Raw genomic sequence first — 50,984 nt, forward strand, 5'->3', positions numbered from 1 at the left:
AGGAACACAACCTTTGGCACTTATTTTTAGAATTTATTACAAAGTCACTGGCACAAACATGAATTTTCAAGCTTTGAACAAAAGTCCTCGCGACCACACTCTTTTAATCCAAACAACCCAAGAAAGCGCAAACATTAGAGTACCAAGAACCATTAGGTGGTCAGACATCAGTCTCCCCTCAGATTGGTGTTTAATTAATGAAAGTAAGCCGGTTTCCGTTCAAAACAGCCTCGTTAATCTTGACAACATTGAACAATATTTTGACGGCACAGTTAAAATCAATTTTGATCGTCCAGCAAGAAAATCTTGTGAATCAGTTTTGTCACACAAATCTTTTACTCCCAGCAGACAGTCTTTTTCTGGATCTACGTCAACCGATAGACTAGGTCGAGATCAAGATTTGATCAAATCTTTAGTAAACAAAAAGTTAAAAGAGCAGGAAGCTGCACAACAAGATCTAGTCAATGATTTACTCAAATTAAAGTCTGTCGACACTTCTTCACAAGTTGCACATCCTGTTTATCATCCTCCAAACCAAGAAGAACCCACTTCTCCAACTCCTTCTGATTTTGAAACAACATCGGTGAATCACCAATTACTTGTTTTAAACAAACCACATAAAATACGATGGAGGAAGCTTAAAGCTGACATCGCTTCTGAGGAAAACATCCCCAAAAGAAATATTTTTAGAAAAAAGTATTGTGATGAAGAAAAGCTAGCCATAAATGCCGAATGGAAAGCTTTTGTAGAACAATGCCAATTTGAAATATCTTTCTTTGATTTCATTGAAAAACATTATGAAACCAAAAATAAAGTTACGGTTGTTACCAAAGAAAATTGGGTTAAGGAAGACAAAACTTTGATTTCCTCCAGTCATCCTCCCAAAGAAACTATTTTGATTTCCACTGGTAATACCAACATCCCCGCAACTCCTTTCAAAATTCCAAAAGAAGATTCTGGTTTTAAACCTGTCATTGAACAGAATAATTTTACAAACCAAAGTCTTCATACTATTGGAAAACAGTTAGACAAAATTGAAACCAAAATCGACAAATTGTCTCAACCAAAATCTTCTCCAAAAGAAAAACCTTTAGTAAATTTTACTGATACTGCTTCAAGTTCCACTGCTTTAAAATCCATGACTACTTTACAAAAAATTGATCATATGCTCACTGAGCTCAAAAAAGAGAAAGTTGTTAATGTTTTGCAAAACAATGATGTTTCTGTTGAAGAAGAAAATACTTCTGATTCTTCTTAGGACACGGAAACTAGTTCTGCTATCCAAAATATTGAGAATATTTTTCAAAACATTGATCTTCAACCAACTTTTGATTTAAAACGTATTCGTACTCATCCGGTCAACCCTACTTCTCTCACAAAAAACTGGTATCCCAGGCCAACTCCTCCTGACCTTCAATTTGAAGAACGAAATATTCAAAATCAATTTTCAGTTTCAGCCGACAAACTTTATGAGTGGAACATAGATGGCTTATCCGAACAAGAACTTTTGAACAAACTTCAACACATGTCCATGGTTGCTAATAGCTACATTTCAAATCATAATTTTACACAAACACAAATCGTTGATCTTCTCGTCACTGGTTTCACTGGAATGCTTCATTCTTGGTGGGAAAAGCACTTAACTTCTCAGTCCAGAGATGAAATACGTTTTGCGGTCAAAAAAGATGAGGAAGGATTTCCCATTTTTGACGAAACAATAGGACAGGGAATACCCGACGGAGTAAATACTTTACTTTATACGATTATAGAACACTTTATAGGAACACCCAGCAACGTTACTACACGTATTCACGACCAACTGAGTAATTTAAGGTGTCCAACCTTAAGTGATTTCAGATGGTATAAAGATGTTTTCATATCCAGAGTTATGCTTCGGGAAGATAGTAATCAACCTTTTTGGAAAGAAAAATTTATCAATGGTTTACCAAATCTTTTTGCTCACAAAATTCGAAATGTTTTAGTAAATGAAGAAGGTGTCATACCTTATCATACCCTTACTTATGGTAACATAGTTAATGTTATTCAAAAGGAAGGATTGAAAATGTGTATCGACATGAAGATTTCAAAACAAGTTCATAAAGACAAAACCATTGCTAAATACGAACTTGGAACATTTTGTGAACAATATGGTTTACCTCCAATCGCTCCTTCGAGTAAAAAGAAAAAGGCCCAACAAACCAGCAAGTTTTCTAAACATCAATCCAGATTTTATAAAAACAAAAGATCTTCCAACAAACCTTTTCAAACAAATAAATTTTATGAAAAACCATCTTCAAACAAAAAACCTTTTCGAAAGTCTAAAAAGGATTTTCAAAATAAAAAGGGAAAGTGTTACAAGTGTGGTAAATTTGGTCATTATGCAAATGAATGCAAGGTTAAAAAGGTTATTAACCAACTAAAAATCTCTGAAGAAGAGAAGGTTCAACTTATTCAGGCTTTAGAAATTAGAAATACCGACTCTAGTCAATCTAATAAAAATCCCGATTTTTCCGTCTCCGACTCTAGTAGTTCTAGCGACGTCTCCTCGCCAAACATTAAGTTTGGGTGCACGGACACTTGTTGTAACAAAATTTCAGTGCTTAATAAGCAAGAAGAACAAGAAGAGCTTTTAATGGAATTAATTAGTAAGGTCGATGACCCTGATTTAAAATCTTTTTATTTGAAAAAACTTAAAAATTTGATTTCTTCTCATGAACCTGGCACTAGTCAAACTTCTTCTCAAAAGATTTCTCTCAGTACCACTTTGGAACGTTTTAATAAACCCAAAAAGGAGATCACCCTCAAAGATCTGCAAAAAGAAGTTAATCAAATCAAATCGGAAATTAAGTTTTTAAAATCCGAAAATACCGAAATTCGTTCACAACTCAGTAGAGTACGTACGCAAGAACTCGTCCAAGAACAAAATGGTTCTTCCTCAAATTCCGATTCCGACGCTCACTCAGCTAAGTCTTCTTCATCAAAAGAACTTGTTTTAAGTCTTTTAGATAAAATAAGAATTCGAAAATGGTATTCTAAAGTTACGATAGTAATCGAAGATTTTCATTTAGAAACCATCGCTTTAATTGATTCAGGTGCAGATTTAAATTGCATTCAAGAAGGATTAATACCTACTAAATATTTTCACAAGTCTACGGAAACACTTAGCGCTGCAAATCAATCCCCGATGAAATTAAAATATGAAATTCCCAAAGCCCATGTTTGTCAACAAAATATTTGTTTTAAAACTCCATTTGTTTTAATCAAAAATATTTCTGATCCAGTTATTTTGGGACTCCCTTTTATTGCATTAATTTATCCTTTCAAAGTTCATCATAACTGTATTTCTACCAAGGTTTTTGGCAAATTCAAATTCATGAATCTGATAAATACAAAACTGCTTTTGTAACTCCTTTCGGACATTACGAGTGGAATGTAATGCCTTTCGGCTTGAAAAATGCACCAAGTGAATTTCAAAATATTATGAATGAAATTTTTAATCAATACAGCCATTTTTCGATTGTTTATATTGATGATGTATTAATTTTCTCAAAATCAATAGATGAGCATTGGAAGCATTTGCATGCATTTGTTAGGATCATTAGGTCCAATGGGTTAGTTGTTTCGGCATCTAAGATTAAGTTATTTCAAACCAAAGTTAGATTTTTAGGTTACCATATTTACAGGTCTACCATTCAACCAATAGATCGAGTCATCCAGTTTGCTGATAAATTTCCAGATTAAATTATTGATAAAACCCAGCTTCAAAGATTCCTTGGATCTCTCAATTATGTTTCAGAATTTTATCCTCATCTGCGTCAACAATGTAAGCCCTTGTTTGATCGTCTCAAGGAAAATCCTCCATCATGGTCACAAAATCATACTTCCATTGTCAAACAGATCAAAAATCATGTCAAGACTTTGCCTTGCCTTGGCATTCCAACTCCCGGCTCTCTCAAAATAGTCGAAACCGACGCATCTGAAATCGGTTATGGAGGTATCCTTAAACAAAAAATTTCTTCCGAAGCTCCTGAACAAATTGTTCGTTTCCATTCAGGAGTTTGGAATTCTGCTCAAGCTAATTATAGTACTATTAAAAAAGAGATTTTATCTATTGTATTATGTATTAGCAAATTCCAAGATGATTTATTAAATCAAAAATTTTTAGTTCGTGTTGATTGCAAATCTGCAAAACATGTTTTACAAAAAGATGTTCAAAATATTGCATCAAAACAGATTTTTGCACGCTGGCAAGCCATATTAAGTATTTTTGATTTTGATATTGAATACATTAAAGGCAGCCAGAATTGCATCCCAGATTTTCTAACCAGAGAATTTTTGCAGGGGAAGAATGGGTACTAATCCTACTCAGCAACGAAGGCTCCCGGCCACCCTTACCCAAACCCCAGCACCAGTAAAACAAGAGTCTATTCCCGACTCTTCATCGGCCCTCGCCATTACAAACAGATTTACTCCCTTAGGATCAACAGTAGGAAATATCCGACCAAATTACCAAACGGCCTTAGCCACCCCTTATGATCCTTACTCATCAGTTCGTTCTCCAGCTCCCTCACAACCAAAAACACCTAGCTATGCTAAAACATCACCATATGTCCAGAACCCTCATTCTGAAAAGCTTTTTAGCATTCCTCTTCATATTGACAAAAACCAACCCCCAGAGCGCATTGCCAAATTACTCATTCCACCAAATTTTCATTTCTTACCAACTGAATCCTATAAAAGCCTAAAATATTACCAGGCTATCCTTTCAGAAACAGAAAGCATTGCTATTAAGCCAATTTACAGTACCACTCACCAAAACAAAATATTGTATCATTCACTCCATATTGGAAAATTCCTTACCGAACTCGAATGGGGAATTCCCCTTTTTCACACAAAACCCCTTCATACTCAGCATGTTCTCATCCCAAACAATCATTACAATTACTATGATTATATCCAAGCATGGACCAACATTTTTCTCCACCAGACAGAAGACTTTAGTCATTCATGGTTCATAACTTTTGATAAGAATTTCAGATTGCGGTTTCCTGCATGGTTTCCAGATTGGTGGGCTTCCCATGGCCCAAGCTCTTCCATCATTCCAGATGACCTTCGTCATGTTCTCACAAATAACTTCCAGCCCAGTTTTGACAGAAGTCGTTTCGACAACAGAGTTACTATTTTTTCACTGCTCATGGCCAAGTACAAGATCCCATGGATTCTCAAATGGAACTTTGAAATGGACACCGGTGGTATTTACAGAACCAGATGGGTAAAATGGTGGGATAAATTCAACCACCAAAAAATTATTGATCTTGTAAAAGTGGAATTTCCCCAGGCATCTTTTCAGGCACTGCCAATCAAAGTTTCATCTTCGTCCTCACAAGCTTTGCCAGTTCATCAGCAATTTCCTGAATTACCAAAAGCTCAGGAACCAGTTCAGTCCTTATCAGACATTAGTCCATCTTCCTCTCTCAAAGGAATTTCCAAGTCAGCCAAGTCCTCCAGTTCAAAGAAAGAAAAAACTACCCAACTGCTGGATATGGCTCAGCTGCTAATGGCGGAAGCAGCATTGCTGCAAAGGAAAAAAGGTTCAGACTCAGATTCAGATAATTCTGATGCCTCGTCTCAGCTTCCCGCCAAATGGGCTGATCAAGCAGATTTTCAAGATGCCCAGGACCCATTTGATATCTGAAAAGCAATATTTGCCCATGTGATTGTGTCAGCCCAGCAACATCATCAGCAGTAGCTGTTTTCATCTCTTCCGCAAAAGACAAAGCATTATTCTTCAATAGTGAAAAACAAAAAGGTCACTATTCACAATAGTGAAAACAAAAAGGTCACTATTCACAATAGTGAAAAACAAAAAGGTCACTATTCATTTAACTTTTGTAAAAGAATCAAAGCATCTTCACTATTCTTTCACCCGGCTTTAGCAGACAGCGGGATTCCCGGATCATTTGGCCAAGTCTCATTCAACCTCCTCGCTCTATATAACGAGGATTCATCTTCAGAAGAGGGATAAGTTTTTAACTTCAAGAACTGAGTTCAGCCATATCTCTCTGAGATTATTCAAACACTTGTAATACATATATATTATTCAGGATGCCTGCGAGCTCCATCTCTTTGTTTACTTGTTTCATCTGCCATTAGGCAATACCTGTTTGTTATCTGCATTGCAGTAAGTTTTCAATAAAACTTATTTTCCAAATATATTTGCATCATTACATTTAATTCATTATTTTGATAAGCTACTCTGTTTTTATATGTTTTATTTCTGCACTTTAAATTCTATGGCTGGCTATGCCGCCTGCTGCTATTATATGTTTTACTTCCGCACTTTATATTCTATGGCCGGCTTTGCCGCCTGTTGTTAGTTCCGCCCTATTTGGTATCAGAGCCAAGTGGTTGGTAGTTGCATTAGCATCTATCTAATCTGTTCATTGCTATTCACATACTTGTATCTTATCTGCATTTCTTAATCGTCGGTCCTCAGTTCTTCTTTCTTCCAGCCAAACAGTAAGGCGTGGTCCAAACAATAAGTCCCAGGAGAGGCATGAGCGGAGCGCATGAGCGGGGGAAGAGTCTAGACATACGAGGAAGGTGAATCTTTTAAGTCTTGCATATAGTATACTTGTTTTGTGCATTTCATGAGTATCAGAGCCAAGTGGTTGGTAATTGCATTAGCATCTATCTAATCTGTTCATTGCTATTCACATACTTGTATCTTATCTGCATTTCTTAATCGTCGGTCCTCAGTTCTTCTTTCTTCCAGCCAAACAGTAAGACGTGGTCCAAACAATAAGTCCCAGGAGAGGCATGAGCGGAGCGCATGAGCGGGGGAAGAGTCTAGACATACGAGGAAGGTGAATCTTTTAAGTCTTGCATATAGTATACTTGTTTTGTGCATTTCATGAGTAGATTATTTAGATCTAGTTCAATGGCCAGCACTAGCTCTAGATCCACCTTAGGAACTATACCTGACATTGTCAATGAAGAACAAAAACTGGATTTTCAAACAGACGAAAGTATTGATTTTTCCGACTGGAACATTCCAAAAGTTTCAACCCAAAATATTTACAAGAAAAAATGGTCTTTGACCTCTTTTAAATCCGAACATCACGTCAAAACAGTTGAGAAGGCTTATGCTCTTAGCAAAGAACATGAGACTTGTCAATTATTTTCTCCAGAACAAATCAAAGCGCATCGAAAAAACGGTCATAACTATCTTCACATTGGTTTAGTTCAAATCGCTGTTAAACCTTTAACACGAAAAGGTCTTAATACGTCTATTCTTTTATGTCTTCGTGACGCCCGATTTACTGATTTTAACGATAGTATTCTTGGAATGATTGAATCAAGTCTTTATAACGGACCTATCCATTTTGATTGTTTTCCAGATCTCACAATAAGTCTTTCAGACCCACATGTTTTAAAAGCTCTTACTCTTAATATCAAAACCTCCGGGTACCAAGTCCTGGAAGGAACACAACCTTTGGCACTTATTTTTAGAATTTATTACAAAGTCACTGGCACAAACATGAATTTTCAAGCTTTGAACAAAAGTCCTCGCGACCACACTCTTTTAATCCAAACAACCCAAGAAAGCGCAAACATTAGAGTACCAAGAACCATTAGGTGGTCAGACATCAGTCTCCCCTCAGATTGGTGTTTAATTAATGAAAGTAAGCCGGTTTCCGTCCAAAAAAGCCTCGTTAATCTTGACAACATTGAACAATATTTTGACGGCACAGTTAAAATCAATTTTGATCGTCCAGCAAGAAAATCTTGTGAATCAGTTTTGTCACACAAATCTTTTACTCCCAGCAGACAGTCTTTTTCTGGATCTACGTCAACCGATAGACTAGGTCGAGATCAAGATTTGATCAAATCTTTAGTAAACAAAAAGTTAAAAGAGCAGGAAGCTGCACAACAAGATCTAGTCAATGATTTACTCAAATTAAAGTCTGTCGACACTTCTTCACAAGTTGCACATCCTGTTTATCATCCTCCAAACCAAGAAGAACCCACTTCTCCAACTCCTTCTGATTTTGAAACAACATCGGTGAATCACCAATTACTTGTTTTAAACAAACCACATAAAATACGATGGAGGAAGCTTAAAGCTGACATCGCTTCTGAGGAAAACATCCCCAAAAGAAATATTTTTAGAAAAAAGTATTGTGATGAAGAAAAGCTAGCCATATATGCCGAATGGAAAGCTTTTGTAGAACAATACCAATTTGAAATATCTTTCTTTGATTTCATTGAAAAACATTATGAAACCAAAAAAAAAGTTACGGTTGTTACCAAAGAAAATTGGGTTAAGGAAGACAAAACTTTGATTTCTTCCAGTCATCCTCCCAAAGAAACTATTTTGATTTCCACTGGTAATACCAACATCCCCGCAACCCCTTTCAAAATTCCAAAAGAAGATTCTGGTTTTAAACCTGTCATTGAACAGAACAATTTTACAAACCAAAGTCTTCATACTATTGGAAAACAGTTAGACAAAATTGAAACCAAAATCGACAAATTGTCTCAACCAAAATCTTCTCCAAAAGAAAAACCTTTAGTAAATTTTACTGATACTGCTTCAAGTTCCACTGCTTTAAAATCCATGACTACTTTACAAAAAATTGATCATATGCTCACTGAGCTCAAAAAAGAGAAAGTTGTTAATGTTTTGCAAAACAATGATGTTTCTGTTGAAGAAGAAAATACTTCTGATTCTTCTCAGGACACGGAAACTAGTTCTGCTATCCAAAATATTGAGAATATTTTTCAAAACATTGATCTTCAACCAACTTTTGATTTAAAACGTATTCGTACTCATCCGGTCAACCCTACTTCTCTCACAAAAAACTGGTATCCCAGGCCAACTCCTCCTGACCTTCAATTTGAAGAACGAAATATTCAAAATCAATTTTCAGTTTCAGCCGACAAACTTTATGAGTGGAACATAGATGGCTTATCCGAACAAGAACTTTTGAACAAACTTCAACACATGTCCATGGTTGCTAATAGCTACATTTCAAATCATAATTTTACACAAACACAAATCGTTGATCTTCTCGTCACTGGTTTCACTGGAATGCTTCATTCTTGGTGGGAAAAGCACTTAACTTCTCAGTCCAGAGATGAAATACGTTTTGCGGTCAAAAAAGATGAGGAAGGATTTCCCATTTTTGACGAAACAATAGGACAGGGAATACCCGACGGAGTAAATACTTTACTTTATACGATTATAGAACACTTTATAGGAACACCCAGCAACGTTACTACACGTATTCACGACCAACTGAGTAATTTAAGGTGTCCAACCTTAAGTGATTTCAGATGGTATAAAGATGTTTTCATATCCAGAGTTATGCTTCGGGAAGATAGTAATCAACCTTTTTGGAAAGAAAAATTTATCAATGGTTTACCAAATCTTTTTGCTCACAAAATTCGAAATGTTTTAGTAAATGAAGAAGGTGTCATACCTTATCATACCCTTACTTATGGTAACATAGTTAATGTTATTCAAAAGGAAGGATTGAAAATGTGTATCGACATGAAGATTTCAAAACAAGTTCATAAAGATAAATCTATTGCTAAATACGAACTTGGAACATTTTGTGAACAATATGGTTTACCCCCAATCGCTCCTTCGAGTAAAAAGAAAAAAGCCCAACAAACCAGCAAGTTTTCTAAACATCAATCCAGATTTTATAAAAACAAAAGATCTTCCAACAAACCTTTTCAAACAAATAAATTTTATGAAAAACCATCTTCAAACAAAAAACCTTTTCGAAAGTCTAAGAAGGATTTTCAAAATAAAAAAGGAAAGTGTTACAAGTGTGGTAAATTTGGTCATTATGCAAATGAATGCAAGGTTAAAAAGGTTATTAATCAACTAAAAATTTCTGAAGAAGAGAAAGTTCAACTTATTCAGGCTTTAGAAATTAGAAATACCGACTCTAGTCAATCTGATAAAAATCCCGATTTTTCCGTCTCCGACTCTAGCAGTTGTAGCGATGTCTCCTCGCCAAACATTAAGTTTGGGTGCACGGACACTTGTTGTAATAAAATTTCAGTGCTTAATAAGCAAGAAGAACAAGAAGAGTTTTTAATGGAATTAATTAGTAAAGTCGATGACCCTGATTTAAAATCTTTTTATTTGAAAAAACTCAAAAATTTGATTTCTTCTCATGAACCTGGCACTAGTCAAACTTCTTCTCAAAAGATTTCTCTCAGTACCACTTTGGAACGTTTTAATAAATCCAAAAAGGAGATCACCCTCAAAGATTTGCAAAAAGAAGTTAATCAAATCAAATCGGAAATTAAGTTTTTAAAATCCGAAAATACCGAAATTCGTTCCCAACTCAGTAGAGTACGTACGCAAGAACTCGTCCAAGAACAAAATGGTTCTTCCTCAAATTCCGATTCCGACGCTCACTCGGCTAAATCTTCTTCAAAAGAACTTGTTTTAAGTCTTTTAGATAAAATAAGAATTCGAAAATGGTATTCTAAAGTTACGATAGTAATCGAAGATTTTCATTTAGAAACCATCGCTTTAATTGATTCAGGTGCAGATTTAAATTGCATTCAAGAAGGATTAATACCTACTAAATATTTTCACAAGTCTACGGAAACACTTAGCGCTGCAAATCAATCCCCGATGAAATTAAAATATGAAATTCCCAAAGCCCATGTTTGTCAACAAAATATTTGTTTTAAAACTCCATTTGTTTTAATCAAAAATATTTCTGATCCAGTTATTTTGGGACTCCCTTTCATTGCATTAATTTATCCTTTCAAAGTTCATCATAACTGTATTTCTACCAAGGTTTTTGGCCAAAACATTACTTTTGAATTTTGCATGGAAACAGATCTTAAAAAGTTAAAACAACTTCAAAAAGATAATGTTTCGAAAACTCTCAACCAGATTACTGCAAAATCCCAACAAATTGCTTTTTTTACAGGAAGAAATTCTTCACCAAAGAATTGAAGAACAATTAACAAACAAATCTTTATTAGATTCTATTCGCCAGTTTTCTGATAAGCTTACTAAAGAAATTTGTTCCGATCTTCCAAATGCTTTTTGGCACAGAAAACAACATATTGTTAAACTACCTTATGTTAAAGATTTTATTGAGTCAAAAATCCCCACAAAAGCACGACCGATTCAAATGAATCAAGAAGTTTTAGAGTTTTGTAAAACTGAAATTAATCAACTTTTAGAAAAAGGAATTATCCGTAAAAGCAAATCTCCATGGTCTTGCCCTGCTTTTTATGTCCAGAAAAACGCAGAATTAGAACGCGATGCTCCACGACTGGTTATCAACTACAAACCATTGAATGATGTTTTAGAATGGATCCGATATCCAATTCCTAACAAAAGAGATTTGATAAAAAGACTTTCTCAGGCCACTGTTTTTTCTAAATTTGATATGAAATCAGGTTTTTGGCAAATTCAAAATCATGAATCTGATAAATACAAAACTGCTTTTGTAACTCCTTTCGGACATTACGAGTGGAATGTAATGCCTTTCGGCTTGAAAAATACACCAAGTGAATTTCAAAATATCATGAATGAAATTTTTAATCAATACAGCCATTTTTCGATTGTTTATATTGATGATGTATTAATTTTCTCAAAATCAATAGAAGAGCATTGGAAGCATTTGCATGCATTTGTTAGGATCATTAGGTCCAATGGGTTAGTTGTTTCGGCATCTAAGATTAAGTTATTTCAAACCAGAGTTAGATTTTTAGGTTACCATATTTACAGGTCTACCATTCAACCAATATATCGAGTCATCCAGTTTGCTGATAAATTTCCAGATCAAATTATTGATAAAACCCAGCTTCAAAGATTCCTTGGATCTCTCAATTATGTTTCAGAATTTTATCCTCATCTGCGTCAACAATGTAAGCCCTTGTTTGATCGTCTCAAGGAAAATCCTCCATCATGGTCACAAAATCATACTTCCATTGTCAAACAGATCAAAAATCATGTCAAGACTTTGCCTTGCCTTGGCATTCCAACTCCCGGCTCTCTCAAAATAGTCGAAACCGACGCATCTGAAATCGGTTATGGAGGTATCCTTAAACAAAAAATTTCTTCCGAAGCTCCTGAACAAATTGTTCGTTTCCATTCAGGAGTTTGGAATTCTGCTCAAGCTAATTATAGTACTATTAAAAAAGAGATTTTATCTATTGTATTATGTATTAGCAAATTCCAAGATGATTTATTAAATCAAAAATTTTTAGTTCGTGTTGATTGCAAATCTGCAAAACATGTTTTACAAAAAGATGTTCAAAATATTGCATCAAAACAGATTTTTGCACGCTGGCAAGCCATATTAAGTATTTTTGATTTTGATATTGAATACATTAAAGGCAGCCAGAATTGCATCCCAGATTTTCTAACCAGAGAATTTTTGCAGGGGAAGAATGGGTACTAATCCTACTCAGCAACGAAGGCTCCCGGCCACCCTTACCCAAACCCCAGCACCAGTAAAACAAGAGTCTATTCCCGACTCTTCATCGGCCCTCGCCATTACAAACAGATTTACTCCCTTAGGATCAACAGTAGGAAATATCCGACCAAATTACCAAACGGCCTTAGCCACCCCTTATGATCCTTACTCATCAGTTCGTTCTCCAGCTCCCTCACAACCAAAAACACCTAGCTATGCTAAAACATCACCATATGTCCAGAACCCTCATTCTGAAAAGCTTTTTAGCATTCCTCTTCATATTGACAAAAACCAACCCCCAGAGCGCATTGCCAAATTACTCCTTCCACCAAATTTTCATTTCTTACCAACTGAATCCTATAAAAGCCTAAAATATTACCAGGCTATCCTTTCAGAAACAGAAAGCATTGCTATTAAGCCAATTTACAGTACCACTCACCAAAACAAAATATTGTATCATTCACTCCATATTGGAAAATTCCTTACCGAACTCGAATGGGGAATTCCCCTTTTTCACACAAAGCCCCTTCATACTCAGCATGTTCTCATCCCAAACAATCATTAGAATTACTATGATTATATCCAAGCATGGACCAACATTTTTCTCCACCAGACAGAAGACTTTAGTCATTCATGGTTCATAACTTTTGATAAGAATTTCAGATTGCGGTTTCCTGCATGGTTTCCAGATTGGTGGGCTTCCCATGGCCCAAGCTCTTCCATCATTCCAGATGACCTTCGTCATGTTCTCACAAACAACTTCCAGCCCAGTTTTGACAGAAGTCGTTTCGACAACAGAGTTACTATTTTTTCACTGCTCATGGCCAAGTACAAGATCCCATGGATTCTCAAATGGAACTTTGAAATGGACACCGGTGGTATTTACAGAACCAGATGGGTAAAATGGTGGGATAAATTCAACCACCAAAAAATTATTGATCTTGTAAAAGTGGAATTTCCCCAGGCATCTTTTCAGGCACTGCCAATCAAAGTTTCATCTTCGTCCTCACAAGCTTTGCCAGTTCATCAGCAATTTCCTGAATTACCAAAAGCTCAGGAACCAGTTCAGTCCTTATCAGACATTAGTCCATCTTCCTCTCTCAAAGGAATTTCCAAGTCAGCCAAGTCCTCCAGTTCAAAAAAAGAAAAAACTACCCAACTGCTGGATATGGCTCAGCTGCTAATGGCGGAAGCAGCATTGCTGCAAAGGAAAAAAGGTTCAGACTCAGATTCAGATAATTCTGATGCCTCGTCTCAGCTTCCCGCCAAATGGGCTGATCAAGCAGATTTTCAAGATGCCCAGGACCCATTTGATATCTGAAAAGCAATATTTGCCCATGTGATTGTGTCAGCCCAGCAACATCATCAGCAGTAGCTGTTTTCATCTCTTCCGCAAAAGACAAAGCATTATTCTTCAATAGTGAAAAACAAAAAGGTCACTATTCACAATAGTGAAAACAAAAAGGTCACTATTCACAATAGTGAAAAACAAAAAGGTCACTATTCATTTAACTTTTGTAAAATAATCAAAGCATCTTCACTATTCTTTCACCCGGCTTTAGGAGACAGCGGGATTCCCGGATCATTTGGCCAAGTCTCATTCAACCTCCTCGCTCTATATAACGAGGATTCATCTTCAGAAGAGGGATAAGTTTTTAACTTCAAGAACTGAGTTCAGCCACATCTCTCTGGGATTATTCAAACACTTGTAATACATATATATTATTCAGGATGCCTGCGAGCTCCATCTCTTTGTTTACTTGTTTCATCTGCCATTAGGCAATACCTGTTTGTTATCTGCATTGCAGTAAGTTTTCAATAAAACTTATTTTCCAAATATATTTGCATCATTACGTTTAATTCATTATTTTGATAAGCTACTCTGTTTTTATATGTTTTATTTCTGCACTTTAAATTCTATGGCTGGCTATGCCGCCTGCTGCTATTTTATGTTTTACTTCCGCACTTTATATTCTATGGCCGGCTTTGCCGCCTGTTGTTAGTTCCGCCCCATTTGGTATATATATATATATATATATATATATATATTTTTTTTTTTTTTTGTTTTTTCACATGGTGCCGGTGCACCAAGATCCTTTTTTTATTATTTTTTTCTTTTCTTTGCTTTCGGTGGTGCTGATCCACCAAGATTCCACCATTTCTTCTTCTTTCTAGACTGGCGTGTCCTTTTTTTTTTTTTTTTTTTTTTTTTTTTAATAATTGCTCTCGGTGCGCCTGGCACCGCGTGAGTTTCAAACTCTACAAAATTACAACTTGTACACACACACACACACACACACACATATAGGGCATTGCATGGCCACTGCATTTGCTCACTGCCTTGCATCTTCCAATTTGCTAATTTAAACAATTGGCAGCTGGTGCTGTCTTTGAAAGATGCTTCCCAACATCATCATTGCTACCTCTTTTTTTTTTTTTTTTTTTTTTTTTTTTCACTTGATGCCGTCCATCATCATTCCCTTTTATTTTATTTTATTTTTTTTGCATGGTGCTGTCCACCAAGATTCCACCATTTTTTTTTTCTTTTATATGGTGATTTGCAAAGCTAGGTTTGTGGGTGAAAACCCAGGCCGAGTCCGAGAAAAGACGGAGGAGGAAGGGGTGTACGTGCTGCTGAAGCTGATCGGTAGAAGGAGATGGCTCGTAGAGGAGGACGAAGATGGACAGAGAGCTGGAGTCGAGCTTGGAGGTAGTGCAAAGCGTCGAGCTTCACGATCGGCTAGTCGTTTGACAGCGGTCGCTGAAGTTCTTCGTCGATTTTGACCATGGTGGCCAGAGTGAGGAGCTTGAGGTAGTTAGTGGATGTTGTTTATGCGGCTATGGAGTTTGGAGAGCTGAAGCAGCGGAGTTCGGAGAGTTTGAAGATGGAGCACAGCCGTGAGGAGGTCGATGATCGAAGGAGGAGTGACCTCTCGGACTCCCAAGCCACGCCTAGCTTCCTTTGTAGCTCCCAAAGTCGGAGCCTTTAGTCCGAGAGAAGACCTGTTGAAATAGCCAGACGAACGAAGCTTGCATCTCCTTCTGCACCCTGCTTAAAATCCCCTGCAAATCTTCGAAGAAGAGAATCTCTCTCATCTGCAACGTGTAGCTATGGAGCTCTCGGATTATGAACACCATGGAAGAGAAGGCATTTTTTACAGAGCAGCACGCAGATTCCCCTGCTTCTCTGAAACCCTCATGCCACTGCATATTCCGCTTGATGATTCGGGGCGAGAGCGGAAGGTCGACGCTGTTTGCCTTCCGTGCCGCAATTGGTGATGTATCCCCAATACTCATTATTTTCAATCTCCCACAACCGAGCAAACCAATCGAGAACACCAACCTCGAACTGCCTTGAATGGACACCGTAGTTGTTCTCGATAAACGGATCGCCCAAATTGTTGATGGAGAAATGCTGAAGCTGTGTTAGAGCACCATAGTCGAAGTCCAAATTGTATGGATAACCCAGATGGTGCTCGGTCCTCTCGATGAGGGTTTTGCGAAAGCGGGCGAAGACGCTGGCCATGTACATCTCCTTATCGTCAGTGAAACCGCCATTGGATTCAGGCTCCATCACGGCGAGGCACGTGGTGTGCACGTTCCGGCCGAGAACCATCTGTTTTTCCCGGCTGCCTTTGTGGTCTTCGGCCAATTTTCTGAGGAGATTGCAGTCATCGGTGCTGGCAGATCTATAGTTGCTAGCTTTCAACGAATTGCCGCACTGGAGAAACTTGTCGACGTCAATAGCAGAGACGAAGAAGATGGAGTTGTTGAAGTAGAGGATCAGCGAGCAGGGGAATGAGTGCTTGGAGAGAAATCTTGACGGCGAGAAAGAGAAAGTTCGATCGAAAATGAAGCCCATTTTGATCATGGTGGAGACCTCCCTCGATTTTAGCGTGTCCTTGGAAGTCATTGGAGATCCGAGAGCTCGATATCAGATTCAATTATCTCATTCTTCGACATGGACTTGAGCAGCTTTAGTATCCGTCATGTCGCCGTCATTCTCCTCTACCACATAGCTCTTCGATTTGGAATTGCCTTGCTTTTGAGCAGGGGCAGGGAAAGGTCGCCAGGGGTCGATAGAGCTGAGCTTTCTCTTTTTCGCCATTATAGGAGGGGAGCAGGGAGTCGCAGATGAACGGATTTGGGGGTTAGGGTTAGGGTTTCTTTGAGGAGCTGCTGCGGCGCCCAAGTGAAACACAGGTATGCAGGAACTGATTGGGATCGAGAGAGAAAAGGCAAAGACTTTGGGGAGTTTGTGGGGGAAAAGAGAGAGACGATGTTGAGATGCAAGTCACGGAAAGAAATGGAAGGAGCAGGGATTTGGAACTTGGTGTGCAACATGTGGGCCTAGCTATTGGGTTGTGTTCCTTAGCTGGGGCTTGTGTGCGGATGGGCTTCATGCGAGGGACACACACATAACACATATACACATTTTTTATTTTATTTTATTTTATTTTATCTTTTTTTTTTTAATACAAAGTAATATTTTTTTCCTTGTAACAAAATTGACTTTTATTTGTAAGTCTTTAATAAAAACCCTTATTTTTTTTATTTTGATGTAATGAAATTGACTTTCAATAGTCAAACATTTAATAAAACCCTTTTTTTTTTTTTTTTTTTTTTTTACAGGTGCTCAGTGCATTCATGGATTTCTTTGATGTTTTGACGGATTACCCATGTTCACAATTGGTGGCAGCTTTTTGTGAATTTGCAATTGGTGACGGAGTGAGCAGGACGTGGGTACAACCGTGTTCTTTGCCGATGCTTGTTGCAGTACGTCACTTCTTACCGTGTGGTGCTGTGCAAAAGACTGTAGTGGGATTTCGTTGTGTAGTGCCTTTTGGTCACGGTTTTCCCTCGGTGGTGACGTTGGTGTGATGCTCACCCTTGTAATACGGCTTTGTAACCAAATCATTCCTTTAAAGAAATAAAGTGTTTGCATTCCTGAATTTGCTCTTTAATCTCCAATTTTTTTTTTTTTTTTTTTTTTTTTTTTTTCTTCTGATGATGTGACTGTACTTGAAGTTTTGAAGTTTCAAGTTGCCTACGTACCCTTGGTTAAGGAGGGATCAAGTCATGACGTAGTTCAAATGAGTGATGGTTTTTTTTTTTTGATGATGATTTTGCCGTACACAGTTTATGCTCTTGCGGGCCAGGAGCGTGGTGCGTTTGCTTTAGGGGTAGTAGCGCTTCAAAAATCTGCCGTTGATGGGGCCGATCTTCAACCCGTCTTCTGCCATGATTAAGTAGGCGCCATTGGTTTAGATCTCTTGTATTACGTAGGGTCCATCCCACTTTGATGTGAACTTGCTTTTTGTCTTATGAGTTGTAATGATAGGCCTACGCAATGCCAGCACGAGATCTCCGGCTTGGAAAGACCTTGGGCGGACTTTCTTGTTGAATGCCTTGGATAACCGTGCTTGGTAGCATTCCAAGTGTTGTTGAGCTTCGAGCCTTCTCTCATCCAGAGCTTCCAACTCCTGAAGGCGCAACTTTGCATTTTCTTCATCAGTCAAGCCTTCTTGTATAACCATCCTTAGTGAGGGGATTTGACTTTCGAGCGGTAGAACAGCTTCTACGCCATATACGAGAGAATAAGGTGTAGCTTGGGTAGGAGTCCTATGTGTAGTCCTATATGCCCAAAGTGCTTCACTTATTCTTTCATGCCAGTCTCTCTTTGTTCGGCCGATTACCTTTTTCAGGAGGTTGCACAACGTCTTGTTGAATACTTCCGCGAGGCTGTTGGCCGGAGCATGATACATGGAAGACTTGTACTGCTTGAACTTGTATTTGTCGCAAAGCTCGTCCACGAGTCGGTTGGAGAACTGCTTTCCGTTGTCAGTGATAATGTAGCGAGGCACCCCATATCGGTGGATGATATGCTCCTTGATGAAACGAACAACAGTTTCCTTTTTTACTTCCTTTAAAGGCATGGCTTCAGCCCACTTGGAGAAGTAATCTGTTGCAGCTAGGATATAACCTTCCCCTGCAGATGACTTTGGCGTAATTGGTCCTACAACGTCCAATCCCCATGCGTCGAACGGCCATGAAGCAACTGTAGGGTGTAATGGTTCAGGCGGTTGATGTATGAAGTTGGCGTGGAATTGGCAAGCTTGGCACCTTTTAGCATGTTCCAGGCAGTCCTTCACCATGCTCGGCCAGTAGTAACCCATTCTTTTAAGCCGGAAATGTAGCTTTGGTCTAGACTGATGTGCCTCACACACACCTGAATGTGCTTCTTCCATGGCTTGATTAACTTCTTCCTCACCTAGGCATCTCAGGAGCACTCCTTCAAAAGAGCATCGGTAGAGTGTTCCTTTGTAGTAAAGGAAGCGAGGTGCTCGTCGACGTATTTCGGAACGGTGTCTAAGATCATCTGGAAGCTTTTCGTGCTCTAAGTAGTCGATCAGCGGCTGTCTCCACTCTTCAGCATCGACTGGAAGTACTGAGATGACATTTGTATCATCTAGTGACATTTCATTAACGAGCTGAATCACCCATCTTTGGCAAACTGGCATGTCTGCAACTTCATCTTTTCCTAGTGTCATACTCGAGGCTAGATTGGCGAGAGCGTCTGCCATTTGATTTTCCTTTCTTGGCACATGTTCTAGTGTCACAGCTTCGAACTTTTGTAGCAGTTGGGTCGCTAACCGGAAGTATGGGACGAGATCATCTTTCCTCACCTCATATTCAGTTAAGAGTTGATTGATTATGAGCTTGGAATCGCCATATACCTCAAGAGCTGTGATTTCCATGTTGATCGCCATTTGGAGCTCGATGATCAATGCTTGGTACTCAGCAACATTGTTGGAGCATAGCTCATTCAGTTGGAAGGAGTAAGGTAGTATTTGCCTTTGTGGCGACATGAATACTACTCCTGCCCCCGCTCCGTCTGCTCGTGCGGATCCATCGAAGAACATCGTCCATGTCGGGAAAATATTGATGTAGAACACCTCTTCGTCAGGCAAGTCGTCTGAGATTTTCCAATCAGCCGGGATTGGATGATCGGCAAGGAAGTCTGCTAGCGCTTGTCCCTTGACGGCTTTAGCTGGGACGTAGATGATCTCATATTGATTAAGAAGCAAAGCCCATTTAGTGAGTCGCCCTGTCAAGATTGGCTTAGTCATAACGTATTTGACAGGGTCGGCTTTCGCAACCAAGTGGATGGTGTAAGCATGCATGTAATGTCTGAGTTTCTGAATGGCAAACACCAAAGCGAGGCACATCTTTTCTATTGGGGAATAGTTCAACTCAGCGCCGGTGAGAGTTCGACTGAGGTAGTAAAGTGCTCCTTCTTTTTGGGATTCATTCTCTTGCGCCAAGAGTGCTCCGATTGAACTTTCCTGAGCAGCAATATACAATATGAGTGGTTTCCCGGGCACAGGTGCCCCCAAGACAGGTGGACTTGACAAATATTTCTTTATGCTTTCAAAAGCATTATGGCATGCTTTGTCCCATACGAATGGAACATCTTTCTTCATAAGGCGACTAAACGGTTGACAACGCCCTGCGAGGTTGGAGATGAAGCGTCTGATGAAGGCTAGCCGTCCTTGTAGACTTTTCAGCTCGTGCAGGTTTCTTGGCTCGGGCATGCTTTGAATGGCCTTGATCTTTGATTGGTCTACTTCAATACCACGGTGCTTGACGATGAAGCCGAGGAATTTTCCAGAGGTGACGCCAAACGCACACTTTAACGGGTTCATCTTGAGGTTGTATTTTCGCAGCCTTTCGAACACTATTCGCAGATCCTTCAAGTGGTCTGATCTTTTCTTCGTCTTAACCACCACATCATCTACGTAACATTCTACGTTTTTGTGTAGCATGTCATTGAAGATTTTCTGCATTGTGCGTTGATACGTAGCTCCAGCGTTCTTTAGACCAAAGGGCATCACCTTGTAGCAGTAGATACCTTTTGGAGTACGAAAGGCTGTTAGTTCCTCGTCTTCGAGGGCCATGCGAATTTGATTGTACCCAGAAGAGCCATCCATGAATGATAATGCCTCATGGCCAGTGGTTGCATCCACCATGATTTCAATGATTGGCAAGGGGAAGTCATCCTTTGGGCAAGCATCGTTGAGGTCCCGGAAGTCTACGCAAACACGTATTTGTCCTGATTTCTTAAGGACAATGACGATGTTGGAGATCCACTTGGGGTATTGCACTTCTCGAATAAAGCCTGCTTCGATTAGCTTGTTGATCTCGACCTCGATTTGTGGGATAAGCTCAGATCGATAGCGTCTTTGAGTTTGCTTTATTGGTCGTGTTCCAGGCCTGACCGCAAGATGATGAACAGCGATGATAGGGTCCAGGCCGGGCATTTCTTTGTAGGTCCAGGCAAAGACGTCTTTGTACTCTAACAACAGCTGATAATACTCCTCTATCTCATATGTACTTAATAATGCACTTACGAAGATAGGCTTTGGTTCCTTGCTTGTACCTAAGTTGAGTTCCTTGAGATCATCGACCGTGGCTTGCCCCCCATCTTCGAGCTGTGGTGGTGCAGCAGTGACATCTTCCTCGGGGATTTCGTCTTCTTTACCTTTTTGAACCGTGATGTGGAAAACATCTTGGATCTCCTCTTCAGTGCTGTCTTCTCGAGTTTGTCGGCATAAGGATTGTCTGGTGTTCTGGGAGAGGCGTTCCTCGCAATCTTCATAGGAAGGAGCCTTGACCGAGTAATTGAAGAAGTCTTCTGGGAAGTGGTCGCACATTGTGATGGGGATGGACGATCTTTGTGTCGAAATTTCATTATCTCCAACACTTTCACATTGTTCTAGAGGTTGGCGAAAGCTGCTTTCCCTCCTTTCTGATTGGTGCACTTGTGGAGAAGACATATGTTTCTCGTGCAGTTTCTTCGGAGTGACATGAGTCCATCCTTCAATTTCACTTGACTTGGAGCATGCCCCCAACAGTCGAGGTGAAGACTTTGAGTTGAAAGAGCCAGAAGTGACATCTTTCTTAGGGATTTCATCTTCAGTGCCGTTCTCTTGGGTTTGTTGGCATGAAGATTTGCCAGTGTGGACGATGATGCGCCTCCTTACCTTCAGTGGTCCTTTTGTGTCGACCTCTAGGATTGCTTGGCGCTTCATCCTTGAAGGAATCAAGCTTCGAACGTCGTCTTTTTTTCCTAACCCATCGAGCTTTTCTTCCTTTGGTGTTGTCTTCCTCTTTCCAAAAGGCTTCTCATTATCTTCAAATCTTTCTGAAGCTGATCGTCGCAGAGGAGAGATAACTGTGTTGCTTTGTTTCTTAAGCTTTAACAACCTTTCAAAAACAGAGCTTTGGGATGTCGGCGCGTTAAGCCTCTTGAAGACAAAGGTTCGGTCTTGACCACCAATGCGATTAAGCACTGAAGTTCTGGAGCTTGAATGGCTCATCCTATCGAAGACCGACGTCCGAGGGGAGGGTTTAGGCTCTTCTTGGTCTTGTTCAATGCTCACGCTGACGTATTGAGTGCTAGTGTTTTTCGCTTTGTTTGAAATCATCACAGGTGCATTTGGTGTGAAACCAAGTCCGGCTTTGTTGTTGTCAACTCCGTAACCATGCTCCTTCAACTTCTTTTGAGTTTTGGTGAGGTTACGTTCTTCATCATTGACAGTGTTTGAAACCTTCTTTCCAGCCACCGTAGAAGAAGCGAAGTCGTACCCGGCCTTTGACATGAGTTTGTAGGCGTTAGGGTCGAAACCTTCCTCGATCCTCTTGGTTGGAAGAAAGCTTGATTCCACATTCTTTGGTAGTGCTTTTATGAAGCCTTGTGGTAGTCTTGCGACCTTAGCACCCCCCTAGCTGTGTCAAAGGCAAAACTGTATTTGTCTTGAGCAACTTCACATTATCCGTGTGCCACTGTGTGTCGGCTTTTCTTATTCCAGTTTCGAATGGAGATTGACCATTCTTTCTTCTTGACATCGGGATATACCGAAATATGGGTGCGTTCGGCCCTTCTGACGGCATCCTACTCCCTTTGGTTGTTGCAGGTTTAGCAAACTCGTCATTGTCTTTGCTTGAAGATGGCACGGCCTGCTCTTTTTGCTTTTTAGGCATGGCTTGCCACTCCTGCTTTTTAAGTGCTGCTCTGCCCGTGGATTTGATCTCTTCCGAAAGGGCTTCGGGTACCATCTCTTCATCCATGTAGAACTTGGCATCTGCAAAGTGTGATTCGGCTTCGGTGAATGGCTTGGTGTCACCTTGAATCACCTTCACTCCTTATCGGTAAAATTTTAGGCATTGGTGAAGGGTGGACGGCACTACCCCATTTGCGTGGATCCAAGGTCTTCCTAAGAGCAAGCTATAGGAAGTTCTTGCATCAATCACGTGGAATATCGTGCTTGATTTGAGCTTACCAATGGTCATCTCTACTCGGACCATGCCCATCGCCCTTTGTCCTCCTTGGTTAAAACCCTGGATCAGCAGACGGCTCAGGGATAGTTCATTCACCTTGATGCCGATTATGGTCATTGTTGATTTTGGTATGATGTTTATGGCCGACCCACCATCCACAAGCATGCGGTTGACTTTGTATTCCCTTACGTATCCTGAGACGAAGAGAGGACGGTTGTGAGGCTTTGATCCCAGCAGTAGGTCTTCGTCAGTGAAGTTAATTGCGTCATGGGTGGCACAACATGTGGCACATTCATGTGGCTGAAGCTTAAAGCCTTCGTCGTTACTTTCTCGCACTTCGTGTTCGCCGGGACCTGCCAGGACTGCTGCTAGTGCTCTTCGTATCTTTTTTGGCAATGGTAGCGCTTCCTCGATGCTAAAGTGTGTTGGCAGACCTTCTTCAGGTGTGAGGGTCTTTTCTACCTTAGTGGCGATAACTTTGCCTTTTGAGGGCTCTTCTATTTCTACTTCAACCATGTGACAGGCCACGGTAGTGCACTATTGGAAAAAGTCATTCGGGAAGTACTCACGCAAGGAAACGGGAATGCGTGGCTCCTGCTTCATAGGTTCCCTAGCATATGTTGTTTTATTATGCTTTATGTTTCTTTTAGGCTTCGCATTGTTGCGGCCGTGGTGATTTCTTCTTTGTCCCACATTTGGCTGTATGACTCGTGGTCTTGGTTTCCTTGTCTTTTTGTAGGTTACCAATATCCATCCTTCTTCATCATCAGCATGTGCATCTTGGTCGCTTCTCTCCAGTGATGGTTGTGTAGGAGGTGTCGTGCAACTTGAGCATTCACGGGAATGGTCAGGTGTCATTTGGAGAGGCATAGGATTAAACGATCCAAACGCAATTGTAGTGGTATGCGTTGCGGCCGTGTCCTCAAGGTCGAGCTCAATTTGCCCTTGTTGTGCTAGCTTCATGATGAGTTCTTTAAGAATGAAGCACTTGCCAACAAGATGGCTCACAATACGATGGTACTTGCAGTACCTAGGATCGTTTGTGCGATTCATTTCTTCAGGATGCTTGCATTCGGGTAGCTCAATCACCTTTTTTTCCAGCAAGTCATCTAACATGGCAGCCATGTCAGAGTCAGGAAAAGGGTACGTTTTCTGTTCCAACTCTCTCAAGGTGCTCTTGTATCTGTCTTGGGTGCGAGAAGGCTCACTTGTCTTTATCTCCTTCGCTTTCTTCTTGGAGGAGATCTTGATGGGCGCTGAGGAGGTCTTGATGGGGGTAGTGTTGACGGTGAAAGCTTCCTTAGTGGGCTTCTTCCCGGTCTTGTCTACATTTGGGGCGAATACTTTATCCTTATTGAAGTTAGTAATCAGATCATTTTTCCCGTGATTAGCGATACTCAGCTCCATGTCGTGGGAACGAGTTGCTAGCTCTTCGAATGTTCTTGGTTTTATGCCTTGGAGGATGTAATGTAACCCCCAGTGCATGCCTTGAACGCACATCTCAATGGCAGAGGTTTCAGAAAGCCGATCTTTGCAATCCAGACTTAAGGAGCGCCATCTATTTATGTAGTCGACGACAGGTTCATCTCTCCACTATTTTGTACTGGTCAGCTCTAGCATGCTTACAGTATGACGAGTGCTGTAGAAACGGTTGAGGAATTCCCTTTCTAGCTGGTCTCAACTGTTGATAGACTCGGGTTCGAGGTCAGTGTACCAGTCAAAAGTGTTACTTTTCAGCGAACGCACGAACCGTTTGACGAGGTAGTCTCCCTCTGTCCCAGCATTGTTGCAAGTTTCAATGAAATGGGCGACATATTGCTTCGGGTTGCCTTTTCCATCGAACTGCATGAATTTTGGGGGCTGATAACCCCTTGGCATCTTCAAAGCATCAATCTTCTTGGAGTAAGGCTTTGAGTACAGTATGGAGTCATGCGAGCTTCCTTCGTACTGTGTCTTGATAGTGCTTGCGATCATTTCCTGTAGCTGCTGGATAGAGAGAGATCCCATGAATGCCTTTGCTTGGTCTAGCTTCGTCTTCTCTTCAACTTTCTCCGCTGGTGGCTCCTCTTCTTCGTCGACTTCTTTCTTTAATAGGCCAACATTTGGGTCGACTTTCACGTCGGGCAGCGCATCTAGTTGGTTGACAAGTGCGGCAATCTGCAAGTCCTTCTCTTCCACAGTCCGTGTGAGCTTTGCGATTGCTTCATTCATCTGAGCTAGCCGCTCCTCGATTGAAGTTGCTCTAGTGGTTATGACTTGCATGGTTGTACTGCCGCTCGAATTAGCGTCGGAGAGTAGGGACTCTAAGTATTTCCTCGGGCTTTCCCCCCTTGATGCCCTTAGCGAGGCTAGGGTGATCACAGGCTCGTACCTCAGGTGCTCTTGTTCCTTTGACAGAGTCAATGCAGGGGCAGAAGCCGCGGCAAAAAGAGCTCTTGCCTTACTTCGGGTTATGATGCCCGAAATATCACCACTTGCGGCGATGATGTTCTTGTTCTTTGCTTTGATTGCAGGAACAACTTGATCCTTTCTTGATGCCATTTGCGTTTTTCGATGATTGGAGGATAGAGATGAGAGGTAGAGATGTCCCACTGGGCGTGCCAAATTTGCAAACACGAAAAAATTCCTGAAACAAGAAACAAGAATACGTGTACAAAATAATATTTTTGTGTTTAATGATTTTGGGGTTACGATCTCTCTCAAATTTGGTCCTCTGATTCTATCTTCGTAGGGTGTAGGTTTGTGGATGACCTGTTGATCCAAAGGGCCGTCGGGGCTTGATCTAGGGATGAACAGTTGATGAATGGATCTTCAAGGGGCGTTGGGCTTGATCTTGAAGAATGGGTGTATAGGTTTGTTGAGATTGTTGATCCAAAGGGCCGTTGGGGCTTGATCTTAGGATGAACGGATGATGAATGATGAACACTTTCTTCAAGGGGCCGTCGGGGCTTGATCTTGAGTCGGTGGAAGTTCTTCAAGGGCCGTTGGGGCTTGACCTTGAAGGAAGATTTGACGAAGAACGAAGAGTGTTTTCTTGATCTTTCGGGATTTGCTTGAGAGCTTTAGAGTTTCAAGGCTTCAAGGTTTTGGTGTGATGTAAATTCCCTTCCTTCTTTCTTCCCTCAAAATGAATGCCTTGGCTTCCTATTTATAGAATTCCAAAACTTGATTTTTGGATTTAAATAATTAGATGAAATAAATCATTTCTGCCAGGTATTGACACGTGTCCTATTTGATGACTTTTCCAATTTATTTCGATTTTTCGTTGAGTCACACGCTACATGTAAAATTTATGTGACACGTGAGCGTTGAAATTTTAATTATTGGTCAACGTTCATTTCACCGAAATTTTGATGTCTACATGAACCAAAATAACTCATACTATTTATAGAACTACAATAAAATTACACACTATTTTTGAAAACTAAACCAAAATAACCCACATTATTTCTGGAGGGGAACAAAATAACCGCTATTTATGCAACGCTATTCACTTTACAAGCTTTCCTCAAATAAATAGTGAAATACTGTGGTCGTATAAAATTCAAGCTGGGATTTGTGGTCGTATAAAATTATTGGGTTTTTTTTTTAAATTTTTTTTTAAATGAGGAAGTGGCACACTTGTAAAAAAAAATGAAAGTCTATTTCTAACGGAAGTGGCTGACGGAGTGGGGTTTCGTTAGGGGTGAGAGCTGGAAAACAAATTATTTCGTTTGGGCTTTTAATTCAGCCCATGTGTATTCAAGGTTTATAGGGCTTGATATATAATAGTTTTGTCCTTATCATAAAATATAAAGTCATTTTGGTTAAATAATACTATAGGGTGGTTTTTGGTTAAATTAAAATTAATCCAAACCATTTTCATTAAAACTCCCAATAAATAAATATGAAAGAAATAAAAAATATGAAAGAAATAAAAAATATGAAAGAAATATAACAACTTACAAGTGGAGATGCTAGTAAATGCAAAATTCCAAGTACTGCGAAAACAAAACCTATCCAATAATAATTTAATAATCCAACCACAAAAATGCATAAATATTGATACATAAATATACACAAATAAATATGTACACAGATTATGGTTTGCAAAAGCTAAAACGCATACCTTTGAAAGGCGAAAGCCCTAGAAGAGAAAACAGAAGCTTACACCGAGAGATTAATTCTTTGAACACCTGGGAGAAAGACGTGAATCATTGCAAATTCCGCCATTTTCAGAATCTTAGACCTCCATCCACAAATCGCAAAGAAAAAAAAAATCAAATAAATTGAAAAAAAAAAAAAAAAAATTGATGACCGTTGGTTTGACGATAATGGGATGAAATAACTTGACAATGTTGATTTGGTTTTTTCAATGAAAGAGTGTGTCAACTTGATCAATAGTATTGGAAGGAAGATGGCATACCTGAAAGACTTAGAAGAGCGAGTAAGGGAGTTTTACATACTTTTATTTGTAGTTTGCTAAACATCAATTGTTGATAGCAGATGTAAAACGGAACAAAAAGTAGAACATTTGAAATTGGATATGGAAGTGCATATAAAATAGGAAGTTTTAACGAAACACTTCTGGTACTGTTCATTTTTAACGAAAATGATATTTATACTCTAAAAAAATCACTCATAGTACTATTCACTTACAACATATTTTTATCATTTTGATTAAAACTCAAAGTTTTCAATTCATTTTCATTAATTTTTTTTATAAAATACTGAAATAGAAACGAAAGAAATAAAATTGTACGTGGAAGTGAGAAGTTACCACTTGGCAGGGGAACCTCTCCCTTTTTTAACTGACGGCAACTTCTGTCGCTTTTCTCCTACGTTGATTTTTTTATTTTTATATATAGTTTTGTGAGATATTAATATCTCCTCCTAAGATAGAGGAGTTAGAGTTGGCTGACAACTTGACTAAGATTATCGAGAAGGAGTGGGGGTCCAGCTGGTTGGCACGTCTCCACCGTTTTACTTTTACCAGTCTATATTTCTTGCCCTTTTTTAAATAAAGAAAACAAATTATAAAATTTGGTATTATGACAAAATTGCCCATGTTTTTCTTTATGTGTCAAACTTGGTAAGGTTTATTAGGTAAATTACATTTTACCCCTTCAGATTTATGGTCGATTGCAACCTCATACAATATCTTTAAAATATTTCAATTTCGTACATGTACTTATAATTTTATTTCAATTTCATACACCCGTTAGAAAATATGTTAAGTAAACCGTTAAGTGATGACATGGCAAATATGGAATCTACATTTATGCTGATGTGGCTACCAAATTTGTGTCAAGTGGAAATTTTTTTTTTTAAATTTTTTATGCATTTAAACGATAATAATTTACCCTATTTTTTTAATAAAAACCCTAAAAGCCATCTTCCCAAACCCACATTCTCCCTTTCCTTCACTCTCTTCACTCTCTTCACCTCCTCTCTCTTCTCTCTCCCTAGAGACCCACTCCTCCCTCTTCACCTCCCTGAACTACCTTTTCCCTCTCCTCCACTCTCTACACCTCCCCTCCATTATCTCTCTCCAGATCAACCTGCACCCAACGCCATTCCAAAAAAAAAAAAAAAAAAAAAAATGGAGGTCAGAAAGGGATGAGCTCGGCGTCGGAAGTGGCAATCAAGGAGCAACAGAGTGGGCAAGTTTGATGCGACTGGAGCCACGTGTCAATGCAGACGGCGTGGAAGGTGTGGCAGCAGAGCGAGATGAGGCGGAGCTCGTCGCTGGGCTCGAATTTTGACAAGCAGACCGAAGAGAAGGTGAAGACAGGGAGGGTGGGCAAGGTCACCGAATTGACTCGATGAGTGGATATCTGGCGAGAATTGGAGGATGAGAAGACGGGGGAGGGTGCAAGGCGATAAATGCATCGGCGATTGAGGCAATAGAGGATGAGACAGAGGCAAATTGAGGCCACGAGTGTGGCTGTGAGGATGACAATGATGATGGGAGGGGAGGTGAAGAGAGTGGAAGGGAGGGAGAAGGTGGGTCGGGGAGGTGAAGAGAATGAAGGAGAAGGAGAAGGTGGGTCGGGGAGGTGAAGAGAATGAATTAGAGGGAGAAAGTGGGTTGGGGATGATGGGTTTTAGTGTTTTTTTTTAATTTTTTTAATTTTAATATTTTTAAATAGGGTAAATTATTATCTTTTAAATGCATAAAAAATTCATTTATTTTCCATGTGGCATAAATTTGGCAATCACGTCAGCACAAATGTGGATCCCATATTTGCCACATCATCACTTACGGATTTTCTAACGGATGTATGAAATTAAAATAAAATGATAAGTAAATGTATGAAATTGAAATGTTTTAAAGATGTTGTATGAGGTTGCAATCGACCCCAAACCTAATGGGGTTGTAAACACGAAAAATTCCTGAAACAAGAACACGTGTACAAAATATATTTTGTATTAATTAATGATTTTAGGGTTACAATCTCTTTGTAATCTGATCCTCTGATTCGATCTCTGTAAGGTGTTGATTTGTGGATGTGCGATTGATCCAAGGGCCATCGAGGCTTGATCTTGGATGAACGGTTTGAAGTTTCTTCAAGGGCCGTTGGGGCTTGATCTTGAAGGTTGAGGGAAGTTTCTTCAAGGGGCATTCAGGGCTTGATCTTTGAAGGTTGATGAACAGGTCTTCAAGGGGGCTTTTGGGCTTGATCTTGAATAATGGTTGTGCGGATTTCTTCAAAGGGCTTTTGGGCTTGATCTTGAAGGTTGATGGATGAGCGGATCTTCAAGGGCTTTTAGGCTTAATCTTGAAGAACGATTGGATGTGTGGATTTGTTGAGGTTGTTGATCCAAAGGGCCGTTGGGGCTTGATCTTAGGATGAACGGATGATGAACGATGAACACTTTCTTCAAGGGTTGTCGAGGCTTGATCTTGAGTTGGTGGAAGTTCTTCAAGGGGCCTTCAAGGCTTGATCTTTAAAGGTTGATGAACGGGTTTTCAAGGGGGCTTTTGGGCTTGATCTTGAATAATGGTTGTGTGGATTTCTTCAAGGGCTTTTGGGCTTGATCTTGAAGGTTGATGGATGAGCGGATCTTCAAGGGCTTTTGGGCTTAATCTTGAAGAACGATTGGATGTGTGGATTTGTTGAGGTTGTTGATCCAAAGGGCCGTTGGGGCTTGAACTTAGGATAAACAGATGATGAATGATGAACACTTTCTTCAAGGGCCATCGGGGCTTGATCTTGAGTTGGTGTAAGTTCTTTAAGGGCCGTTGGGGCTTGATCTTGAATGAGGATTTAACGAAGAACGAAGAGTGCTTTCTTGATCCTTTGGGATTTGCTTGAGAGCTTTAGAGTTTCAAGGCTTCAAGGTTTTGGTGTGATGTAAAGTCCCCTTTATTTTCTCTTGATGGAGAAGCTTATTTATAGGCTTTGAGAGTGAATCACCACCATCCATTTTTTTTTGGTGAAGTGAGTGGATGTTTTAGGTGAAATAAACGGAGTTGGTAGGTGAAGTAAGTGTGTGAGGTAGGTGAAATAAGTGTGTGAGGATGGTGAAGTAAGTGGAAGTTGTACGTGAAATGAGTGTGTGAGGTAGGTGAAATAAGTGTGTGAGGTTGGTGAAGTAAATGGAAGTTGTAGGTGAAATGAGTGTGTGATGTAGGTGAAATGAATAAAGGTTGTAATTTTAATACATTGGTCAACATTTATTTCACTGAAATTTCAATGTCTACAAATGCCCCCACTTCAAGGCGCGTCGTATACATGTGCTTGTCACATGTAGAAGATGCGTTTTGAAGTCCTTTAATGTAGATGTCGATCTAAGGGCCGTCGATGCTTGATCTTGAATTGGGCTGGAAATTTCTTTAAGGGCTGTCGGGGCTTGATCTTGAATTCGACTGGAAGATTTTCTAGTTTCCTCCAATTGTTGATTTTCCACAGGCTTAATCTTGAGCTGGGCTGGAGGGTTTTTTGGCTTCCTCCGGAGGTCTGAACTTACTCCTTTTATCTGGAGTTGAATTTGATTCAAGGGTGGTGAACACTTGATTTTGAATCGGGCTTGTGATTTCTTCAAGGGCCATCGAGGCTTGATCTTGAATGAAAATAGAACCACGAACGGTTTCAGGATTCAGGCACATGGCAGGCAAGCACGAGGTGGAGGTGATGGCCTGTTTCTTTGTTCAATCTTTCCAATTCATATTGAAGAGGGTTAGGGGATGAATCAGCACGTGCAGTTGCTGCGTTTGCTGACGATCCAAGAGATTGATGTTTCATTGTCACTTGTCTTATCTGTTCTCCAGGAAAATGTGGTACCTTCCCTGGAAGTGTATGAACCGTTGAAGACGACTACTCGAGAGCAATTCTAGGTAAGTAATTAGGGAATAGGTTCCAGGCAGTCGGTTCCAGATCAGAAGGCTGATTCCGAGTGCCGGCTGATTGCTCTTTTTCTTCTTGCCCTGCAGGTAAGAACAAGGACAAAGGAAATGACATGGAGAAAGCATGATATGAGATACTCTTGCTTTCGAAGAAGTATTGGCGATTTGATGACGTCGCGCGGCGAGGTTTTGTTCTTTGGCGACGATGCCAGTGGAAGGTTGTTGAGGCTTTTTGAGCTCTTTGATTAGAACAATGATGTCAAGCTTGGATTTGACTTAAACTCCTCCATCTGGATTATGCGGATTTGCAGGGGAAGGCGTCGTGCTACGGTGATTTGTTTCAGCTCCTTGTACTGCATTCTTTTCTGCTTGTTTCATTTTGCATAGTCGAGGTAGTGCGTAACCCTTTGCCTTTAAATGGTATTTCAGAGCATCACTTCTCAGCGATTCATCCATGCTTGGCAGCTTCAGTGTAAAGAGCCGACATCATGTCACCTGTCCTGAAGTATTTGCTGAGGGAATTCGAGACTCACCAACAGTTGAAGACGAACACTCGAGAGCAACGCTAGGTAAGCAACCAGGCAAAGGTTTTGGGAAATCAGTTCCAGATCGGAAGTTTGATTTTGGGTTCCGACTGATTGCTTTCTTTCTCCTTGTCTTGCAAGCAAGAGCAAGGGCAAAGGAAAAGACAGGGAAAAAGCATGATATGAGATACCTTTGCTTTCACCTCTGATGATATGAGATACTTGTGCTTTCGAAGAAGTAGCGGATGAATCAGCACATATATTTGTTGCGCTTGTCTCTATATGCTTTGATCTACCGTTTCCTCCTGCCTAATTCGTTCTCTAGGCATCTGGTATCTTCTTTGGGGGTACATCAACAGTTGAAGATGAGTACTTGAGAGTAGTGCTGGGTAAGCAATCAGGGAAGGGGTTCTAGGCAGTCGGTTCCAGACAGGAAGCTTGATTCCAAGTGCCGACTGATCGCTCTCTTTCTCTTTATCTTGCAGGGAAGAACAAGAACAAAGGAAATAACGTGGAAAATGCATGCTATGAGATACTTTTGCTTTCGACCCTAATGATTTGAGATACGTTTACTTTTGAAGACTTGGTTGAAGAAGTGTTTTTAGGGAAGAAGAAAACTGAATATATTGAGAGGTTTGGTTGCAGCTGCATTCTTGGCAAGGAAGAAGAGTCAAGCGTTTGGGATGTATGCCTTGCCATGAATGTTGACATATATAGGGATTTTAATAGCAGGTAGTGGTGCGGGTGCGGCTTTGTCACCCACGTTTGTCGGCAAAAGTGTGTTAGTTGGAATAGTGAACTCCACGCGTTTTCAACTTTGTCAGAGATCTTTGACAAAGTTGCACGTGTCATCTGAAATGCTAAGATTGCGTCTCAAAAGTGTTGACGAACTTTATGCAGGAAAATCCGGCTTTTAAAATTCGAAGAGTGGTGTCCCTTCGATTTTTTTTGAATTAGTGGCTGTGTTGCCTCTCCTTTTATAGAGGTATCGATCACATCCAACATGCACACTTTGAAGATTGCCCGTTCGTGAAAATCGTCTCCGGTGTATTTTTTTTTTTTTTTTTGAGATTTTACTCCATCCAACCCTTTTCTTTTAACATCTTTGAAAATGGCTAACCTATCTAACATTTGCTTAGATTTGAGTCTCAGCGGTGATACAGGTGCGCCGCGTCAGGGTAATATATGGTGCTCGTCTTTCTTATCTTCTAATAGGCCTCTTACAGGTGAAGACTCCGTGATGAGGGATGCAACAACGGCTACGGTAGTAGCTAAGAACCTCTTCACTCCTAGGGATAATAGGCTGCTTTCAAGACGGTCCGATGAGTTGGCCGTTTAAGAGTCCCTAGCTCTCATTATTCAGTGTGTAGGCTCTGTGTCCAATATGGGCCAACGCTTACTTGCTCGAACCCGTCAAGTTGAATCATTGACGGCCAAGGTGGAAAATTTTAGACAAGAGATCAGACAGCTTAAGCGGGAGAATAGAGATTTGCACATGCTTGCAAATAATTATTCGACGAGCATGAAGAGGAAGCTTGATCAGCTGCAAGAATCTGAAGGTCGGATTCAAAGTGACCATCAGAGGTTTGTGGCTTTTTCCAGAGGAACCTTTTGCCTTCGTCATGTAGCGTTCAACCAAGTATTGAGGCTTCGAATAATCTATCTTCAATGCCTCCCGCTCCTGGGGTTTCACCAAGTAGTGGGGCTTCACGTGAGCAACCTTTGTGAAGGCTCATTTTTTTTTTTTTTTTTTATTTCTTTTTTTTTTTTTTTTTTTGTACGCATTTGTAATTTCTCGGAGATATCAATAGACATGCTTTATTTCATTCAGCGTATTGTGTTAAGTACAAACAAAACATATTAAGATGTGTTACTTCCTTTTTTTTTTTTTTTTAAATGATACTTTTGCAAGGTGGTGCCGTGCACCATCCTTCCCCTATTTTCTTCTTTTCCATAATTCTGTCGCCACCATCTCTTTTCCTTTTTTCTTCTTAACTTGCTAACAGTAGCTTGCACCTTCTTTTTGTGTGCGTGTACATTGTTCTGATGACGAGTATGGTAGATTGGCACTGCTGGGTTCCTTGCTGCATCGCATGCAGACCTTTTTTTTATTTTTTAATTATTTTTATTTTTATTTGCACAGTTATCTTATTACATTATTCATTGCATGCGGATTGCTGTTTGCATAGTCACCGCACCATTATTTGCACCGCACCATTATTTGCACAGTCACTGCACTTCATTTACTTCTCTGGGTTCCTCAATGGGATTCCTCACCTGCATCTTTTTTCTGCATGCGGACTCGCACAGTCACCACATCATTACCTGCACAGTCGCCGTACTCTATCTGCTTCTCTGGATTCCTGTACATATATATATATATATATATATATATATATGGGATAACACCATCACTGCGTAACCATTGCACAGCCGCTGCAATATTTGCTGTCTTGTGGTGGAGGAAGGAGAAAAGGCATCACTTGAATCAGGCAGCCCTTTATTGAAGTCAAAGCAACCCAGCAGCTGGTGTCTTTTTAATGCTATTTTCTTGAAGAAGAATTTGAGTCCAGATGTTAGAGCTCACCAGCTTGCAACAATAGACTTGTCATTGATAGGAGCATATTTATGCGACTTAATTGGCTTGTTCTCGTGCATTTATGTTGTGTTTCTTTAGTTGTTTTAGTGTTTAAAGTCACTTTTGTGTGTTTTCAGATTATAAAGCCAAAGTGTGCAAGAAGATGCAAATTGGAGTCTTTTGGAGCAAAAGAGGAATGAATGAGTTGAAGACTTGAAGAAATATGAATTCCTAATCGAAGATGGAGTCCTACTCACATGAGGATTCCTAGAACAACAAGGATTCCTACTCCAACAAGGATTCCTACTTGAAGTAGGAAAGTTAAGCCTAGGTTTCCCATTTTGGTAACCTTTCCTAATCTTAAAAGTCCTTATTTTCCTGCCACTTTGAAGGCCTTGTATGCACTTTAGGACACAAAACAAAGGCCCTAGACCCCCTTCCAACCTTTGCCGCACCTTTCCCTTTCTCCCCATCCCTTGCCGTGCAAGGGGGGTATTTAGGTCCTATTTTATGCACTTAAACACATTCCCCTTTCTAAATAAAACCCTAGCCGCATGTTTTAGCCTATTTCATTTTAATTTTTGATTTGATTTCCTAATTCTAGAAGCCTTTGACTTAATTTTAGTTAACCAAAATAAGCTAGGGTTTTAATTTCTGAAACCCTATATATTCTAAGCCTAGCCGCACCCTATAGATATTCTATTATTCATTCAGCCATTTTCCAACCCTTGCCGCAGCCACCATCACCCTAATACCTTCAATTCGCAACTTCCATCCATTCCAGCCACATTCCATCTCTGCCGTAACCTTCCATCCATTCCAGCCACCATTCTACACCTCCATACACCACCCACACCACTTGCCGCACCACCATACCATCCCAACTCCCTTCCTAAACCAAAATCACATCCAAAAACCCCCTAAAACCTCTCTGCCGCAGCAAGGAGAAGAAGAAAGAGGAGCTTGAAACGTGCAGAAATTCAAAGTGGAATCGTTGGGCGTTTTAGGTGTAATCAATCTTTTGTTCTCTATGTTTAATTTCAATTTTGTTTCTCTTTCTGTGAACATGAGAGGCTAAACCCCTAGTTAGCTAGGGGGTGATTCAAAACCATGTTTATGCTTGCAATATAAATTGATTACCTTCAGTTGGAATTTCATAAGTTGTGGATTCAATTTGTTTAACTGCTTGATTGATAACTTATTCGTGTATGTTTATTGAGAGTGCACGCTTAGTTTTCATGCATGAATATGATGCTAGAATATAAGGGAGTTTCACCTAATAGTTACAAACTTATATTCACAAGTAGTGGAGGTCGCTTATAAACGATCGCGTTAAATGAATTCTTGGCACTAGTTTCATGCTCATCATAGTAACGAATGCCTCGTCAACACTTATAGTTTTCATGTTGCTTAATGATCTTTGATTGTATCTTTATTGTGCTTTTCACGTAAAGGACTTTTGGAGAATGTTTTGAATTGTTGTATGCGCTGTCCCATCCAATTCATTAACTTAAGGAGAACTTGAAGGTTAATTTAAGCGAACTTAATTAACCCGGGGCGTTGAGTTTCATGATTCATTGAAAGACCAACTGAAAATCATCTTGTATGGAAGTGTGACATGTGTGGAGAAGAACCTTCTAGCTAGCATTCCATCCATATTTTCATCAAATTCGTTTTTACAATCTGTTTTTATTACAATCTGTGTTCTTTGTTTTAATTTCGTCAAAACTAAATCCCCCTTTACTTTAGTGAATCAATTTAGTTAGAAAGTGTCTTAGTTTGTGTTTCTAAGTGTTTTGATTCAAGTTATAACCCAAATTCGTCCAAATTAGTGTTAGGTGTTCAAAACTGCCCAGATTGTGTTTTTAAGGCAGTTTTGAGTGTTTTGTTGCTATTTTGAGTCTTTTGGTTTGTTTTAGTGTTTTAGTGTTTAGTGTTTAGTTTTGCATTCTTTGAGTCTAGTTTAGTGTTTTAACCTTTGTTTTACGTTTTTGAGTCAGTTTTCAAGTGATTTAGCAATCCCTCATAATCCCCGGTTTAGAACGATCCCTACTTATACATATACTACAATTGTCAAAAGAGGGTAAAAATTTGTGTGCTTATATATTTCGCATCAGTCATTAACCTAAGTCTGGTCTTCTCAGCAAGCTGCTTCAGGAGATTATCAAGCCACAGAGACTTCTTTAGCTTCCGTCCAGGTGTGTCTAGATACATTGATACGAGAGCAAGAACAGCTGGGCATCGAAGCATCACGACTTGAAAGCGTTCTCGGGGAGCAGGGAGCTACACTTTCTCAATGCCAAGAGGAGATTTCATGCCTAGAACAAGAGAAAGGCATGGGTATGGAATTGCCCATCTTGTCTCCCACCGAGGTAGAGACTTTGAAGACTTTGGAAGGCTTGCTTGAAGATCGCCTCTGTAGTTTTAGGGACATAGTTTTCAAGTAGTGTCATTTGTTTTTTTTTTTTTTTGTAATCAGGCTTTGGGGCCGTCTTTTTTCCTTTAAAGAAATGAAGTGTTTGCATTCTAAAATTTGCTCTTTATTCTTCAAAATGTTTGCGTTTTTGTTGATGATGTAACTGTACTTGAAGTTTTGAAGTTTCAAGTTGCCTACGTACCCTTAGTTGAGGAGGGATCAAGTCATGACGTAGTTCAAATGAGTGATGGTTTTTTTTTATTTTTTTATTTTATTTTATTTTTTTTTAAATGATTTTAATGGTGATTTTGATGATTATTTTGCCATACATAGTTTATGCTCTTACGGGCCAGGAGCGTTTGGTGCCGTTTGCAGTTTTAGCTCGTGCAGGTAAAGAGCTTTTGGTGCCGTTTGCAGTTTCAACTCGTACAGGCAAGGAACGTTTGGTTGTCGCCTTTTAGGCTCGTGCGAATGAGGAGCTTTTTGAATTTGTCAAACGATCTTAGAGAGGCATTCCTTGCAATATTTATAGCAAGGAGTCTTGACCGGGTGATTGAAGAAGTCTTTGGGGAAGAAATCGCGCATCGTGATGGCAACGGATGATCTTTGTGTCATAATTTCATCATCCTCAACACTTTCATGTAGCTTTGAAGGTTGACGGTAGCTACTTTGCCCCATTTCCGATTGGTGAACTTGTGGAGGAGACGTATGTTTCTTGTGCATTTTCTTTGGAGTGACATAAATCCATCCTTTAACTTCACTTGACTTGACTGACATGGTTTTGGAGTATGCCCCCAGCGGTTGAGGTGAAGATTTTGAGTCGAAAGTGCTAGAAGTGACGGTGGTATAGTTTGACTTCACCACATCATTAAGATCTAGCTCGATGATCATTTTCTAAACAAACTTCATGATGAGATCTTTTAGCACGAAGTATTTTTCCGTCGGATGACTGATGAAGCGGTGGAATTTACAGTACCTTGGACTGTCAGTACGGTTCATCTCTTCCGGCCGTTTGCACTCAGGTAGGTCGATCATCTTTTTGTCAAGTAAGTCTTTCAACATGGCAACCACATCAGAGTCGGGGAATGGATAAGTCTTCTCCTCAAGCTCCTTCAAAGTGCGTCTACGCATCTCTTGATCATGAAAAGCTTCGGTTTGAATCGCCTTGCCTCGTGTATGGATTTTGACTGGAGTTGTGTTGACCGTCATTGCTTCCTTGGTGGGTTTCCACGCAGCCTTATCCACCTTTGGCCCTAAAAATTTGTCGTTCTTGTAATCGGCGGTCGGTTTTTTCTTCTCATGACGAGCAATGCTTAACTCCATATCATGGGTGCGGGTGGCTAACTCCTCAAAGGTTCTTGGTTTGATGCCTTGAAGGATGTAGTGTAGTTCCCACTGCATACCTTGAACGCACATCTCAATGGCGGAGGTTTTAGAAAGCCGATCTTTGCAATCCAGGCTTAATGAATGCCATCTATTGATTTAGTCGACGACAGGTTCATCATTCCACTGTTTCGTATTGGTCAGCTCCAGCATACTCACAGTGCGACGAGTGCTATAGAAGCGGTTGAGAAATTCCCTTTCTAGATGATCCCAACTATTCATAGACTCGGGTTCGAGGTTGGTGTATTAGTCAAAGGCGTTACCTTTTAGAGAGCGCACGAACTATTTGACGAGGTAGTCTTCCTCCGTCCCAGCATTGTTGCAAGTTTCAATGAAATGGGCGACATGTTACTTTAGGTTGCCTTTTCCATCGAACTGCATGAATTTTGGGGGCTGATAACCTATTGGCATCTTCAAAGTATCAATCTTCTTGGAGTAAGGCTTTGAGTATAGTACGGAGTCATGTGAGCTTCCTTCGTATTGTGTCTTGATGGTGCTTGCGATCATTTCTTGTAGCTGCTGGATAGAGAGATCCCATGAACGTTGTTGCTTGGTCTAGTTTAAGCTTCTCTTCAACTTTCTCCACTGGAGGCTCATCTTCTTCGTCGACTTCTTTCTTTAATGGACCAACATTTGGGTTGATTTTCACGTCGAGCAGCGTATCTAGTTGGTTGATAAGTGCGGCGATCTGCAAATCCTTCTCTTTCACAGTCCGTGTGAGCTTTGCAATTGCTTCACTCATTTGAGCCAGTTGTTCTTCAACAGAGGTGACGCCGATGGTCATGACTTGTGCAACCAATAGACACGACTTTCCTTCAGACATCCAGGGTGCTGATGAAGAACCCCATTGGTCATTTTGGGATGTCATCTTGTGTTCCTTAGCAGCATGCTTCGATGCACCCAACAAGGTCAGGTTGATGACCGACTTGCGCCTTTGATGCTCATTTTGCTTGCTTAGCGGTATCAACTTTGCAGCGACATATTGAGGAGTGGTTGTGGCACCAATGGATGCTCCATTCGTGGTGGAAGTGCTCATGCTACTTCCCTTGGTGGTTGCAAGAACGGCTTGTCCCTTGCTTGATGCCATTGATTTTGGAGGTCTGCTTTGGTTTTCTTGAACGGAGAAAGAGATAAGAGGTAGAGATTGTCCCACCGGGCGTGCCAAATTTGTAAACACGAAAAATTCCTGAAACAAGAACACGTGTACAAAATATATTTTGTATTAATTAATGATTTTGGAGTTACAATCTCTTTGTAATTTGATCATCTGATTCGATCTCTGTAAGGTGTTGATTTGTGGATGTGCGATTGATCCAAAGGTCGTCGAGGCTTGATCCTGGATGAACGATTTGAAGTTTCTTCAAGGGTCGTTGGGGCTTGATCTTGAAGGTTGATGGAAGTTTCTTCAAGGGGCCTTCAGGGCTTGATCTTTGAAGGTTGATGAACGGGTCTTCAAGGAGGCTTTTGGGCTTGATCTTGAATAATGGTTGTGCAGATTTCTTCAAAGGGCTTTTGGGCTTGATCTTGAAGGTTGATGGATGAGCGAATCTTCAAGGGCTTATGGGCTTAATCTTGAAGAACGATTGGATGTGTGCATTTGTTGAGGTTGTTGATCCAAAGGGCCGTTGGGGCTTGATCTTAGGATGAACGGATGATGAACGATGAACACTTTCTTCAAGGGCCGTCGGGGCTTGATCTTGAGTTGGTGGAAGTTCTTCAAGGGGCCTTCAGGGCTTGATCTTTGAAGGTTGATGAACGGGTCTTCAAGGGGGCTTTTGGGCTTGATCTTGAATAATGGTTGTGTGGATTTCTTCAAGGGCTTTTGGGCTTGATCTTGAAGGTTGATGGATGAGCGGCTCTTCAAGGGCTTTTGGGCTTAATGTTGAAGAACGATTGAATGTGTGGATTTGTTGAGGTTGTTGATCTAAAGGGTCGTTGGGGCTTGATTTTAGGATAAACGGATGATGAACGATGAACACTTTCTTCAAGGGCCGTCGGGGCTTGATCTTGAGTTGGTGTAAGTTGTTTAAGGGCCGTTAGGGCTTAATCTTGAAGGAGGATTTGACGAAGAATGAAGAGTGTTTTCTTGGTCCTTCGGGATTTGCTTGAGAGCTTTAGAGTTTCAAGGCTTCAAGGTTTTGGTGTGATGTAAATTCTCCTTCCTTTTCTCTCTATGGAGAAGCCTATTTGTAGGCTTTGAGAGTGAATCACCACCATCCATTTTTTTTTGGTGAAGTGAGTGGATGTTGTAGGTGAAATAAATGGAGTTGGTAGGTGAAGTAAGTGTGTGATGTAGGTGAAATAAATGTGTGAGGTTGGTGAAGTAAGTGGAAGTTGTGGGTGAAATGAGTGTTTGAGGTAGGTGAAATAAGTGTGTGAGGTTGGTGAAGTAAATGGAAGTTGTAGGTGAAATGAGTGTGTGATGTAGGTGAAATGAATAAAGGTTGTAATTTAATACATTGGTCAACATTTATTTCACTGAAATTTCAATGTCTACAGGGGCAAAATGTAATTTACCCTTTAGAATTTTTTTTTTGTTTTAAGGACTTTCTAGTCTAATTACTTTTGGTGAAACTTGAGACACCAAAGTGTGGTTATGTGGTTTTGGCTTTCTAATATTGGAGATAATGTTGTATAATGATGAGTTTAAATTGTAAGAACCAATCATGAATTATATCTAAATAACAAAATGTTACTGTTGACTCTAAAAACTATCAAGCCTGAGTGGTGCGCAGGCCGAGTAACTAATAAGCTAACTACGTTCTTCGGTTGTGTGCAGTGCGTGCCAACTCACTCATCGGTCGAGCTTGGCTAGGGAGTAAAATATGTTGATGTGCATTAGGTGCGTTGCTAGCTTCTTAATCTTGCGATTGTGGCCAAGGAAGGAACATGCCTCGGTCTTTGGTTTCTAGAGCATTAAGACAAGGTTGCTAGTTCTGGGAAGTTCACAAATCGTCGGCGCTTGGCTCGGTCTTAGTAATTATATTCATGAGAGTATAAGTATGCCGAACTGGTATCAGACTATACGGACACAAATACTCGAAAGAGATAAATGTCTTGACGGTAAATGTGGTTTGACCGTTGGAGTGCCGAACTCTAAAATATACTTGTGAATATCCAATCATAAAGCAAAACTCGATATTCAATATGTCGAGCCTAGTAACCTATAACACCTCACTTAGCTGAGAAGGCTGATGAGATGATCTCTACCAATAAGGACTCGAAAATCCTTGTCGACTGAGATTTGGATAAATAACCAGTCAGCCTTGAAGCAGTGATGTCTATCCAAACTGAAGGTGCTCCTCGGTCGGCTGATTTTACGACTCCACTACTGTCTATCCAAACTGAAGATGTCGCCGGTTGCCTTTATAGTGCTATTTATCCAAATTGAAGATGTGTTGGTGGGAAGAAAGGGGAAAATGATGAAATCTCAAAGGTTGTTGAGAAGCTTTTGCATGACAATTTTTTGTGTTGATTTGAAGGGGCCTTGAATGATGCACTCCCTTCTCTATTTATAGCAACGAACCCCCCTCATGGCTAAACTAGAGATGTACTCGGATTAGGACTCCTCATCCCAATCTGATCAGGTTTCGACCAATCCTAACTCCTATAGGACTTTGAACCACACTCTTTAACAAACCAGATTCATTCCTAATTCTAAGCACCTTCAGCTTTAAGTCTCCTTGTTGTACTAGGGTTCGACTATCTCTCATTTATCTAAACCAATCCTTCTGGCAACAGGATTCGGCCGACCTTGACTAAACAGCCTATGACAAAATTCTAGATGGAAGTTACTGGGCCTAGAATGACTCTCAGCTCGGCCCAAAATAATATTTTGGGCCTAAACAGTTACTGATAGGATTTTTATTAGTTACAAAAGTAGGGATAAAAATACTTAAAAAATACTTGCAAGAGAACAAGGTAATTGTAGTACAAACGGCTCAAGTAAGGTTGTTTTCCACAGAGATTATTAAAATAATTTATAAAATCAAATCCTAATTAATTACTTGAAACAAAGTTTTGGAAAAGGTTGATTTTATGACCTAAAATAAGAAAATTGTTATAAACATTCCTAGTTTAAGTATGATTGTGTAAATCCTACATTAGATTTGATTCTAGTTATCATTTCCTATTATATCTTGTATTCCCTAGGGATGAAGGAATATCTTCTCTCCCTTTAGGCTATCTCCAACCGAAGGGTCCAGAGGGCCGAAAATAGCCCGAAAACCGTCTCTAACCGAAGATTAGGCCAGAGGGCTCTGGAATCTGATAGGGCCTCACGGAATCGGAGAGGGCTAGAGGGCTGGCCAGAAAATTCAGTTTTCCTGTCGGTTATAACTGACAGGAATGTGTTTATATTATTTAATATAAATGTATAATGCTTAAGAAAAAAAATTCAAATGCAACAGCTAGCTGATGTCAACTAGCCGTTGCATTTGAATTTTTTTTTATAGTTTTATTATTATTTTTTATTTACAAAATTTTTCCTATAACTTCTATTTTTAATATATATATATATATTTTAAATTCTATTTTTTCCTATAACTTTTATTTTACAAAATTTGTTTCATTTTTTGTTTAAATTCCATTTTTTCCTATAACTTCTATTTCACATAGTTGCTTTATTTTATTTTAAATTCTATTTTTATCCTATAACTTATATTTCACAAAATTTGTTTCATCTTTTTTTTTCCTATAACTTCCTAAGCCATTATACAACATTAAATTAAATTAAGTAACATGAAACAACATTAAACAATATGAAATAACATTAAATAACATTAACCAACATACAAATTATACAACATAAAAAAAAAACATTTAACAACTTGAAACTTAAACAACATTTTAAAAAACATTTAACAACATAAAACTTAAACGCCTACTCCATGCTTCTTTTGGTCCAAAGATGTGCAACAAGATCATGTTGTAGGTACTTGTTTGTGGCATGAGAACGTATCATTCTATAGCGCCTCATGTACCCATTTATAGAGATACTACCAGTTCTTGGATTGAAAGGCAAATTAGGCCCATCATATATTTTTGCATGAGCCCTTCTTGACCTATTTGGATCTTCTTGGTCGTCATCGGACTCTCCATCAATATACCCATCTCGCTCATCCTCCACTATCATATTGTGTAATATGATGCGAGACATCATGATGGAGTCCAAATTTTCTCGACTCCACCCTCTTGCCGGTTCGCTAATAATCTTCCACCGTGCTTGTAGAATACCGAAAGCTCTCTCAACATCTTTCCGGTATGGCTCTTGGTGTAAGGTAAACAACTTTGCTGCATCATTCCTAGGGTTTGGAATTTCTTAGACAAGTGTCGCCCACTTTGGGTAGATGCCATCTGCCAAGTAATACCCCATCTTGTATTGACGGTTGTTGATGTAGTAGTGAAGTTGAGGTGCTTTACCTTCTGTCAAGTTATTGAAGAAGGGTGAACGCACAAGAACTGTAATGTCATTTTGGGATCCAGGAACTCCAAAGAAAGCATGCCAAATCCATGTGTCATATGAGGCAACCGCCTCTAACACAACAGTTGGCTTTCTCAACCTTCTGCTAAAGCCTTCTTGCCATCCGGTGGGACAGTTCTTCCAATCCTAATGCATGCAGTCTAATGATCCTATCATGCTTGGAAACCCACGGTTTTCAGCTTTGCGAATGAGCCGATTTAGATCTTCTTGATTTGGCTCGCAGAGGTACTCGTCTTTGTGAACCTGAACAATTGTGTCACAGAATTGTTGAAGAGTATCAAGGCATGTAGACTCAGAAATACCATGGGTTTCATCCATCTAATCAGTTGGGGAGCCATAAACCATCATTCGAAGTGCAACAGTAACCTTCTGATGAGATGAGAAACCAGGGCGGCCTGCTCTGTCCCGTTTCTGTCGAAAGTATGGATTGACTTGCTGGACATCACGAAGTAAACGCTCGAAGACATGACTCCTCATCTGGAAGCGACGTCTGAAATTCTCCTCTGTGTACACCGAGTTGGGGTTGAAGTAGTTGTTTATCAGATTGGCATGTGACATCGCTCTGTTTCGTGGTTTGTAATAGCGACCAGTAATAGAGCCACCCCATTGAGGTTGTTCCTCAGTTGGCTGACACACTATGACTGCAGCTATGGTTGCTGATATATTTTGTTTGTTGCACCTTACTTGAACTTCTTCATCAGACTCCTCATCTTTTCGTCTCATTTGCGCCCATTTTGCTTCCAATTTGGAATTGGATGAGGACCCCCAGTTGGAATCCGAAGAGGAGGGATAACAACACACACATTCCCCTACAATTCAACACACACATCTTTCTCTTCTCTTTGCCATCGGCTTTCTTTCTCATTGTCAGATAAAATAGACCACAATACGTTATCAGCACGCTTCTATCGTTGCACTTAGGAATCTGACTTTGAAGAATTTTTCTGCATCAAACCAGTTCATCCATATCATCACGCAATTAGGTTCTTTCAAAACAATGGTTTTTATCTTGATATTTTTGCAGCCCTAATAGCAGGAACATTCACCATGATGCATGACCCAACTTTACGTTTTACGTATTTTAGATTCTGTATAAATTGTGTATGCCTCATAATCATAATTGTTGAATTATGTGAATTTGATATTTGCTATGAATTGAATCAAATATATTTGTATATGCATCACATTGAATTAAATTAACATATTATTGCTTTGAATATGCATATAGTTGAATTATATATATATATATATATTTTTTTTTTTTTTTTGGTGATTAGAATAGTTAGGGTTCTTTGAACCCGTGTCTTGCCCTACCCCATCCCTGGTGTTGGGCCACACCATGCACACATAGTTGAGTCCTTTGGGCTCTTATTGTCTCCCACGTGCTGCCAAGCTTGCAGCTTGCACCGAGCCGAAACCAAGAGCCATTGGCTCCTTGCTTGCCCCAAGCCACTGGGCTTGGCCTTTTTTTTTTTTTTTTTTTTTTGGCATACTGCTCCAGCCTGTGGGGCTTTGGAGCTCCCTCGGCCCAAACAATTTCTCACGGCCCGCATCATAAAAAAAAAGTGAATTTTTTTTGGACTTACCTGAAGTGGCCTGCGCGAAAAAAAAAAAAAACTTTTTTTTAGTTTTTTTTGGGTCTGCTTGCAGCAGCCCAATCCTTGCCTAGTACTCACCGTGGGCCTGCAACCCCACCCGAGACCTCTAGCCCAATTCTTGGGCCTGGGATACACGGCACAATTTTTTTTAGCCACCTGTGGCTTCATTTTTTTTGGGCCCTGAGTTTTATTCACCTAATTATTTTAGGCCCAATGTGTTTTATATTTTTTCACCCACACTTTAATTTGGCCTGAAGTCCAAATAAATCAATTCAATTATAATTATAAACCTAAAAATTCTATTTTTGCATATTTGTTTACATATACATATATATGTATATATATATATATATATATTTGTGTTTGCCTGTAGGAATATATGAACCTGAAGTTCATAATTATTTTGAAACTCGAAGTTTCTTATAAACATGCCTTGTTTGAAAACCTGAAGTTTTCACTTAAAAACATCACCCATGAAAACCCGAAGTTTTTCATGCAAAATTAAACCAATACATGTCTATTACAACCTGTATGTTCTACTCCTGCATGAATGGATTGATTTTTTCTCCATTACACTAACCACATCTTGTGCATCTCTTTTGTGACAGGAACATGTCGAATTTGAACAAACTCGACTTCACCGCTTTGGAGGTCTCTCGAAGGAACTACCTCAAGTGGGTTCAAGATGTGAAGCTCCACCTCACTACAAAGAACTTGCGTCTTGCTATTGAAGAAGCAACAGACGAGCCTGTTGGCGAAGCTGAAAAAGCCACTGCTATGATCTTCATCTGAAGACATATCTATGACACTCTGCAAACTGAGTATCTTGTTGAGGAGGATCCACGTGCATTATGGGTCACTTTGGCTGATCACTTTGATCACCAAAAGGACATATTCTTGCTTGTAGCAAGACATGACTAGCAGCACTTACGCTTCCAAGACTTTAAGTCTATGAATGAATATAATTACGAAGTTTGTCGAATTCGATCACTTCTCAAGTTTTGCAATGAAACTTTGACTGAAGATGATCTCCTGGAGAAGACCTATTTGACATTCTCTGCTTCTAATATTATCCTGTAGTAACAATATAGAGCTCAGAAGTTCACTAAGTTCTCAGATTTGATCTCTGTTTTACTTCTTGCTGAAAAGCAGAACCAGCTGTTGATGAAGAATCATCAAGCTCGGTCTACTGGGGTGAGTGTTGTGCCTGAAGCACATTATAACACAAACTTACGTCCAAAATGCCAAAAGAGGTGTGGTAGGGGCGGCCATAAGCAATCCCACTAAGGTCAATAGAGCCAAGGCATGCGTAAGGGAGGAAACAAAGCCCATAAGCGCCCAAACCTAGCTCCCAAGGCCCCGAACTTCAAGAATAAGGGCAAAGAACCTGAAACCATTGATGCGGACATGTGCTATTGCTGTGGTTCAAAGGACCATTGGTCCCGTGTTTGCCGAGCTCCCAAGAAGGTTGTAGATGAATATCATTCTCGTTATAAGAAGTTTGAATCAAACTTTATGCAAGTGGACGAATCGGAGACTACAAAGATGGAGGTTTCTAACTTTCAGGAGGATACCACCCCTATGGAAGATTAGAATCTTAGACATAGACTTAGCTTTTAGTTGAAATAAGACAATTGGTGCCAAATTCCACCTAGTGGCCGAACCCCCCCTTGTTTTTGGTTAATTTTTGAACAATTTTCCTTTATGTTTGGATTATTAGTTAATGATTTGTTTTTGGATATTCAGTTTGAATTAATTATCATCCTTGAATAAATGAAATTACTTTGAACTGATATTTGTTTTTATGAACTTTTATGCATGTGACCGTTTCAAATTAATTTTTCATTCTAGGTATGACTAGTTGATAGAAACATATTTATGCGACTTTGTTAGCCTATTGCCTTGCATTTACTCAGTTAGTTTATATTTATTAGAGTGTTTTAAGCTATTTTCGTGTGTTTGTAGGTTCAAATGGCAAAAGCGGCAAGAAAAGGCAATTTGGAGCATTTTATAGCAGTTTTGGGCTTGGAATGGATAACACATGCATGGAGTGAGGTGGATGGACGTCTTTGAAGATCAAAAGAGGCTAGGAATGTGATAAAGAGTTGAAGAAATTAATTCAAGACATAGAAGATAAGGAATCAGCTAAAGAGAAGGAACATTATCCAAAACCTTATCTTATCTTATCCTAATCCTATTCTACCTAAATTCCAGCTGCAAGGGGGAGTTATTTTCATATTAGGACATCTAAAAACCTGATTTCTAGAAGGCCTTACTTTTTCCTAAAAGGGTGCCGTATACCTTATCCCCTGTCCTTCTAGAAACCTGTCACAATACCCCCTTTCTAGAAGCCTAGAAATCTGCTGCATCTTGGATCCTTATCCCTGTTGGTTTGTGTTGTGCAATCTGTTTCCAACACAGCCTTTGGAATGCCAAATCCTTCTCCAAAACTACCTTGTGCCATGTGCCCTCAGCCTATAAATACACCATAATGCCGCACCATTCAGAGGACCACACACAAGGGCCTAAAGAAAAAAAAACACACTTGTGCCGCAGCTTTGCAAGGAAGGAGAAAAAGAAGCTTGGAGCCGTGCCTGCCATTCAAGACCTTTGAATTGTTGGAGCGTTTATAGGTGTATTCTATCTTTTGTTTTCAATGTTTAATTTTAATTGCCTTTGTTTAATTGCAAACATGAGGAACTAATTTCGTTTTAACTAGAGGAGAATTCGAAGCCATGAACATATATATGATATGAATTGATTACATCCAGTTATTGTTTTATAAATCGTGAATGCAATTTACTTAACTATTTGATTGATAACTTATTCTTGTGTGTTGATTAAAGGGGCCCACTTAGTTTGCATGCATGAATTTGATGCTAAAATATAAGGGAGTTTCACCTAATAGTTATGAACTTATATTTACAAGTAGTGGAGGTTGCTAGTCACGATTGCGTTAAGTAAATTCCTGGCAGGAGTATTATGCAGTTCATAGCTACGAATGCCATGTCAATACTTATGATTTTTACAGAACTTAATGATATTTGATATGTATCTCTATTATGCAGTTCATGTAGGGAACTTGATAAGAATAATTTGGTTGGTTACGTCGCTAAGTCCAATTCAATGAATTTAGGAAAATCTGAGAGTTAATTTGTGCATTTCACAGTTAATTTGGGGCATTGTCATTCGTGGTTTATAGGAATAATAACTGGAAATCGATTTGTATGCATATCTGTCATGTGTGGAGAAGGACCCTCTAGCTAGCCTTTCACCCCCTTAATTCACCTAATTTCGTACCCTTTAGTTTGTTTCTACAAGTTTGTTTGTTTAAATCTTAAATTCGTCAAAACAAGCCCCCATTTAGTATTCTAAGTCCCTTTAGTTTAATTTTCGTCCAAACTTCCCTTTAGTTCTTGTTTCGAGTCGATTTAACTTAGTTTGTGTGTTTTGAATCAGTTTAGCTTATTTTGAGTAGTTTAAGTTTAGTTTTTCTATTTTTGAGTTTAGGTTAGTGATTTAGAGTTTAATTTGTGTAGATTAGCAGCCTCCTGATCCCCAGCCTAGAACGATCCTTACTTTCACATACTACAACTATCAAAAAGAGGGTTTAAGTTTGTGTGCTATTTTATATCACATCACTAGTGGGAAAGTTAATTGTCTTGCAGATAGTGCAACCATGCACACTGTTTTGCATGAACGCATCTATTTCACTAACTTCATACCTAAGAATGCACCTCTGACAACCCTCTCAGGCCTATCCAACCTGATAGAAGGATATGGTAAGGCACGTATAATGTTGTCCAACGGTACAATCTTGACCATTGATGAGGCACTCTATTCTCCATGTTCCGGAAGAACATTGCTAAGTTTCAAGGATATTAGAGATAATAATTACCACGTTGAAACCCACGTAGAAAACAAAGTTGATTTTTTGTGCATAACGTCCTACGAATATGGCCAGAAGCATATTGTAGAGAAGATGGAGCGTAACTCGAGTAGTCTGTATACTATGATGGAGCGTATTCTAGAGAAAATGCCACTATGTGGCCTGCCCAACTACTGGGACTGCGCATGAAATTACACTTTGGCATGATCGTTTAGGACATCCTGGATGAATAGCGATGGGCCGTATCCTCAAATCTTCATACGAGCATCCACTAACCCAAAGTTTAGGTTCGATCTAAGGAATTGCATGTCAAACATGTTCAATGGGAAAGCTTATTATTAAGCCTTCTTATGACAAGATTCGTTCGAATCTTCCATTTTTTTACAACGGATTCAGGGGGATATTTGTGGACCGGTTCACCCTCCTTGCGGACCATTTACATACTTTATGGTTTTGGTTGACACTTCCACACATTGGTCACACGTGTGCTTGTTGTCCACAAGGAATGATGTATTCTCCAAACTGTTAGCTCAGGTTATCAAGCTCAGGGCTCACCACCCTAATTAGCCAATGAAATTTATTCGATTGGATAATGGTAGAGAATTCACATCTAAAACTTTTGATGACTATTGCATGTTGGTTGGGGTTGAAGTTCAACATCCAGTACCCATGTTCACACCCAGAACGGCCTGGTATAGGCTTTCATTAAACGCTTACAAATGATTGCTCGATTGTTGGTCATACATACCAAGCTCCTAATCGTTGCTTGGGGCTATGCAATATTGCACATAACAAAGTTGGTCCGTCTGAGGCTTGTTGCGACACAACCATTTAGTGCCTTTCAGTTGGTTATCGGATACGAACCCGACATATTGCATCTGCGCATTTTTGGTTGTGCGATATATGTACCGATCTCGCCGTCCTTACGTACAAAAATGAGGCTTCAGCGAAGGATGGGAATCTATGTCGGATATGATTCTCCTTCGATTGTTCATTACTTAGAACCTTGGACAGGTGATCTGTTTATCGCTTGTTTTGCGGATTGTCACTTCTATGAGACACTGTTTCCGTTGTTAGGGGGAGATAAGAACATCAACGTTCCTGAAGAATGACACGAATTATCCTAGACGACTCCCATTTTGTCTCATTCAGATCCCTGCACCGCTTAATCTGAAACTAAAGTGCAGCGTATATTAGATCTCCAGAGCATAGTTCAGAGCATGTCGGATGCTTTCATCGATCTAGCACACGTGACAAGATCATATATTCCAGCTGCGAATACGCCTGCAAAAATGGATATACCAAATGTACGATGGGCTGCCCTCCTGGAAGCTTGGGACGCTAATCTTGGTGATCCACGTACATTAACGGCTAGCCAATGATGTGATATAAACTAACATACAAATTAAACCCTCTTTTTAATAGTTGTAGTATGTGAAAGTAGGGATCGTTTTAGGCCGGGGATTAGAGGGATGCTAATCTACACTAATTAGACTCAAAAACAGAAAACTAGACTCAAACACAAAACTAAGTTAACTTGACTCAAAACAAGAACTAGAAAGAAGTTTGGATGAAAATTAAACTAAAAAGACTCAAAATCCTCAACGGGGGTTGTTTTGACGAATTTAACTAAAACTAAGTAGATTACAGAAAACAAATCAAGTTAATACGAAATTTGGGTGAATTAAAGGGTGAACAGCTAGCTAAAGGGTCCTTTTCCACACATGACACATATACATACAAATCGATTTCCAGTTATTATTCCTAGAAACCATGAATGACAATGCCCTAAATTAATTGTAAACTGCACAAATTAACCATCAGATTTTCCTAATCTCATTGAATTGGACTCAACGACGCAATTAAATTATTCTTATCAAGTTCCCTATATGGATTGCATGATAGAGATACATATCAAAGATCATTAAGTTCTATGAAAATCATAAGCATTGACAAGACATTCGTAACTATGAACTG

The 50,984-nt window shown here is 39.7% G+C and overlaps 1 protein-coding gene, 1 long non-coding RNA gene and 2 pseudogenes across 2 annotated transcripts; 3 read left to right on the forward strand and 1 right to left on the reverse strand.

The window, feature by feature from the left end:
* Positions 1 to 4,348: 4,348 nt before the first annotated feature.
* On the forward strand, positions 4,349 to 5,975 carry LOC148690558 (uncharacterized). Its single transcript, XM_088684950.1, has 2 exons — positions 4,349 to 5,809; positions 5,871 to 5,975. The coding sequence occupies exon 1, from the start codon at positions 4,349 to 4,351 to the stop codon at positions 5,693 to 5,695; it is 1,347 nt and encodes a 448-aa protein (XP_088541076.1). The 3' UTR covers positions 5,696 to 5,809; positions 5,871 to 5,975.
* A 581-nt stretch (positions 5,976 to 6,556) lies between these two features.
* On the forward strand, positions 6,557 to 7,074 carry LOC148690559 (uncharacterized). Its single transcript, XR_015956241.1, has 2 exons — positions 6,557 to 6,603; positions 6,760 to 7,074. It is a non-coding gene; the product is annotated as an uncharacterized LOC148690559 (long non-coding RNA).
* A 30,073-nt stretch (positions 7,075 to 37,147) lies between these two features.
* LOC148690560 (uncharacterized) lies at positions 37,148 to 38,056 on the reverse strand (annotated as a pseudogene).
* A 7,674-nt stretch (positions 38,057 to 45,730) lies between these two features.
* Positions 45,731 to 46,711, forward strand: LOC148690561 (uncharacterized; annotated as a pseudogene).
* The last annotated feature ends 4,273 nt before the right edge of the window (positions 46,712 to 50,984 follow it).

The sequence above is a fragment of the Pyrus communis genome, chromosome 15 (assembly GCF_041283825.1).
Source record: "Pyrus communis isolate YQ-2024b chromosome 15, ASM4128382v1, whole genome shotgun sequence".
In the NCBI taxonomy this organism is placed as follows: Eukaryota; Viridiplantae; Streptophyta; class Magnoliopsida; order Rosales; family Rosaceae; genus Pyrus; species Pyrus communis.

Excerpts from the sequence above, each read along its gene's own strand:
- LOC148690558 (XM_088684950.1), top strand. The coding sequence starts at position 4,349 with ATGGGTACTAATCCTACTCAGCAACGAAGGCTCCCGGCCACCCTTACC.